Source organism: Tamandua tetradactyla, chromosome 3 (genome assembly GCF_023851605.1).
Source record: "Tamandua tetradactyla isolate mTamTet1 chromosome 3, mTamTet1.pri, whole genome shotgun sequence".
In the NCBI taxonomy this organism is placed as follows: domain Eukaryota; kingdom Metazoa; phylum Chordata; class Mammalia; order Pilosa; family Myrmecophagidae; genus Tamandua; species Tamandua tetradactyla.
Window position 1 is genome coordinate 76,337,309 of NC_135329.1, and position 72,089 is coordinate 76,409,397.

At 44.5% G+C, this 72,089-nt stretch overlaps 1 long non-coding RNA gene across 2 annotated transcripts; it reads right to left on the reverse strand.

Annotated features, from left to right (window-relative positions):
• Positions 1 to 19,636: 19,636 nt before the first annotated feature.
• Positions 19,637 to 37,424, reverse strand: LOC143676163 (uncharacterized). 2 transcript variants are annotated; one of them, XR_013171874.1, is made up of 5 exons: positions 37,370 to 37,424; positions 34,805 to 34,858; positions 29,274 to 29,453; positions 21,344 to 21,394; positions 19,637 to 19,940 (listed from the first exon to the last, which is right to left on the reverse strand). It is a non-coding gene; the product is annotated as an uncharacterized LOC143676163 (long non-coding RNA). The 2 variants fall into 2 exon arrangements; XR_013171873.1 differs by lacking the exons at positions 19,637 to 19,940; positions 21,344 to 21,394; positions 29,274 to 29,453 and adding an exon at positions 32,267 to 32,303.
• Between the last annotated feature and the right edge of the window lie 34,665 nt (positions 37,425 to 72,089).

Sequence of the window (72,089 nt, forward strand, 5' to 3'; positions counted from 1 at the left end):
CAGAGTGAAACGGGCAAAAGTGTGTGGAGCTCAGGGAGATGTCCAAAGTGACAATATAAATGAGTGCAATATCATCATGCTGGTATTAAAGACCACAAGATGGATGAAATCATGAAGGGAAGATATGTCAATGGAGAAGATGTCTAAGAAACAAGTCCTGGGTTCCTGTGTTTAGAGGTAAGAGAAGGAAGAAGGGGTGGAAGAGAATTAGTTGGAGATAAGAGAGATAAGGCTGGAAAACACAGCTAGATAGAGATGTGGAGATGGAGACAAAGGCAAAGAGACAGAGAGAAACACACACAGAGACTAAGGAGGAGCCAGTGAAATGAGATGGGGACAGCATCCCAGAGGCCAAGTGAAGACAAACTTTCAAGAAAGTAGGAACAGTGAACTGTGTCAAATTCTGCTGATTTTTTAAAGTAAAATGAAGTTTAGGAACTGATCATTTAGATAGAAACATTGGTATAAAACAGGTGACCTGGCCAAGAAGTGCTTCGTTGAAATTGTGACTTTATGGAGCAGGTTCCAGGAAAGAATTAGAGGTCAGTGAATGTTGACAACTCTTTTAAGAAGTTTGCTATGAAACAGAACATAGAAACTGAGCAAGACTGTAAGAGCATGTGAATTCAAGAGAGGTCAACATGCTATTTTTAAGTTGGTAGATATTATACTGATACACTGATGTAAAACATCTAAGATAAAGGGGAAATATTTGATACAGAAGAGACAGAGGAAAGAACTTGGAAAAGTTCTTGTGTTCGAAGAGGATTGGGAGCTAGGGCATAAGTGGGGGAGGCAGGTTTTTATAGGAACAAGGACAGGTCTCCTAAGCTGCAGGAGGCAATGTGACAGGTGCAGGAGGCAGGTAGCTACAATGGTGAGTGTGGAAGCTCTTTTCTCATCACTTCAATGAAACAGGAAGCAACTTCATCAGCTGACAGTGAGGATGGGGAGAACATGCCAGAGGTTTGAGGGGGAAACATGTGAAATAGTTACCTAGGACTATGACTGGGCTAGGAAAATATAACAGGATCACAAGGCAGCACCTGGTATCGGTTGTGATTAAGTGAAAGGGAGGCAAGTCGGTGTGATGTTGTGATGTTCTCCACCATAGTCAGCTGTTCTAGTAAAAGCTCAGAGAAGACAAAAAGAATGGGAATTAAACAACATGGTTGGCATTTTCCCAGGAGGAGCAAGGGGCCAAGGGTCTACGGGGTGTCACCATGGTGGATCACGGAACCTAAGCTGATGAGAAGGGTAGTGTAGGGTGTGGGGCTGTGAGACGTGTGCGAGCAGAATGGATGGTGGTGTGGAGTATTAGAGAGATGTGCTTGAACCATGGAGGTGGTGGTCAGACGATAGGATGTTTGAGGGTGAGACTATGGGTGTGCATCTGTTAGTATCAGTCAGGACATGGAGTCAAGAAATGGAGGCAGGGGTGACAAGGGACAGGCAACAGGTTCAATGGTGGGAAGCTAGGAAGGGAATATACTCAGGAGTGGGTCCCGTTTACTACAAAAGGAATGTTTAAAGAAAGCACTGCATGTATAGATCTGTATAATGAAGACTGTTGAGTTCATAGGCTACAGTGGCAGATTTTAGGACTCCAGAGGTATGGGAGATGAGTGGCAGATTTTAGGGCTCCAGAGAGATGGGAGATGGGGCCAGGTTGGAGGGTGTACAGAGCAGGATGGGGTGAGAGTCCAGGAGAGGAACAACCTGGGAGTCTTGGGCTTCTTGTGGTGAATCCACTAAACCAGGGCTTAGGGCAAGACAGGTCCATCCTAAAAGTATCCTAGGAGGGTTATAGGGATCACATGAGGTTGGGGGACAGCGGAATGTTGCTAGCAGATGATTCTTCCTTCCAGCTTCAGGAGGGAAGTTTCTAGCTTAAGTAACATTTTAACTCGTCTAAAGGTTCCATGCTGAGTGACTTCCAGGATTTGCTTGAGCATTCATCTTCTCAGGAAGCTTTCTGTGTCACCAAATGCCCTAGTCTATCATGGATCAACTCTAGTTGTTGGGCGTCTAATACTTATATTTACCTAACAAAGTATATTACATTCTTCCCCCCAAGCATGTTTACATCAAGATCATCAAAGCTTTCCTTCTGTGATGATCTGTCAAGCAGCTGAAGCTTGCTCTCAATGCTCCATCTCCTCCTTCTCTTGTCTATTAATCACTGTCATGGGCTAAAGAGTCTCTTCTCTCCTGACATTGCTCAGGAGATACACATGTTAATATATGTCCTTCTATGACACAGTTACCAGATATGGTATCTGTCTCCAGGTGTGATCTGACATGAACCAGAGCTGAAGTGGGACATTCGCCACCTTCATCTGAATACTCTACCCCTGTTAGCACCACTGATCCTGAAGCCAGCTTTGCATTGTTTGGTTTTGTTTTTTTTAATCATGTTGAGTTAAAAACATGTTGAGTTTGCTGTGATTTAAAATTCCCAAGATTTGGGCAGGCCATGGTACCTCAGCAGGCAAAGTTCTCACCTGCCATGCCAGAGACCCGGATTCAATTCCCGGTGGCTGCCCATGCAAAAAAAAATTCCCAAGAATTTATTACACACCTTTCATCAAGGTTTATAAAATCAGAACAACCCATATGTAGGGAGCCATGGAATTAAAATTTGCTCCCCCTAGAATGTGATCATTCTCCTTATATTCAGGACTTCATGTTCAATGTCCAGGGAACTGGGCTACCACCTTGTGCCAGTTCAAAACTATTATGTTCCCCAGAAAACCCATGTTCTCCAATCCTCAGTCAGTATTGCTGGGTGGGATTTTTTTGATTAAGTTGTTTCCATGGAGATGTAACCCACCCAATGGTGGATGGGACCTTTTGATTAGGTGGTTTCCATGGAGAGGTGTCTCTACCCATTCAAGGTGGGATCACTTATTGGAGTCCTCTAGGAGGGAAACTTTTTGGAAACAGCTTTAGAGCCCACCTAGCAAGAGACCTTTGGATATGCAGAAATGAGGAGAGAAAGCTAGCAGATGTAGCCTTGTGCCTTACCAGCTGACAGAGGTGTTCCAGATGCCATCAGCCTTTCAAAAGTGAAGGTAAGCTCTTGTTGGGGCCTTAATTTGGACATTTTCATGGATTTAAAACTGTGAACTTGCACCTTAAGAAATTCCCTTTTCAAAAGCTATTCCATTTCTGGTATATTGCATTCTGGAAGTTTTAACAAACTAAAACACACCTCTGCCCTTTATTTGTGTCATGAAAAGTGTATAGCTTCTCAAAACTCGAATTACAGATCCCATACATGCTGAATCCATCAGCATTGGGTAAAATTGCTATTGCAAAGAGTAAAACCGTATAGAATACACTTGAAAAGATCTGTGCTTGAGTTTTTGCTCTGATCTGCAGTTGTGACTTTGAACAACTCCCTAAACTTCTCTGAACATTCCGTTAGTCTGTAATTCCCTCAAGGATAGATTTTTCTTAATGAGAAAGAAATTTGGGGGTGATGTAACTTAAAATGGGCAGGCTATCATGGTCAAAATTCACTTTAGCAAACTCCAAGGATTAATCTTCCAGAAGGCTGAAACTAAGCTTTGGGTTTTCTCAAATGATCTGACTTCAATGCAAACTTTGTGGTTGACAGAAAATTTACTGTGGGAGGTCTGGAGGGACACGTCAAAGAAAACAGGCATTCATCCACCAGGAATGGAGGAAATCAACACCTACAAACCATGAGTGTCAAGACGAAGGACACCACCAGCACAAATTTCCCATTGAACTCCCAATCAAAAGTCTCAAAATAGGTTCAAATTTCATACATGATTCCTATGAAACTCAGGATCTCTGGTATCTTCCAGAGCTTTGCTGAGATATATTTATTCAACCAGTTGATGATTCTCCTAAGCAACCTCTTAGGCATACCATCTTAACTTTGTGTTATTGACATAATTGCATTTGCTTTGTTTTCACAAGCTGAAAGGTCATTGTGGAGATCAAATGAGACATCAAGTGTGGAAGCATTCTGTAGACAAACAGATACATGCTAGATAGATGAGAGACAGAAAGATGATAGATAGAGATGGATGGAAGTATAGATGGATGGGTGATGAATAGACAAACAGTCTAGAATGAATGTTGTGTGTTATTAGCAAATAAGGAAGGGGAAGAAAATCTAAAACTTCACAAGAAAATGTGTTCATGATATTACTTCTGTTCCCTTAAAGAAAGTGTCTGGAAGAAGTGGGGATACAAGTTGTTTTGAGAAGGAATAACTCTGAGGGCTCAAGAAGGGAAGTACCTGGAGCCTGGTGTGAATGTTTTCTGAGTTTCCATGAGTGTAATGACTGCTTGTGAATAGAGGCTGGTAGGGAATGGTGGTGGTGGTGGTGGTGGGGTTACATGGTAGAGGGTGGAGTCAAATATCTGGAATGCCCTTACATTGTTCAAAAGCTAAATCAGACAAAGAACCCCTTCGTGTCTTCAAAAGGAGAGTCAGAAGCAATTGAGCTATATGAAAACTACATCTGAAGAAGTTAATGTTCAACATACTTCTAATGATGTGCTCAAGCTTTTTCTTCTCTTTGCACTGTAAACTCTATCAGACCAGGGGCTGTTTATTTTCCATTTATCCTTGAATCCATTGCACCTGACACATTATGCAGAGTGGGCACTCAGTCCACAATGGTTGAAAGAATGCTCACTTCATCTTCTATCCTTGCTGCTGGCTTTAGACTCCAGGCTGACCCATGCTCCTTGCCTCTCAGGGGGGACATTTCTGCAAGTTTGTCCTGCAGAGTTCTTGTATCTTATCCATCTTCCCCACTAAAATTTCTTTCAAGGCCTTATCATCACTTAGGTGCCTTATCACTGCTTCTGGACCATTCTGAATGGAAGGATGCCCAGGAATCTTCCTAGACTGTCACCTCCTCCTCACCCTGCTCTGGAGAATACACCCTATGCTGCATCAAGGACAACTCCAGGGCTGTAAAAAGACTCTTTACCCCTCTGTGCACATGGATGTGAACTATTACTTGGTCCTTACACCTGGGGCTCATGACACAGATGATTGCATTTCTGAAGTGAAAAGCAGAGGTTATAATGAGCACTTGGGGAAAAAAGGAAATGTTAACCATGATTCATACTGCAAGTTGTAGGTAGGACAAGCAGTTCTTGAACATCCTGATTAGATTTTAATCTTGTTTTAGCAGCAGCAACTCAAGTTAATGTTTGTTTGGTGCAATAACGTCATGTGGATTGACGCATCGGTAATTATGCCATTTATCTTCTTACAAAACTCTCTCAACTGGGGACTTGTGATTATTCAGTGCTTGAGAAGACTGGGGACAAAAATTCTCACTGGTGACAGAGAAGAGCGAAGAGTCCTTGACCAGTAGAATTGATGTGAAGACTGCAAGACATTTCCTAGTGGGAACTGCTACTTGGAGTCCCTGGAATATTAAGCCTTTCCAACTCTCTATTCTTCAGACACTCTAGGTTACTGAATCTCTCCATTTCAGACTCATTTTCTCACTTACTACAAGATGTCTTGGTTGGCCTTTGGTCCCTTCTCCTCCACTCCAGCCTCCAAGTGGCCGAAATTGTCTGTCACTCTGCTTTTGTTCTCTTTTTCATTTCTCTCAATTATTTCCATTAACTTTTATCCCTCAAACTCTGTTTCTCTCATTTACCTATTAGTTCATTTATCTAACATCTAAGAATGGTTGCTTTTTTAAAACAGAGGAAATCACATAATTTATGTATTCAAGAAAGCTTTATGGCTTCTTATTACCTACAGAATTATAAACCTCATATTATCTCATTTCAGGATGCTTCATGATCAGCCTTCATTTACCTTTGAAATGCCCCTTGTTGCCTCATGTTGCAAGAGCTCTAAACTCAGTACCCCCTACCATTCACCACTCCTTGCATTTTTCTGTGGTCCTAAAAGATGGGAAACTTTTATCAAGAGCCACATCTTAGTGATGAGGTCAAAAGGAAGGCTGGGCAAGTTGACAGACGTGAACTTGTGCACCTAGATTTAAAGGTCTGCATTAAGGAGTTTTGCTGGAGAGAAGAGTTAGGTAGATGATACAGAACTAGAGATAAAGATAGAGATTGAGGTAGAGATAGAGATAGCAAAAGAGAAAAAGAGAAGGAGAGGAGAGAGAGAGAAAGATAATCCCCACAGGCCTCACTGCTCTTCTTCCCAATAAAACTCCATAAATAAATTCTCTGCATTACTATCGCTTATTCCCTGCCTTCTGACATGTCTCCAACTGATTCTGGAATTCACACCTCTCACTACTTGGAAAAAAATCAATCGTAACAACTATAATCAGTGATTCTTCCATTTGATCAAGCCAGGGCCAATTATCTATCTTTGCCTGACCCAACCTTTGAGCCTTCATCTCTCTATGAAAACCTCTGTTCTCTGGGATTGCTTGACACCAACCAGGATGAGTCCTGCCTTCTTCAATGAGTCTTACTCAGTCTTTAGTTAGGCTCTCCCTTCTCTAGGACCTGTAAAAGCTGTGATACTCTGGGGATCAGCCATTTGCCCAGGAGTGAATGCATGTGGAGAAGAGGTCTCATCCATGACACAGAATTTCTGGGCTAAAAGTTCTCAAATGTGCATCTTGAGCTGGATGCTGCACTCAGATACATATATCCAATTCCACTAAGGGGTCTCTGCTAAGATGGCTTAACACATCCTGAAGTTAACATTTCTGAAACAGAGCCATTAGTTCCCCCACTCAACCACTTCCCAATTTTGTCTACTGTCAAGACTTGTTTAGTTTAGTCAGTGTCTCTGTCCATCAGCCCCCAGTTCTAACAGGTCCAAAGCTCCCAGTCTCTCACCTAGACTTCTGCAATCCCTTTACACACCCCTTTGCCTGTTTGTTCTCCCAGCACTCGCTTTCACAGATCCATCAGAGACATTGCTGATAACCCTTCAGTGGATTTTTGTCACTCTTAGAACAAAACCCAAGCCTCCTGCCCAGTCCTTGCAGGCCCTAATAACCAGCTCCAGCCTCACTCTGATCTCAACTCTGTGGCTTTCCCCCTGAGAGCTACATTCAGAACCCCTCAAACATGATACGCTGGCTTCTAACACAGGACACGTGCATCTGCTGTGCCTTCACCTAGAATCCCCAGTTGTCTCCTCTGACCTCGGCCTCCTTCCAAATGTTCAAGTTTCAGCTCAAAAGTTACCTTCTCAGAGAGTTTTCTGAGACAAACACTCTGCACCGTATTTGTACTCCTTTCCACATATGTGTAAGTCATGTGTGCATTTGTGTTTCTGTATCTGTGTAAAAGCTATATGGCCTTCTATACCCACTAGAATAAAACTTTCTTAAAATCTGGAATAATTATGTTTTAGCTATTGAATCTGCTGCTTGTTCATTTTAATGGTGCCCCTTGGTAAGTAGGCCAACTTGACAATGAAATTAAAGTTAACAGAGCTACACACAGCCCTAGAATTTGACCTAGAAGGCCACTGAAAATCACCTTGCCCATGCATCCAGAAGCATCCATTGATCTGTAAACGTGCATCATTTGATGAAAAGATTTTCAGATGCCAAATGCTATAAAATAAAACAATGGAGGGAGAGCCTTCGCTGGCAACACTGCCTGCATAGAAAATATCACTTACTCTGCTTACTGGTACATGAAGTGAGCAGGGTTCTTTTCTTCTTTCTTTTTTGACATTTACTACCTCTGAATCTCAATTCATCCTCTTTTAAATGGGGATAGCAGACATATCTTTTATCGAGATTAACCATGATGATTGCATATGCTTGTGTGGTTTAGGGCACATCCGTGGCCCTGTCTTGCTTTGTTTGTCCTTTGAAAAAAAATATGGATTCTTCTCTTTGATCTTGAATTTGCAGAATCTGGGCCCTGGCCCAGCAACAAGTCCCATGTCTCTGCCACCACTTTTGTGTTTCTTTCCCCAGAAGACCATTCTAGGAGGGTGCCAGGCAGCAGGGCTCAGCTCAACGTGTTTCCAAAGGTGTTGAACCCTCGAATGCTACAATCTACTCATCACTATCACAAGCCACTACGAAAGGAAAGTCCATCATCTGGATTTAATGGGAGCATGAGGGAGTCTGGCCCAGTGAAGAGAAGGCCAAGGGGGGCCACCTGGGGTCTGAATGTTGGAAGGGCTGGAAGTCAGGGAGCTTCCATGTCAGGAATGCTGCCCAATCTGGAGGGTGCATTAAGAAACTGGCTCTGCCATGCGCTGGATAAACTGTACCTGGAGCCTTACAGGTGGCAGGGAAGAGGCAGGAGGTGCTGTCCTTTGAAAAAAGTCCATGCTGCCAGTGGGCCAGCACATGCGTGTGGCACAGACTATGTGGTCCAGCCCAAAGGGACCCTAGGCTGTGCCTGCTCTTCCTCTGGAGTACAAGGCCCTTTTCAGCGAGCCAGGATTGAGGTTCTTCAGAGCTTCACTCTGGTCTGCATGGGGAGATGGTATTCTCCAAACCAGTGCTAACTGAGCCACGGGGGGAAATAGAAAAGAGCATCTTTGCCTGGATGATTGCATTATGACTTATTTTAAAATGCACTGGCATCCCCTTAAGAAAATGCTCCATTTTCTGAAGGCAGAGCTGACAAGAGGATATGCTTGGCCTGAGGGTCACCCCTTTCCAGGCCAGGAAGCTCTGTCTTGAGAAGGTCATAGCATAGAGGTCTGCTCTGTAGGCAGACACCTGGGTTTGACTCGGCCCTTCCACTCCGCATTGGCTGATTCTCAACCAGTCATTTCACCTCTTCTTTGTTTGCATTTTCTACAAGCCTACCTCTCTGCCTTGCACACAATGTGGTTGAGAAATTAAGTGAAATAACATTTGCCAGAGACTTTACCAGAGTGTTGGGCATGTGCAGGGGATCAGTAGATGGTGGCTGATGGAAGGCCTCATAAAATATGGGGTCATTGGAGAGTATTGATTTGGGAGCAGACTGTTCGGAGTCTTGCCTTCAGAAGAAAGCAGCAGTGAAGGAAGGCCAAGATGAGAGGACGAGGCTCTGGTGCCTGTTCAGCCAGGAGATGACAGCTCCTCTGCCAGGGCAGAGCGCTGGAAGGGAAGGTGAAGAGGCTGGAGTGGGGGAGCATTCCACGTGTCTCCAGGAGGTATTTGCATGTGGAGACCTGCTGATTGGGATGGGGGGCTCAGCCCTTGGTGTGTAACTGAATGGAAATGGGGACTGTGGGTGCCCCAGGTGCAGCACCCACCTGAGTCTCCTGTGTCTCCTCTTTTGCTGCCCAGTATTTAGCAAAAGCTCCTGGAAGTGTTCTCTCGGCACAGCTGTTCCTGTCCATGAAGTAGACCCCTGAGTGTGCCCCTACCCCTCGGGTGGAGGCCATCAGTGCTGGGGCAGGGCAGGGACAGGAGAAGGAGGCCCTATAGGGGAGGGCAGAGCTCCAGGGTCCAGGGGAAGCCTCGCAGAGCCTGTCTGCTCAGACATGGGTGGAGTCAGTGCCTTTGTTTGCACAAAAAGGCCACTAACCCTGCAGACTGGAAGTGTACTGTTCTGCTGAGGCCCTAAGGAATAAGCCATCTTTCTGGAAATGAGAGAGGATATTAAAAAAAAATAGGTAGGCAGAGATTCCAAGAAGCTTGCAGGAGGTGTGCCCAGTGTGGGTGCCAGAGCCCCAGCAAGGTGAGAAGGGTCTCCTCCTGGAGGGGTGAGGCTGGAGCAAGAGGCCAGAGCCCAAGACCCGTAAGGACGATTTTTCCCTTAGGCAGGTGGGGAGTATCAGAGCTGGGGGTTGTGGGGGTCTGTGGGGGAGCTAGGGTGGGCTGAATGGGTGTTGGAGCTGAGAAGTGGAGCATGCAGGGGGATCAATCAAATGAGAAAATAGAGGAAGGATCACAGTGGAGAGGGGAGTCATGAATATGGGAGGAGAAAACTTGGATGAACCCCGAGTGTTGGACTGACATTGAAGTTGTTGATGTCCTTTTCAGCATGGAGAAAGATAAGGATAAATATGGACACAATGGTATCTGGGTGAATGAATAACATGCTTTCCTTCCTGTTAAAATGATGCTGCTTGACTCGCGCCTAGCCCACGGAGGAGTGCAGACATAAGGGTGCATCCTCATTTGTGCAACCTGAGTCAGCTCTGTGCACAGCCCCTTTCTGGAGGGAGCCCCAGGACGACCCTCGTGGGTGTGGCCCCCCACTGCCCCTCTTGTTCCTGCACACACACCATCCATCCCTCCCGTGCTGCACCCCCTTGCCAGCTTCCCTCTTCTTTTTATTTGTTGAATATTTTTATTGAGACATGTTCATGCACCATGCAGTCCATGCATGGTATACAATCAGTGGCTCACAATATCACCACATATTGTTGTTATATATTCATCACCATGATCATTTTTAGAACATCTGTATCACTCCAGAAAAAGAAATACAAAGAAAGAAGAAAAACTCATACATTCCATACCACTTACCCCTTCCTCTCATTGATCACCAGCATTTCCATCTACCCAATTGTTTTTATCCCTGATTTCTTCCTTATTATTTATTTATTTTTATCCATATGTTTTACTCAACTGTCCACATCCTGGATAAAAGTAGCATCAGACAGAAGGTTTTAACAATCACACAGTCACACTGTAAAAACTATATCTTCATGAAAGTGTCATCAAGCATCAAGGCTACTGGAACACAGCTCTACAGTTTCAGGTGCTTCCCTCTCACCACTCCAATAAACTAAAAAGGGATATCTACATAATGCATAAGAATAACCTCCAGGGTAAGCCCTTGACTGTTGGAAATCTCTCAGCCACTGACACTTTGTCTCACTTCTCTCTTCCCTCTTTTGGCCAAGAAGCTTTCTTTGTCCCATGATGCCAGGTCCCTTTTCTCTTTGCTGGGCTTCTGGCATCAGGGTCCCTCATTCTCCCCCAGGCTTTACTGCTGGATGGAGGGGGGCACTGGAGACCCCTTCTTCTTCCTCTCTGAGGAAGGGATGGCACAAGGGCGCGGCAGCCATGCTGGGTGTGACAAGGCTGAGCAGCCCCTGCAGAACAGGGCAGGAGTCGCTGGCAGGGGCATGGGGGTGGGTCTGCGTGAACCTCTGGGTGGAGGGTCCTGGGGCCTGGCCACGGGCAGGCAGTGAATGCCAGTTGTGCCATCTGGGGTGGCAGGGGACCCGCGGCACGGCTGGGGAGACACACTGGATGTGCCCTTGATGGCACTGCAGCCCCTAAGTCAGGCGTGGACACACGTGAAGGTGCCCAGCTCCCCATAAAGCCCTTCTGAGGGCCCTTTTCTTCCCCGGGGTGGGAGGAAGAACTGAGGCTGGACACCCCCACCAGGCAACGTCCCTCCCTTAGCCACAGTGAGTACATGAGAAGATCAATAAATTTCAGATACAGCAAGTATACTCAATAATTGCCAAGCTTTATGAGATTTCCTGTGCAGAGACCCTTAAAACTGGGTAGCAAACAGAGAAAGTCTCTTACAAAACATGCATTCAATCAAAGCCAAAGCTCTTCTTTTTTACTAGAAGGAAAGGACACTTTTCCCTAACTCTGCCAACTGAATGCAGGTTTTAAAAACAACCGAAGCTAGTCAGTAATGTCTGATGTGTCCCCAAGTCCTGCCCTGAACCCCCGTGGCCAGGCCAGGTGTGGGGCCCAGAAAGTTCAGAACTTCTGCCCCAGACACCCAGACCAGGAAAATTTTCCCACTTGCTTATTAAAGACACTTCTGCCCCCACGTTCCAGAGAATGTGGGATCTTGGCTCGGCCCCTGCACATGGCTGGCCCAGCATAGAGAATGGGAAGGGAGAGGATGGGGAAGCCAAAGGCAAGGCTGGAGCAGAAATGGAATGGAAAAGCCATCAGTCCAAAATGACAAAGAAGAATATAAAGATAGCTAGAAAAGATGGGATAGAGCAATAGCACAAAATAACTGGGTGGGTTAACACCCATGTGCGTCAATAATTATATTAAATATAAAAGATTAATGCTTCAGTTAAAAGACAAAAATTGATAGACTGGACTTGAATATTCTAGCTACATGTGGTTTGCAAGAGGCATTTAAGAAACATGAGGACACAAAAAGGCTAAGAGCAAAAGGATGGAATAAAGTCTAAGTTATAAAAGAAAAAATCCAAGGCTGTAACTATAGGCATGAAAAAGGAGAGAGACTGAAAAACCAGAGAAACAAGGAGAGGAGAAAAAAAGACAGCAGGATGGGAGAGGAGGGGATGTGGGAGGGCGGCCAAGAGGGGGGCCTGGGAGGGGGGGCTGGGGGAGGAGGGGGGCTGGGAGGGGGGATGAGGGGAGCTGGGAGAGGGGAGAAGGGGCCTGGGGAGGAGGGGTACTGGGAGGGGGGGTCGGGGAGAAGTGGGGGCTGGGGGAAGGAGGGGCCTGGGATGGGGGTCTGGGGGAGGAAGGGGGCTGAGAGGGGGGATGAGGGAAGTTGGGAGAGGGGAGAAGGGGCCTGGGGAGGAGGGGGGCTGGGAGGGGTCTGGGGGAGGAGCCCACTTGTCACAGATGTTTGGATGAGGGACATGAAGCTGGGAGTCAGAGAGGGGAGGACAGAGCAGAGGAGAGAGGGGAGAGGAGGGGCAAGGAGGGTGAGGTGAGGGAGGTGGGAGTGGGGGAGATGGTGATGGCGGGGAGGATGGGGGAGGAGAGAGGTGTGCATGGGCTGGGGCTGGACCCTGGAGCCCCGCATGTGGTGGGCTGGCCTGTGCACTGGCCAGGACAGGCTCCTTCAGACGCAGTGACTGGGGCCCCATGAAGACATTAGTCCGTGAGGGTCCTGTGCATGGGGACCTTGATCCAGGGTCCTGGGACCTCTTGAAGAGAAAGCAGTAGGGGGTGGAAGAGCAGGACGTCAGCAGGAGTCCGAAGAGAAAGGAGTGGATGTGGCCGCATGACAGGAAAGCCAAGGAACCCAGGTGGCCAGCCTGCCAGCACCATAGGGTGACACATTTGGGGCAGAAAGCCAGCCTGGCCAACATCTTGATTTTGGACTTCTTATAGCCTCAGAACTGTGAGCCAATGAATTTTAAGCTGACCCATTGTGCTTTATTTCTCACTGGAAATGACGAGAGAAAGAGAATGGGACAGTGCGAGAGGGAAGAGAGAAGAGGGAAAACACCAGGGGAGACCTGCGGGGAAGCAGCAGCGGGGAGGAAGGAGGAAGAAAAGGGCAGCAGGGGCTGCAGAAGGGGGAGGAAGTAAATACAGCTTTGGAGGATGCTCTGACCCTGTGGCTGCATCTGGTCATGAGCTTAGCTCTTTTGGGGCCCAAAGGGGCAGCCGTCCTCTCCCCCTGTGTCTCCAGGTTGCCTGATGAGCTGCCTCTTCTGGGTCAGGGTCTGGAGCAGGACTGAGAGTGGCATCTTGCAGAAAGGAAGCGCACAGTGCTTGCTGACTAAGTGGGGGAAATGGAGAGGAGTCCCAAACACAGCTCGGCCCCACTGCCGTGTCTGGACACTCAGGACAGCTGGGTAGAAGGAGACGCTGCTTCAGAGAGTCCGTACCGTATGTCAGGATTGGGCTGCGAACAAGCTGTGTTACTTGGGAAGGTAACTACCTACCTATCTATCTATGTTCCAGCCAATAAAAATGAGGTTAAAAATGTAAGAGTTACTTCAGGAGGACCTCTTTCGTTGTCTTTGTAAGCCCAAGTCTGCAAGTGAAATCATTGCCCTCCCCACTACGTGGGGCATGATGTCCAGGGGTGAAAGTCTCCCTGGCAATGTGGGAGAGGACTCCCAGGGATGAGCCTGACCTTGGCACTGTGGGATAAACAATGCCATCCTGACCAAAAGCGGAAAAGAAATATAATTAAGAAGGTATCAGTGGCAGAGAGAGCTCAAATAGAGATGAGCGGCTACTCTGGAGGTTGCTCTTATATCAGGTAGACCTTGTTACCTATCATAACCTGCCAACCCCCAACCAGGACCACTCCAGCCAACCCTCAAGAACACCTAGGGCAATATATAAGATTCCACAAGGGTTCCAGCCACTAGAGTAACTTTCCAGAAGCCTACAACCTCCAGATGGGTCCCTGGTTCAGATAAGTCCTGAAACCTACAGGGCCCAGCCTCTCCAGAACATCAGATAGTTTCATCCCCTTACCCCATATTAGTGACAGCTCCTTCCCACATGAAAAAGTTAGAATGGCATAGCCCAAGTACCCCTAAAGAGTGGGAGAAAGATCAAAGGGGATGGCGGAGTTATACAGAGAAGGGTGGGTTTAACAAACGAAAGTGACGGCTGAATCATTAAACTGATTCTCTTTTAGTCTCTAGTATCTTCGAGCAGCTAGAAAAACCTAAAATTGTGGAACTGTAACCCATACCAAGCTCTGACATCTGTTCTACAACTAATTGTTGTGATGTGCTTTGAAATTTATTGCTTTTTTGTGTATATGTTATTTGTCACATGCCAAAAATGTCAATTGTGATGATAAAAAGATACTTATTCCCTCTAGCCTCCAGTGTTCTGTAACAGCTAGAAGGAAAAATCTGAGAGGATCATCTGGTAGCTTATGACAGACTCTGGGATCTTTATTATACAATAAAAGAAAGTGAAAAGAAAAAAAAATGAGGCTAAACCCCCTTCATCCCAGGAAGGCTGAGCGAGGCAGGCGAGGCTCCCGGCACATGGGTCACTGCAGGTCCCAGACACAGCAGTTGATGCACTCTCTGTGGGAACATGCAGCCTCCTCTGCACCTCAGCCACACTGGGCAGAGCCCATTCTCTGGGTTCTCCTGGCTCCTGAGCATGGGCTCCTACATTCAGTTGGCCATGGTCTGCCCAGCGCTGGCACCATGTCTGTCACCATGTCTGTCCTTGGGTGAGCGTCTGTCTGGGCCTGACCCAGTCCCGGGCCTGCCTTAGCCTCGCATCTGCCTGCCATGCCCCCAGCTCTGACCACTGGGCAACAGGCCTGCTAGGAGTGGTGGCAGCTCAGTAGTTCTGGCCAAGTCCTCCTTCCTTCTGTGACTTCAGGTGGTCAGCCTGAGCCAGACACAGCTTCACCATGTCCACTGCCACAGGCTGATGGCTCATGGGCAGGAGCCCAGCGAACAATGGGGTGGCATCCACACTCGGGAACAAGTCTGGCTGCAGCTCTCAGAGGGGGTTGGTGACCCTTCCTTCACCCGCTCCCCCCTACCTTGGGTTGCAACCCAGCACCCCTCAGGAGGAAGATGTGGGAACAAGGAGGACATCGGCTTCAGTCTGTGCCTGGGGTTACTTAGCTTTGCACACAGTTTCAGATCTCAGGTATCTTAGGGACAGAGGCATCCTAACCCCACACTTCTTCCCTCCCTAAATGAGCCCCCCAGCTAGCCCCGTGGTTTCAAGTGAGTTTAATTACCCAGCATCACAGCCACACGCACACACTTACAAATAACACTGGCTTCACAGAATAACGTCGGCAGGGGAATTGGAGCAGATGTGCCCAACGTGTAAGAAAGGAAAGGCAGAGAAGCAGGATGCCTTGGGACAGCCTCCCCAGCCTCAGCACGGGCACTGCCCCAGCCCCACCCTTACCTAGTCCAACTGTCAACAAAGAGCGTCGTCCTCCCTTGGGAGTGTCTGAAGCATGTATGCCTGAATTGGGTCGAGAGGCCATTCTGGAGGCTATGTCTATGCAAGCTCCAGCCCCCAACTGAACCACTCCTGCCAACCCCAGCAAACACCCAGGGCTCCATCTGGGACTCTACAAAAGTCTCACACACTCAGTTTACTTTCCAGATACCTAAACCTCCAGACGGTTCCCAGGCCAGGTGGGTCCTGAAGCCCAGAGTGCCCAGCCTCTCCAGAACTTCAGCTAGTGCCATCCCCCTTCCCCATATTATAGACAGCCCTTTCCAACATGAAAAAGTCAGAATGGGCACAGCCCAAACACCCCTGAAGACTGGGAGAAGGATCAAAGGAGAAGGAGGAATCATAACAAGAGAAGACAGGATTTAACAAATGAGCATGACTCTGAATCATTGTATTGATATTTCTTTTAGTTTCCAGGGTCTTGGAGTAGCTAGAAGGAAAACATAAAAATTGTGGAACTGTAACCTACACCAAACTCCCAAATCTGTTCTGTAACTATTTGTTACCATGTACTTTGAGGTTTATTACTTTTTTGCACATATGTTCTACTTCACAATAAAAATGTTTAAAAATATCAAATTTAATGCAATAGCAAACGATTTAAAAATAAAAAAATTCAAGTTAAACCACATTAAGGGGTCCAGCTCTCATGGAGAGCTGCTGGGGAAAGACCACCTGTCCCCAGGCTGCAATGGACACTCAGCCCGGCCAGAGCCCCAGCGGCAGAGTGCAGGGAGTTGGGGACAGTGTCCACAAGCTGCAGCCGTGCAGGAATGATGGCCGGGAGGCTGGCCCATCCTCTGGGGCAGTTTCCTCATAGGGTAGGGACAAGGACTGTCCTAGGAAAGCTCCCAGGGATCCTGGGACAGCTGGGCTGGACATTGGGGGCCTCTCCTCTGTCTGCATCTGTGCCCCTGCCATGCCGGACACTGGACCAGCCCCTCCTCCTGGGGCAGCCTCCCAGGGTCCAGGAAGAGCAGCAGCTGTAGGCCGAGTCCCCTGGCCACAGCGACTGGCGAGTAGCCACCCCAGGTGGCTCAGCAGCATGTGGGAGCCCAAATCTCTGGCCACTGGTCCAAAGTCCTTGTCTCTTCCAAACGCTGTGGCATCCGCCAGTCTCTCAGAATGAAAAGGATGCAGCACCTCTTCTCTGCATGTCCTAAAACCCGCAGGTTGTTGGCATTGGGCTAAATTCTGGGTTCACCTGAGCACTGAGTCCCAGGCTGGGGTGAGGTGGATGCTCTCGGGAAGCTGGGCAACCCCAGATGACCCAGAGGCCATACAGGGTGTGGCTGGATAGAGCGTCCCGAAGGTGTCACACCCGAACTGCCCCCACCCGGCTTCCTGAGCCCCTCCCTCACCACGTCCCTGGGCACCTGATCGCATGGTCCCAGAGCACAACCTCAGAAATGCAGCATTAGGAACAAGTCCCCCACAAGCTGTGATCCCCAGGCATGCTGGGAACACACTGGGGAGCAGGATGAGCCCTGTGTCGGGACCAGCTTCTGCATCGGTGGCACAGGCTGACCCTACTTTTTGGCTCCTTCCCCATCTGTCAGAAGTAATGTCATCATCTGCATTAGGATGAGAGCAGGGGCTCTTTTCTTTAATCCTGGTGGCTGATAGCCAGATACTATAGCCAGATCTTTATTTTGACAAGTAAGGAAATAAAAAATGCACACAAACAAATGTCCCCTTTTCTTCCACACGTGCACACACACACAAACACACGCACACACACACACACACCAGGAAATATGCTGAGCCCTAAGTCCCAGGTAGACGCCAACCTTAGACTGAAGTGGGCTTGAGCTCCTGCACCTCTCTGGGCCTGAGTGGGAAGTGGGCTGCCTGCTGGCTCTGGTACACAGGGACCTTCCAGAAGCTCCCTGGTCCCTGTGGGTAATGTCTCCTAGCTGGGTTGCCATGCCGTCACACTGCAAAGCCCTGTGTCCCCCTCTGCGAGCCCAGAGCCTTTGCATGAAGCCTTTTGCCCAGCCCATCACGGGGAGTCTGGACCTGGGGCAGGGACCCCCAGCTGCATCCCAGCCACAGCACCAGGTGCACCCGTGGGCCAAACCTTCCACCCTCACCTCCCCTACCCTGGGGGCATCTGTTTATGCCTCTCAGCTTAGGTGTCTGCTGCTGGAAGGCCAGTTGCCCCCCTGTGCTGGCACTTCCCCCATGGGGCTGGAATGGGTGGCAGCAACATCTCGGGGTCTCTCTAAGGGGAGACCTACCCCTGTCATGCTGCCCAGGCCCTCGGCAGGGCTTGACTTCAGGGGAATGGGGGACAGTTTCACACACCAGCAGCCAAGGTGGGCATCGGGTGAGCTGCTAGGCTCAGCCCCTGGAGTCCTCCCTGCAGGGACCCAGGCTTGCTCTCGCCTCCTCAGCCCCTCACTGGCACCACCCTCCCACCTGGGTTTTTCACTTCCTACCCCAGGGCCAATGCACCCAACATGCAGATGCAGCCCCGAGGTGCTGGGGTGCTCCCTTCCACATACCAGAAATTCCAGGCGAACCCGGGAAAGAGGGATGGGTATTATGGACTCAAACCCAAAGAGTGTGGCCTGGAAGGGCACAGGGAGGGCAGTGGGGCTTCCCATCAGCGTGACCACCATGCCTGGGCCACCTGCCCCTCACCCACATAGCTGCCCTGGGCTCAGCTGGACGCACCCTCTCGGAGTCCCAGAGCACAGCTGGCCCCCCACCTGCAGCAGACCCCCTCAGTCAACTGGGGTTCAGGTGGGCACCTGGGGAGATCCTGAAAGCAGAGCCTGACCCCGGGGGTGCAGTGAATCTACTTGGGGGTCATCTTGGGGCAGTGTGAGTGCCCATTATTGGGTCAGTCCATTCATGGGCCACTGGGCCTCCCCAGGATGGTGAGGGACTGAGGGCTGCCTATCAGAGCTGCCTCTCCAGCACCAGGAGCCGAGGGGCCTTCTCAGTCCCATCTCCACTGCCTAAGTGGCTCCCGGTCAGGGACAGTAATGCCACACACTGCCTGCGACCCCAGGGTCATCACTGGTTGACTGAGCAAGGGCAGTGCGGCCAGGCCACCATCAGCAGCTTCACAACTGTACCCTCAGGCACCCTCGCTGGCCCCCAGATGGCTTCTTCCCTGGTTACAAATCACCCCAGGGCCAGCTCAGTTGGGCGTCCCTGTCAATGCAGCTACGGGCCCTGGGCTGGGTCTCCTGTGGAGAAAGTCACGCGCTGACCTGAGGCGTGGGCAGCCACATGGATGGCAGAGGGAAGAATGGATCGGCAACAGGACCCAAGGGCAGCAAACTCAGATTTATTGAAGCAGCTCTTCCTGCCACAAGTCACCCCCACACACACACCCAGTGCCGTCATCTGCAGACAGAACTTGGATGTCCGGATGGTCCAGCTGCAGCCAGGGGTCCGAGCAATGGCCACCATGTGGAGGACACTGACGGATGTTCACGCACATGTTACATGCCTGAGACTGACACGTGGTGGGGCACGTGAAGGGGTCCTCACCAGCCATGGCAGCCAGGTGACCAGGGGGGTGGCTTGTCCTCAACCAGCCAGGACCCTGGGAAGCTGACCCAAGTCCTCCACTCTAGCAGACATGGCCGTGGTCCAAGCACCGAGCCTGCACCCCTCCTGTGCACCTCCCACCAGAGGTGAGGCCGGTTTCCGTGTCCGTGGTTCTTCCTCTTCCACCTTCATTCCTCTCTCCAGGAAGTGGATTTAGGGAGCATTTCTCCTGGGGCACCTCTGGGCCTGACTGAGAAAATAAACTCACTGGCTCATGTTCTTAAAATCTCCCTTGAGGAAAGAGGTGACCATGGTGAGTCAGCTCGGGGTCTCCCAGCTCCAGGAGACCCTTAGGAGCACCAGCTCCACTTCCCACTGCGGCTGTCAGAAGAGCCTGACCCAATCCCCACCCATGAGGGACATCTTCCCAGCCCCAGAGGGAGGTTACACAAGCTTCTGAGTGTGAGACACACAACATGTCAGCTACAATAGCACCATCAGCAACAATTGGGCCGACCGGCAGCATCCATCATTTTTAATAATTCTGAGGTCTCCCAAAAAAGTAAAAGAAAAGCAGATGACAAAGAAAAGAAAAGGAAAAGTGCGTGTGTGAGCTGGCTGAGTTCAGGCCTCAGGAGTCCCCCACACTCTCCTGGCACTTTGGAAACTTCTAGGGGCCCTTCATGTTCCCAGGCTGGGCAGCCAGGCTGGCAAAGTAGGTGCACTGCAAGGGGTCACAGCAGCCAGGGGGTCTGGGGGGGCCTGGGGTGCCAGGGTGCTCCACCGGCCCCATCTCTCCTTGAGGACCAGGGCTCCCCGGAAGTCCATCTTTTGCATAGCTGGGTTCCCCGGGGTGACCTGCCCAAGCAACAAGAGAAACCGAGAGCTGTCAGGTTCCCTGGGGACAGCAGGCCCTCTCACAGCTTCCATCCCCTTGGCGTGGGGCTGAGCTTGGCTAGAGTGGCAGCTCGGCTCCCCTGAAGGCCAGGTGGCAGGATGAGTGGACTAAATTAGAGCAGTGCCCAGGCTGGGCCAGGAGTCAGTGAGGGAGAAATGTGGGCTCCACTCACAAGCGGGTGAGAAACCAGGCTTCTCTGTGCCCACCTGGCTTGAGGAGATGCCTGCACTTTGGGGAGGTGGTGGGGCATTAAGTCCTGCTCAGTGGCTGAAGCCCCAACTCATGGATTCTTGGAGACACTGGTGACAGTCCATTACCAAAAATCCAACTAGACACAAATCCTTATTTTCTGCACTTTATCTATGTATTAAATCTGGACCACATATTGGGCTACATTAGCATATTCTGTAAAACAATCAGCGAAGGAAACACCGAGGCTAAAAAATAACTGACCCTTATATATCCCAGAATTTGAAGCTGGAAAACATTACCTATAGACAAACTTCTATTGATTGAGTATCATGACATCATATATAAACACTTATTCCCTTTTTCGCTTTGGCACCTGGGGAGCTCAGTGCTAAATACAGTAGTTATAGCTCTAGCAGTGATACTTCCTCATAAGTCTCAATAAATATCTTGTCAGAAAATCTTAGTTCCCACCATAAAATACACAGAAATTAGGCATTTCCCTTTGGAAATATCTTTATATACTTGAGGAACTCTGTTGAGGCTCTGCTAATTGCAATTTAATATATAGTCTGCCTTAGACCAGTGTCAGAGGCCAGCAGAGTCTCTGGGAGCTCCTGGGGATGATCCCCATGTCATCTCGTGGTTTGTGGTACAGGTACTTCCCCCTTCTATGTGGTCTCTGCTCTGCCTTTTCATCTTTGTTTAATATCCTCTTATTTTAAAAGCATATTTACTATTACAAGCTAGTTGAAAGTAGGCATCTTCTCTGATCAGTATAACAGCACATGTCTGTGGTAGGAAATCTGGAAAATTATGAAGGTATAAACAATAAAACTAAAATTACCTATAGGTCCAGCATTCAGAAATGACCTCAGGTGAGCGTGAAGGTGAGAATGAAATAGAAGTAGGAGCCATGAGGGGATGGAGTTCAGTGCTCGGTCACCTCTCTCCCACCTCCTATGTTTACACCTGGTCATAGGAAGGGCTCAAGCTGCAACCTGGAGACCTTCACACGCAGCCAGAGCAGGGGACCCACTTGTCACAGCTGTGATGCTGGGAGCCCCTCACCTTGGGAGGGTAGGACAGACCTTGCCCCTTCTGGGCAGTGCCAAGTACAACGGGCATCCACAAGTGCATGGTCCTACCTGGGGTGCCGGGGGCCCCACCTCACCTCTCAGGCCAACTCCAGGTGCACCTGGGTCTCCTTTGGCTCCTTGCTCACCTGGGGAGGGAAACATGCACTGTGGGTGCAGGGACCTGAGATGACACCCTCTGGGGGCCACCTCCACCAGGGCCTGCTGCAGAGCCCCATGCTCACACATGCTCACTCCAACTCATGCTCTGTTCATGCACACACACTCACATGCAGCAATGCAAATGTGGATTCAGAGTGCATGGCACTCCCTCCTATGCATGTTCATATATGCATGTTTAGACACAGAAATCTGTCTACTCGGTTACATGCACACCTATGCACATTCGCATAGTTAGCACCTGTGTGCATAGTGCCTGTGTGTGTGCACACCTATGCACATTTGCACACTTAGAACCTGTGTGTGCATGCACACCTATGCACATTCGCACACTTAGTACTTGAGTGTGCATGCAATATAAACATGAACACTCACTCAAGCACAGGAAATATCCTCCTCTGGGAGGACATTTGAAATAATATTTGAAGTAGAATTGTACAGATTTGATTAAACTTATTCTCCTAAAATTTTTTAATCTTTACTTTTTTGTCAAGCTATTTCTAGCATATTTCCTATATGCCACATATTTTCTTTTGTAATTCAAATTTAAATTCTGCTAGTTCATGGGAATTTTAGACCATTCACATTTATTTTTATAATTATTTCACTTTATCAGAATTCTGGCATCCTCTTAGTTGCTTTCTATGCTTTATGCCTTGTAATTGGCATTTATTTCATATCTTTTGATTTGTGAACACGTTTGGGAGGACTTGGAACACAAAACTTAATGAAGGGCCTTTAAAGTTGGAAACACACTACAGGAAATGCCTGATGAATAATTAATTAATGAGGAGGGGAAGGTGCTGGAGAGGAAAATATCAGGGACCTTCACTTCTGGCCTCAGCGAGTGGGGGGCTGCAGCTGGGACTGCATTAAGGGCACCTTTTGCCACCCGGGCTCCTCCTCCCCACCAGGAAGTAGACAATTAGCAAGTTGGCCAGCCTTGGCTTCAGGCCCCTCTCTCCCTTCCAGTTGGGACTGCCTGTCATGAGAGGGCACCCTGCCCGCTTGCCGGCATGTGCTCAGTGAAGCGGGACAGTCCTCACCTTAAAAGAGAGACCTACTGTTAGAGCTGTCCACATTTAGAGCCACCTGAGTCCAGGTAATCCACCTGAATCCAGGTAAACCATGTGTATTCAGGTAACTCACCTGTGTCCAGGTAAGTCCCCTGTATCCAGATAAACCACGTGTGTCCAGATAAATCACCTGTGTCCAGGTAAGCCACCTGTGTCCAGATAAACCATGTGTGTCCAGGTAAGCCATCTGTGTCCAGATAAGCCATCTGTGTTCAGATAAATCACCTGTGTCCAGGTAAGCCACCTGTATCCAGGTAAGCCACCTGTATCCAGGTAAGCCATTCCAGCTGAGAGCTGGAGAGTTAGCTACCATTTCTGGCTGCAACTCTAAAGCCACTTCCTGCAGTCATAAAGCTCATATTTACTCTCCACTGGGCTGGTCCTTAAGTGCCTCAATTCTCAGTTAGTTCTGGATTCAGAGAGGAAGAAGAAGTTGTCTGCATCAACCCCTGAGAAACTTCAGCAGACATGGAGGGAGAAAAGAAAAGTAGGAGGGATCTAATTCAATTTTCCTAACAAAAGCATAATTTTGAAAAAATACCAAGTATGAAAACCACTTAGATGCATGAAAAATTACATGATGTCAAAATGCAGGGTGTTATCAGGCTGCAGGGAATGAAAATGGAGTGAAGCACGCCTGGACAGCCACAGCATGCACTGCACACCCCGCGCCCCTCTCTTCACACGTGTGGTCAGCCGCAGTGTGCACTGCACATGCCGTGTCCTGTTCCTCTGTGGCCTCTGCTCACCTTTGGGGGCCTATCAGTCCAGAAGGTCCTTCCAGGCCCTCTTGCCCAGGCTGACCAGGCTCCCCCATGGTCCCCACCCGGCCTGGAAGCTCATCTTTGCTGGGGGCTCCGGGGGGCCCAGGTCTGCCTGAAGGTGCCTTCACATGTACCGGGGGCATCTGGGCCAGCAGGTCAGCAAGTCTGTCTGCGGAGCAGGGGGGATGCATTTTGGGAAGGGGGCAAACCTTTAGGACCCGCAGGGTCTGAACTGAATTGGCCTGTGCTGCACTGCTGGGGGGTAACCAGAGGCTGCACTGCCCAGGGAGCTGACCAGAGGCCCTTCCGCCCAGTGGCCCTCACTGTCCCTGGAGCCTGACCCTGCTGTGGGCAGCCTCAGCTTCCTTGTGCACAGATGGGGCAATGCACTAGGGTGGCCCAGGGCGACATGCATGGAAAGCTGTGTGGGGTGCACACACGCTCAGCATCCACAGGCTACCACAGCCACAGCGGGAGAGGCTCCAGAGCAGCTTTCCTGCAGTGGATGGGTGGAGGTGGGTGCCTCCTGGAGCTGTGCTGTCAGAGCACCCAAGGATAGATGCGGGAACGGCTGCCTGCATGGCTGCCCTCATCCACAGGGCTACTTGCCCTCAAGCTGCTGGCTGAGCTCCTCCTGCACCAGGCGCTGCAGGGTGTCCAGGGATGGAGACTCCCCCTGGAAGGGACAGGGAGGGGCGTCAGGTCTCCCTGCACTTCGGGAAGCAGAAGGAGGAGACCAGACGCACCTCGGGAGTGTGTTCCCTGGCTGTCCTTCTTGTACTCTGCAGCCCTCCTGCTTCCTGCATCCCTGAAGTCTGGCTCCCATCCCTCCCTGCCTCCCTGCCTAGCTGCAGGATGCTGCTCACAGCGAGCCCCTTCCGAGCCCTGTGCCTCCCTGGCCCCTCTGCTTGGCTGCCCACCCAGCTCCCCGCTCTGTGGCAACACAGCTGAGCTCATTGACCAGAAGGCACAGCGGCCCCCCTGAGTCACTCGGTGATGGGGAGTCTCTCAAGAACTGGAGGGCAGCTCTCGGGCCGCCACACTGGATGCTTCCCCATGTCACCTGCCACCTTCTCCATGGCGTCCTGTCTCCCAGGCACAGCTCCACCGTCGCCTCCCTGCAGCCCCAGCACCTGGCCTGAGATGGATCCTTGGAAAAGGTCAAGTTCTTCCTTCTTTCCTTTCTTGGTCAAGTCTTTTATGGCAGTTCCAAAATTTCCATTGCCACCACAGCAGCATGATGGGGGATGCTGAACATGGCCCAGGGGCTTCAGAAGCCAGCGCATCCTGCAGCTATCCCTGGACTTGGCCGAGATCAGGACCTGGCAATACTGCCCCTTGGGGCACCTGAATCTCAGGCTGACCACGGAAGCCAGGTAAGCAATTGAACACTGAGCCCTAGAGTCAGATGGCCATGTGGTCCCCTAAGCCTATGCTCTTAGGGACATGGGGCCCCCAGGGGCCTATGAAGAAGCCATGGGGAGACCAGGTGACCAGGGGACAGTGGGTGGCCAGGGAACAGTGGGCTACCATGGGGACAGCGAATGGCCGGGGGTAGGGGGCAACCAGGGTGACAGCTGGTGGCCAAGGGACAGCAGGTGGCCAGGGGGACAGTTGGCAGCCAGGGGAAAGTGGACAGCCAGGGGAGAGTGGGTGGCCAGGGGACAGCGGGTGACCAGGTGACAACAGGTGGCCAGGGGATAGCATGAAACCACGGGAGCAGGTGGCCAGGGGACAGCAAGCAACTGGGAGACAGTTGGCAGCCAGGGGACAGTGGGTGGCCAGGGGACAGTGGGCAGCCAGGGGACAGTGGGTGGTCAGGGGACAACAAGCAGCTGGGGGACAGTGGGCAGCCAGGGGAGAGTGGTTGCCACAGCAGGAGGCCAGCTCCCGCCAGTGCTTACACAAGTGAAGCCTGTGTGCTGCTATTAAGAATTCACATGAGCGTTCTGCCACTAAAATAAAATATGCTTAAACATACATACACAAGCACATACTTATCAAGATTGACAAAAAGAAGAAGAGAGAGGATGCAAATAAATAAGATCAGAAATGGAAGAGGAGACATAACTACTGACCTCACAGAAATAAAGGCGGTAATAACAGGATACTATGAACAACTTTATGCTAATAAATACAACAATTTAGATGAAATGGACGGGTTCCTGGAAAGACATGAACAACCAACTTTGACTCAAGAAGACATAGATGACCTCAACAAACCAATCACAAGTAAAGAAATTGAATTAGTCATTCAAAAGCTTCCTAAAAAGAAAAGTCCAGGACCAGATGGCTTCACATGTGAATTCTACCAAACGTTCCAGAAAGAATTAGTACCAATTCTCCTCAAACTCTTCAAAAAAATCGAAGTGGAGGGAAAACTGCCTAATTCATTCTATGAAGCCAACATCACCCTGATACCAAAACCAGGCAAAGATATTACAAAAAAAGAAAACTACAGACCAATCTCTCTAATGAATATAGATGCAAAAATCCTCAATAAAATTCTAGCAAATCGTATCCAACAACACATTAAAAGAATTATACATCATGACCAAGTAGGATTCATCCCAGGTATGCAAGGATGGTTCAACATAAGAAAATCAATTAATGTAATACACCATATCAACAAATCAAAGCAGAAAAATCACATGATCATCTCAAGTGATGCAGAGATGGCATTTGACAAGATTCAACATCCTTTCCTGTTGAAAACACTTCAAAAGATAGGAATACAAGGGAACTTCCTTAAAATGATAGAGGGAATATATGAAAAACCCACAGTTAATATCATCCTCAATGGGGAAAAGTTGAAAACTTTCCCCCTAAGATCAGGAACAAGACAAGGATGCCCACTATCACCACTATTATTCAACATTGTGTTGGAGGTTCTAGCCAGAGCAATTAGACAAGAAAAAGAAATACAAGGCATCAAAATTGGAAAGGAAGAAGTAAAACTATCACTGTTTGCAGACGATATGATACTATACGTTGAAAACCCGGAAAAATCCACAACAAAACTACTAGAGCTAATAAATGAGTACAGCAAAGTAGCAGGTTACAAGATCAACATTCAAAAATCTGTAGCATTTCTATACACTAGTAATGAACAAGCTGAGGGGGAAATCAAGAAACGAATCCCATTTACAATTGCAACTAAAAGAATAAAATACCTAGGAATAAATTTAACTAAAGAGACAAAAAACCTATATAAAGAAAACTACAAAAAACTGCTAAAAGAAATCACAGAAGACCTAAATAGATGGAAGGGCATACCGTGCTCATGGATTGGAAGACTAAATATAGTTAAGATGTCAATCCTACCTAAATTGATTTACAGATTCAATGCAATACCAATCAAAATCCCAACAACTTATTTTTCAGAAATAGAAAAACCAATAAGCAAATTTATCTGGAAGGGCAGGGTGCCCCAAATTGCTAAAAACATCTTGAGGAAAAAAAACGAAGCTGGAGGTCTCGCGCTGCCTGACTTTAAGGCATATTATGAAGCCACAGTGGTCAAAACAGCATGGTATTGGAATAAAGATAGATATATCGACCAATGGAATCGAATAGAGTGCTCAGATATAGACCCTCTCATCTATGGACATTTGATCTTTGATAAGGCAGTCAAGCCAACTCACCTGGGACAGAGCAGTCTCTTCAATAAATGGTGCTAGAGAACTGGATATCCATATGCAAAAGAATGAAAGAAGACCCATCTCTCACACCCTATACAAAAGTTAACTCAAAATGGATCAAAGATCTAAACATTAGGTCTAAGACCATAAAACAGTTAGAGGAAAATGTTGGGAGATATCTTATGGATCTTACAACTGGAGGCGGTTTTATGGACCTTAAACCTAAAGCAAGAACACTGAAGAAGGAAATAAATAAATGGGAGCTCCTCAAAATTAAACACTTTTGTGCATCAAAGAACTTCATCAAGAAAGTAGAAAGACAGCCTACACAATGGGAATCAATATTTGGAAATGATATATCAGATAAAGGTCTAGTATCCAGAATTTATAAAGAGATTATTCATCTCAACAACAAAAAGACAGCCAACCCAATTACAAAATGTGAAAAAGACTTGAACAGACACCTATCAGAAGAGGAAATACAAATGGCCAAAAGGCACATGAAGAGATGCTCAATGTCCCTGGCCATTAGAGAAATGCAAATCAAAACCACAATGAGATATCATCTCACACCCACCAGAATGGCCATTATCAACAAAACAGAAAATGACAAGTGCTGGAGAGGATGTGGAGAAAGAGGCACACTTATCCACTGTTGGTGGGAATGTCAAAGGGTGCAACCACTGTGGAAGGCAGTTTGGCGGTTCCTCAAAAAGCTGAATATAGAATTGCCATATGACCCAGCAATACCATTGCTGGGAATATACTCAAAGGACTTAAGGGCAAAGACACAAACGGACATTTGCACACCAATGTTTATAGCAGCGTTATTTACAATTGCAAAGAGATGGAAACAACCGAAATCTCCATCAACAGAAGAGTGGCTAAACAAACTGTGGTATATACATACGATGGAATACTATGCAGCTTTAAGACAGGATAAACTTATGAAGCATGTAATAACATGGATGGACCTAGAGAACATTATGCTGAGTGAGTCTAGCCAAAAACTAAAGGACAAATACTGTATGGTCCCACTGATGTGAACAGACATTCGAGAATAAATTTGGAATATGTCCTTGATATCAGAGTCCAACAGGAGGTAGAAACAGGGTAAGATAATGGCCAATTGGAGTTGAAGGGATACAGACGGTGTAACAGGACTAGATACAAAAACTCAAAAATGGACAGCACAATAATACCTAATTGTAAAGTAATCAGGTTAAAACACTGAATGAAGCTGCATCTGAGCTATAGGTTTTTGTTTTGTTTTGTTTTGTTTTGTTTTGATTTTACTATTATTACTTTTATTTTTTTCTCTATATTAACATTCTATATCTTTTTCGGTTATGTTGCTAGTTCTTCTAAACCAATGCAAATGTACTAAGAAATGATGATCATGCATCTATGTGATGATGTTAAGAATTACTGATTGCATATGTAGAATGGTATGATCTCTAAATGTTGGGTTAATTTCTTTTTTTCCATTAATTAAAAAAAAAGAGAGAGAACGGGTAATTGGAGCTGAAGGGATACAGACTGTACAACGGGACTGGATATAAAAACTCAGAAATGGACAGCACAATACTACCCAATTGTAATGCAATTATGTTAAAACACTGAATGAAGCAGCATGTGAGGTATAGGTTTTTTGTTTTTTTTCTTTCTATTATTGTTTTAATTCTTATTCTGTTGTCTTTTTATTTCTTTTTCTAAATCGATGCAAATGTACTAAGAAATGATGAATATGCAACCATGTGATGTTATTAAGAATTACTGATTGTACATGTAGATTGGAATGATTTCTAATTGTTTTGTTAATTCTTTTTTTAATTAATAAAAAAATATAGAGAGAGAAAAAAAAAAGAATTCACATGAGCGTTCTGCCACTAAAATAAAATATGCTTACACGTACATACACAAGCACATACACACACGTGTGTCCACACACACACACTAAGCAAACCTTTGGAAGAATGCACCTCTGGCAGGCAGACAGAAGAGAGGCCAAGCCAGGCAGGGACTGGATGGCCAAGCATCCAGGAGCTCAAATTCCCGAGCTTGGAGCCAGAGGAATCATTAAGTCTGCGGATTCATCACTGAGGCAGGGGCAGAACCAAAGAAGAACCTGCTTTTATTTTTCTTTGGAGCCCCTCTATGTTACCCACAATTTCACTTAATCATCATGAAAAACCTGTCAGAAGAGGATATTCTCATCCCTTTTCCAATCAAGAAAAGACCAGCTCAGAGAGGTTAAATAATGTGCCCCAGGCCACACAGCCACCGACAAGCCAGGACCTGTAAGTCAGATCCCAGTGCCCACACTTCCCTGGCTCCCTTCAGGTCCAGAGGGGCCAGTGCCCTTACCCTGAGTCCTGGGAATCCCGGCGGGCCCGGAGTTCCCAGGGGTCCGGTCTGGCCACTCTCCCCAGGCAATCCCTGGGGGCCTGTCAGGCCTGTGTGGCCTTTGTGACCTGGGATTCCAGGGTCCCCAGGCTGGCCTTTCCCACGGGGAGGACCTCTGTCTCCTTTGATGTCAGGATCTCCCTAGAGGAAGAAAGAGATGTTTTAGCAGATGCATCACTGCAGGTGTGCTGCCCAGGTGGGGCTGGAGTGCTGCAGGAGGGGCTGTGCCCCAGCCCCCAGAGCCCTGGAAGATGCACAACTTGGGCAGAAGGGATGGCAAGGTTCAGCCTGCAACCTTTAGTCCCCAGTGCCCAGTGCCCAGGCTCAGTCCACCCACCCCGAGTCCCCAGTGCCCAGGTGGGTGCCCAGACTCAGTCCACCAGCTCCAAAGTGTCAGCAGGAAGGTCAGGGTGCCCAGCTGAGAGAGGCCCCAGGCTCTCAGGGGGCCCTGAACCCCCTCCAGCCTCAGAGATTATCCAGCAGCTTAGGGAAAACCCTGCCTGGGACCCTTCTCTCCTCATTGCCAGCCCAGGCTTCGGGTGCCAGATCCATGCATTTGAGAACCACAGTGACTCTCAAGGCCAGACCCAGCCTCTGATGTCTGTGTCACAGGGCAGCTGCCAGCCCTGCGAGGCCCTGGGCCAAGGCCATGATGTTGCAGTCGCTTGGACAGCCTTAGTGGTGACCGGCCCTTTCCAGCTGCGGCCGAGAGGGGCAGGGGCAGGGGTTGAGCTCACTGACACCCAGGAGCCACGGGACAGGAGGCAGGTGCTGTCATGCCATTGTGCCCGGCAGACAAGTCCGTGCAAATGCGGAACAGGTGCTGCCCAGAGCACAGCACACCCTGGGGCTTAGTGAGAGCTGGGTGCTGCTTGGCACGTGCCTGCCTGGCTGTGTGCACAGAGGATCTCTCCGCAGGGACAAAAGGCCCGGTGCCCTGTAATGGGTGGGGGCTGAAGCTGACAGGTACTGAGGCACATTTTTCACTGCATTCACTTTCATACAATTCACATTGTTTAAAAACGTGTCTATATTGTTTTTATAATGCCAATAAAAAACTGCAGAATTAGAAAAATGAGTTTAGCCAAATTCAGGTGGCTACACCCATTTTTCAGGTGTGAAGCCCTTTAGGGTATATGGTGGTCTTACGCTCAGGGCTCTGAATATGCACGTTCTTAGAGCGCCTCAGTGCTGAGGCCTGTCTGTGGTGGGGGCTGGTTGCACTTCGGACCCCCAGGAGCATGAAGGGAGGCTGTGTAACCTCCAGCTGTGACCCTAAACCGCTCAGCAGGAAGAAGGTGCACTCTGCTTTAGTGGTCAAGGTGTTAGAGAAGAGACCCTGAGCTCCGGTTCCTAGATAGAACTCGAGCCCATGCTCCCCAGTAATGGCTTGGAGGACTCTGGGAGACATGCCCCTGGGGGGGCCTCAAATCCTGCTTGACCACTCCCTGGCCCTGGTGCCCAGGACTTGAGAGGACCCAGGAATGCAAGGCAGGATGCCCACTCCACCTCCACTTTCCCGGGCTGCAGGAGGGATGCCACAGCCATCAGCTTGCAAAGAAAATTGAAAAATGAGATGAAGTCTCTGCAGGCCCGGGGGGAACAAGCGGGCAGGGGCAGCAGAGGCAGCAGAGGCAGCAGAGGCAGCTGAGTGGCTGGGCAAGGAGGCACCGAGGTCAAGCAACCCCCAAGGGCTGCAGCTGGAGCCCCCTCCCCACCGGTGTGAAACTTAAGGAAAGCCTTTCTGAGTGCAGCACCAAGATGTGTCACTCTGGGGAAGTCTTCACCCTCCCCACCGCCACATTGGGTGACAAGCCTGGAGCCAGGCAACTGCAGCCACAGGTGGCTGGCACACAAGCAGAGGGACACCTGTCAGTGTGTCTCCATGCCCGCCTTTGATTTTGCAATTGTGAGGATGTTACTCCTTAAAATAAAAGCCAAACACAAGGAGAAGAAAAGGAAAGAGGCCACAACACGAGTCCAGCAGCATTGGGGGCTGAGCCTCTGTTCCGGGACCTGGTGAGTTCCTCTGAGAGCTGCAGAAACTGCTGGGCTGGCCCCCTTGGCAGACCCCATCCACCCCAGCCCCTGGTTGTTCCCCACACTTACCCTCTCTCCTTGGGACCCTGGTTCTACGGGGGCACCCTGCAATGGAACCCACAGGGCAGCCGTTGACCTTCGGCCTGGCCCCTCGGCCCCTCCTGGTGCCCCACAGCGCCGTGCACAGGGGCCATCCATGCCTCCCCTTCCTGCAGCTGCTCACTGGTGGCACCAGCCCCCTCCTGCTCTCCAGCCCACAGACTTCCCCTTCCATTCTTCCCACCACGATAATGGGCCCTTGCCCTGCCCAGGGGACCCCACGTGAATGGGGCTGCCCAAGAGGAAATGAGGGGGAGTGGGGGCAGGCTTTCTGAAAAATGTGTGGGTGGTCCTCAGGAAAGCTGCTTGCACATTTTAGGAACAAAAAGGCTGAGAGGGTCAACAGGGCCAAGCGGCCGGATGGTGCCCTGCACACTGCATGCTGTATGCAATCCTCTGCCAGGTCTGAGTCTCTAACTCAAAAGGGCCACAGCTTCTGCCCTGGTCTGCACAGGTCACCCTGCTGCGGTATGGCAAGGGACTGCCCTTGAGGAGCCACCAAGATGTCCCAGAGAGAGGTGGTGGTGAAAGAGCCAAGTGGGGTCCTGGTGGCAGATGGGGGGAGTGGGCCTGGACCTTGCGGAACCTGGGGTCCAAGCTAGCAGGCCATGCCACCGGCTGACCTGCAGAGCTGTGTCAAGATGCCTCCCTTGGGACTGGGAAATGATTCGTAGGCCTGGAGCAAAATCACAGCGTGGTCCCCTTGCTCAGACTGTGGCATGGATGTCAAGGTGGCCCCTGGGCAGGGCTGGGACCATCAGCCCCACATGCCCACGGGGAGGGCCCTGGGGGAAGAGAAGCCTGGGGTGCACTTGCCTTCGTCCCTGCAGCTCCTTTCTCTCCTGATTCTCCCTGCGAAAAGAGCAAAACGTCAGCTGGGCTGCAGCACTAGTGTGTGCCATGCACACACCCACCTCCAAACAGGAATGATAACCCATCCTGTTTCAGCAAGGATAGTGGGGGATGGTCCTGGTGACCAAGGACACCCCAAGCAGGGGTCTTAGGTCAGCCTATGCAGGGAAAAGAAACACCGTTGCTGGGTATGGAGGGCCCGGGCCTGGGCTCCTGGTCAGTGGGTGAGTGGTGACTCCAGCGAAAGGATCCTGGGACCGCTACAAATGGTCTCAGGGAGGGGCCTCCTGGGGAAGGGGCCCTAAGTCCTCGGTCTTAGCCATGACTTCTCCGCCTGCGGCTCTGTGGCTTGGATGACCTGCTCACACCCTCCCCAAGCTCCCCGTGCCTTGGTTTCCTCATCTGTGTGTGTCGGCACCCTGCCTGCGTTGCAGGCCTGCCTGAGAATGCAGCGTGCCAGGACAGGGCAGGTGCGGTGTTGAAGGCTGGGCTGGCTGTTCAGTGGGAGCTGACACTTATTAATAAGGGGGCAGACAGGAAGCTTCAGCCTTCAGGGGCAACTGAGCCAACAGCCTCAAGGAAAATACGTGGCCAGAGTCAGGCTCAGGGTCGAGCTGTTGGCAAGGTGGATGGGTTCACCACCTGGAGGGGACCAGGTTGCACTGCAGGGGCCACTGGACAGGACAGAGTTAAAAGGAAGGAGGGGGGACAGGAAGGAAGATGGTCTCTACTCCTGAGAGCTCATTCAACCCCGTCCATCGGCCAGCAGTCCTGGGTGGGCTGTTGTAGACAGAACAGGACAGCAAGCTGCAGTCAGAATGTTTGAGTCCCTGAGCCACTCAGAGGAGCCCTGCTGCGCTGGGGAGCTGCAGCGAGAAATCCCATAAGGATCACCCATGGGCTTCATCTGCCTTCGTTGTTGAGTCTGGAGACCTAGACCCCAGCACCAGCTGGAAAGCAAACTTCTGTGTGAGGACCTGCAGTCCCAAGCCCACTCATCCCTCCCAGTTCCATCAGCACAGCTAACCCACCACAACCACAGGTGCAGTATTTGTAACTGTGGGGTACATGGGATGGAGGCACCGTTGCCGACCTCTGTACATGGGTCATTCTGTTTAATCTTGCGAGGTAGGTGGTGTGATTACAGTACTGAGGGATCAGCCCCAAGGCCCAGCGAGACCATGAGCCATTCCTCAGATCTCCTCGCTCCTCAGGTCTCACTGTTAGGGAGCCAGGGCTGAGAATCCCACCGGCTGTGACCATGCTTGCATTTCACCCATGCACTCCGCCATCTCCCGTTATCATGCCCCTCTGACTGGAGCAGACGGACACGAGGACACAGAGGGGAAGGACAGGTGCAGAAGCTGACATTTACACCTGCAACACAGCACCTCAGCCACGCTGTGGTCACTGCTTACTGGAGGCCCACGGGGACCCTGGAAGCTGGGAAGTCCTGGGCTGCCACCTTCTCCCTTGTTCCCTTTCTGGCCCTGCAGAGAGAAAGCAAGACCTTCATTCTCCCAGGGGTCAGGTGCAAACTCAGGCAGGGTCAGGAACTTGTGACCCTTCTGCATTCAGAGGTCATCAGCAGAGGAGAAGGAATGACCCCCTTCCCACAGTGGCTGGAAAGAGGCTGAGAAAGGCACAGCAGGTCCCTGAGCTGTGGCCAGGGAGTGGGACAGCATGGTGAGTGGGGTTCCTACAGCAGTCAGCAATGGCCAGTGGTCCCTGGTCCAACAGGAAGTGAGGTCCACCAGGGTGACCCACTGCCTTCATTTCTTTGGGACAGATGGGCGTCCTGGGCTGCAGGACTTTCAGAGCTACAACCAGGAAAGACAGACTGGTCTGTCCCACTGCCCTGTGCAATTGTCTTCACACCTGGGTGGCCTTCTGAGCAGGCTGCCAGGGTTGGGGTGAGTGGAGACTAGGGCAAATTCTGATGTATACAAACCCTAGAGCCCACTGAATAACTGAATAGCTGTCTCCTCCACCCAAATTCTCTATCCAGAGACCAGGGCTCAGGGCTGTTCCCTCCTTCTACTGCCTCCCCACTTCCCCTCCTTGCACTCCCCACCCACCTCTTCACCAGCAGGAGAGATGGGTCTCCAGTTCTGCCAGCTGCACACTCCCTGTCCTCTGAGAAGGGGAGGCTGGTCAGCCCAACCCTGTCCTTTCATCCTCTGAACATGAAACTACCATTTACACTTATCTCACGTTTTTAGTAGCTTCATCCCTTTGGGCATCTAGAGCTGTAAACACAGGGAGCCACAAGCATTGAATATGTATTTTACTCTTTGAAATCCATCCTGGGTCCTCTTGCCTTGGCCAATTCTTTCCACTCAAACCCCACATCCTCCATCGATTCCTATATCTTACACTCAAACCCCACATCCATCCATCCTAGTGCTTCCAGGGGTCGAAACCAGACAAGCCGTGATATGAGCCACGTATCCCTTCAAAGCCTGCCCCGATCCCCTCACTTCACACCTCTAGATACTCACAGGGCTTCCTGGGGCACCGGGGTTTCCTGGGGGTCCAGGGCATCCATTCTTACCCTGGAGGAAGGAGCAGAGGGAACAATTTGGCCGGGGCTCACAGGGCAGGGCAACGGCACAGAGAGATTCCAATCAGGAAGGACCTGCTTTCACTGCTAGACTGTCCTCAGGCCACTGAGTGAGTCAGCACAGAGCCTCTCACCCGATGCTTTCCTGCCTGCAGAGAGGGTTTGTGCGTTCAGCTCACGGACTCCCATGGGGGGCCCTGTCTTGCAAGGTCTCCTCCCTGCCTCAGGACCCCAAAGGCACTGCCTGTGCTTCTTGCATCTCCACCCAGAACGAGGCAGGCACCCCGCCAACCAGAGATGAGGCACATAACAGAACCTCCCACCCACCCCATCCCAAGTCCTTCATCCAAAGCATTCATGCCTGTAACTCTCCAGTGAGGTGCAAACTCGCCAGCACGTCCGCCCTGTGGGGGCACTTTATGGTAAGAGGCACTAACAGGCTGTGCACTTCCAACACTCTGGCCATTTTCTAAGGGCTTTGCAGGAATCACGTCGCTGAGATCACCACCACTCCACAAAGGGGAAACCGAGGCACAGAGAGGCCTGAGAAGGATGTGGAGGAGCTGAGGCATGAACCCAGTGGCACTGACACGGGTGCTCCTGCACCCGCCGCTCCTTGGGGGCACGGCCAGGCCGTGGAACACGCAGCTCCTGCCGCACCTTCACTGGGCACTGACCTTGGGCCTACCAGTCCGGCCATGAAGGTGTCACAGGTGAGGAAAGCACGGCAGCTGAGTGGGACCCCAAGCCGTAAGTGCTGGGACCTGCACGCGGCCCTGGACCCCAAGGCTGCCCTCACCAAGGGTGCCTGCCCTTCATCCCTCTGAGTGAAAGCCCAAGGCTGGCTCCCCCCTGTGCCTCCCAACCACCCTGTGTCTCTCTAAATGTGTGGGCACCATGGGGCTGCTGGGAACCCTGTCTGCACTCAGGAAAGCATAAAAAGTCCAGCTGAGGGAAAGCCAATTTGCCAGAGAAATAACCTGGAACTCTGATCTTGTGTGTTTAAAAAAAGAAAAGCATTTGGCAAACTTTCATTTTTTGTTGGGAACAAATTCCATGTGATATGCCTCAGGATTGATTGGAAAAACACAGAAAATCACAAAATGCTTTTGGGACCTCTGGCTTTACTGGATGCCCTCCACCTTCCTGACCTCTGACATCTGTACTTGAGCACACAACCCCAAAATGTCACTTCCCTTTCCTTCGTAGCACTGGCCCGGGGTTGGCGAAGTGGCCGAGCGCCCTGAGCGAGAGCAGGGATGCAGTGTCGGGGCTATGCGGGGCCTACGCTGGCCTGTCCTCCTTCTAGAAGGAGGAGATGGGGTGGACTCAAGATGGCGGGCAGCTGGACAGTGGGCCACCTGGCCCCAGGAAGGGGATGGACGAGTCGCATGACTGCCCTGCCTCCAGCTCACGGGTGGCCTGGGGGTGCTGCAGCAGAAGCCAGGACCCCTGGCTCATGCCTTGAGGCATGGAGCTGCCCACTCCTGCGCAGGCCCGTGTCCCTGACCCGATTCCCTCATCACCAGCACCCAGCAGTAGCACCCTGCACCGACTGCTCGCTCAGGTCGGTGCCTGGTATGAGCTGCAGAGGCCCCCAAGGCATGGTGGCAGGAATGAAGTCCACCCAGTGAGTCCTCAGGACATGGAACACTCTAACACACTGGCCACACCCCCTCAACAAGACCCCCAGTGCAGCAAACGCCAGCGGGCCGTGGCAGGGTGGAGAATGCCGGGTTTGGAGTCCGAAAGTTCTGGTTTCAATCCCACCAATCCCTCCTACCAGCTGTGGCAGGCGGAGCTGCGAAAGCAGCGCGTGGGGCTCACAGGTCGAACCCCTCAGCCGTTCATTTCACTTTTCACTCAAAACGTGCACATGCAAGCACACAAAATAAGCGAGTTATAAAAAAAAATCTGTGCATGTCTTTTGTGTGTACTGGAAATATTTTAAAACATAGACGAACTGCTGTTATCGGCGAATCCGCTGGGGTAAGGGATGGGCGGGAGTGTGGGGAAGGGAAGTGTCCTTCGCAGCGTCAGATCCTCTCGGGTCTTTCCCCTCTGCTCCATGTCCCATTCTCAGCATGTGAGCAGCACGACGCCGCAGGCAGCCACAAGGTGGGATCTGGGTCACGGGGGCAAACGTAAGTCTTCCTCTTTGCACAGCACCAGGCACATAAATACTTTATCACCTTCTTCCCCCACATTCCCCCAGGCAGCCCTCAGATAAGGGAAGGGTTTTCCCAGGTGCAGGAAGGCTGGGGCAGCCGCAACCCACCGGAGCTGCTGAGCAGGGCCCCAGAGCACCAGGAAATTGCTCTCTAGGAAGGGGTGGGCTCCAGAGAAGAGTCTGGGGGTGTGTAAAGGGGCACAACGGGGCTCAGGGCATTGGCCACTGACCAGCTGCGAAGGCACAGAGCCGTTCTTAAAGCACACGGGGCTGAGCCTGCTGAACAGCCGTGGTGGGGAAACAAGGAGCCAATCATGCTAAAGCAAAACTCACCGGAAAGCCCCTCAGCCCCTGAGGGCCCTGCGGCCCTGTGGGTCCAGCGTCGCCCTGGAACAGACAGAGGGTCACGTGATTACAGAATAATGCCGAACACACGGTTCCAACGAGGGGACTCAACGCTGCCAATTCGCAGCCGAGAGAACCAATGAGATTTCACCATTGGTGGGCAGTGTTTGCAAACAGAGATCAATTCATTCCACGTTCAAGAGGAAACATGCGCATTCGTTCCTTCATTTGTGCTTTTGCTTCTTTCCTTGCTTAGGAGCAGGCCTGAGGAGGCCCCAGCCTGGAAAAGAGAAACGCTCCAGAACCCTTCCCCGCTTTGCCGAGCAGGACCCAGGAAGAACCCTCTCCTGAGTGTGCACAGTGGGGACGCCCTGCACACGGTGCCCTCCTGCCCGCAGGTGGTGGCTCCAGGCTCATCCTTGGAGCTGCCAAGAGCCTCCTGACATGGCCACAGTTCAGCCCATTTATGGCTGAAAACCTGGGCGCCTGCATGCACCTGTGCACAGCAATGCTGCAGTCAGAGAGGGCCCATCTCAGGGGGGGCCGGGCATGGCCTGGCGCCCTCGGCCCATCACACAGGGGCACTCGGTCTCCTTCCCTGATCCCCTGAGGGGCATGCTGCCCGGCACCGCCCTCCCCACCATCCACACTGCCCTGGGCTCCAGCGCCTAGGGTCCCGCCTGCCCCACCCTTCCCCTGACCCCACACTTACATCTTTCCCTGAAGGCCCTTCACAACTAGGGGGGCCCACGGCGCCAGGCCCACCCTAAAGGAAAGGCAGTGGTGAGTGCTTGGTGGGCTCAGGCTTGCCCAGGGAGGGGTCAGCGGCCAGACGGCCAGGGCGAGGGTCGGGAGTGGCTGCGTCCGCCAGCAGAGGCCAGGGCGACGCCGAGGTGCCTCCATCCTGAGTCGCTGCCTCCCATCGCCCAGGCCGGGCCATGGCTCCTCAGCATCCTGAGCCCCCTCCCCTGGCACAGAAATGGGGCCGAGGAGCCCAGGTGGGTCTGCCCCCTGGGTGGAAGCCACTGGTCCTCTGCATGGAGTCCGGGCTTGGTGACAACCCCTCCCAGCCTCTGCCCCATGGGGGAGGCACCCTGAGCCCACAGGCCAGGTCAGACCCATGTCACGCGCAGAGCAGCACCTGACTGCAGGCAACCTGGCCAAACTGGTCTCAGCATGCCCGAGCCTCAGGGCAATCTAGAAGAGCTAGACCAAGAGGGGGGGCTGACCATCGTCCCCAGTGCTGGGCCCCCCTGCTGGTCTCGGGGACAGCATCACCACTGACCACAGAGCCCAGGACCCTGGTCTAGAGTCCCCTGCTCAGTCTCCCTGGGTGACCTCCAGGCCCTGCTCAGCCTCACCTGTGTGACCCCCAAAGTGGGACATTCACTTACCCAGGGCCCAGGTGCACCAGCATCGCTGGGTGTCCCTTGAAGCTCTAGAGGAAAGAAGATGAAGTTGTTCTGCCAAAGAGCAGTGAACAGTATAGGGAAGGGCAGTGGCCTGGATGGGTTCAGCTGACCCCTCCCTGTCTCCTGACAGGGGCCCAGGGGCAGCATGGGGGCAGTCTTCTACTAAAGACACCATCATCCCATCTTAGTTCCTCCCTCAAAGAGGGAAGGAGAGAAGGAAAGAGGGATGGAGGGAAAGAAGGAGGGAGGGAAAGAGGGGAGGGAAGGAAGGTGGGAGGGAGGGAGGGAATAGGGAAAGGGGGGAGGGGGAAGGGAAGTAGGAAGCAGGGAGGGAGCTATTACTGTGCCCACTTCAGAGGAAGAAGCAGAGTTTCAGCAGGTGCCCAAACGAATGACCAAATGAAAGCTGGACCAGATGTGCCTCTCTTTAACCCGCACCCTTCTTCTCAGCTGGGTGACCCATCTGCTGGTCTCCACCTGGCCCTACACTGGAGCAGGACCCTCCCAGCTCCCAGCTGAAAGATGAGCTGGGGCCCAAGGTGGTCCCAGCAGACGTCTGCTCAGAGGACAGGAGGTCCTCCCGGTCTACAGGCCTGGAGCCGCCTCAGAAGCACCACCACTAATCCTGGTTGAGTGTCCCTCCAGGGGCGGGTTCCCATTTTCAGGTCTCCCAGTGCAATTAGGTGAAAGCAAGGAATTTTAGGAAAAAAAGGAAAGTTAATTTTTGCATTTTATTTCCTCCTTATTGAACATAATTTGTTGATTTTTAAGAAAAACAACATTAAGGAAATAGAACTCTCATTTGACCTGCTACTTCTTGTCAGATAACTGGATCTGGGGATAGTCATTATATTTCTTTCCAGAAACCTATTGAAAGAATTGTGCCAACACCCTCAAAGTTATTAATGAGTACAACACTTAGCTAGAAAACTCAACAACCCTAAAATATATTGAGTTTATTTTTATAAGAAAAGTCATCTGTGTCTAGTTACATGTATAATGGCTAGAGAGCTAGATATACATTTAGATATAAACATGTGGGAATTTATAAAGATATATTTTTCATAGATAGAAAGACAGACTAGAAAAATAGACAAGAATGTTGACAGAGCTTTGCCTGTTATAGAATCACGTGCAAGGCTACTTTCTTCTCTCCACTGCCAGCCTTTTTCATCACCGTCATCATGACTTTGCACTGACATGGATTATGTGTATAATTGGGGAAAATCCTTTAGTTATGGAAAATGTTCACAGCTGAAAGTACAGGCAGTGCAACAGAGGCTCAGGGGCAAGAATTCTTGCCTGCTGAGCTGAAGACCCAGGTCAGTTCCTGGAGCCTGCCCATGCCAAAACAAAAACAACTAAAAGTAAGACTCATTTTTAGGTTCCACTGTCCAGAGAAAGATAATTAAAATTATAATAAAAGGGATGGAAAAACTAGCTCCATGCTGTGGCCCCACACACTCTCAGGACATCACCAGCCTGTCCGGGTGGGGCATTCAGGGAGGCTGCCGAGCCCTACACTGAGGGTCCTGCACACACGCTCTGCACTTACAGGTGGGTCCTGCACACTCCACACTCACAGGTGGGTCCTGCACATACTCCGTACTTACAGGTGGGCCCTGCACACTTTCTGCACTCACAGATGGGCCCTGCACACTCTGCACTTACAGGTGGGCCCTGCACACTCTCTGCACTCACAGGTGGGCACTGCATACACTCTGCACTCACAGGTGGGCCCTGCACACACTCTGCACTCCCAGTGGGCCCCACACAATCTCCACATTCACAGGTGGGCACTGCACTCACTCTGCACTCACAGGTGGGCCCTGCACACACTCTGCATTCATGGGTGGGCCCTGAACGCTCTCTGCACTCACAGGTGGGCCCTTCAAGCACTCCACACTTACAGGTGGGCCCCACACACTCTGCACTCACAGGTGGGCCCTGCACATGCTCTGCACTTACAGTTGGGCCCTGCACACACTCCACACTCACAGATGGGCCCCACACACTCTCTGCACTCACAGGTGGGCCCTGCACACTCTCTGCACTCACAAATCAAGAACTGGACAGAGGCTAGCATTCTTCCTGAGCTGACTGTACAGCAACACTTCCCAAGGGGCCTGACAGAGTCTCCCTACTTGGGGCAAAGTCATGAAAAATGAGACACAAGACTGACAAAATTAATTAAAAAGTTATCATAAAAATTCATTTAAAACATTATATTAAAAAACATCCAGAGTGCAGAACAAACAGGAGTTAATCAGAGTGCAGGATTAAAATATAAAATGTGTTTATATATTCTGCATACTAGATACTTGTCAGATACATGATTTGCAAATATTTTCTCTTATTAGGGTTTATTGGAATATACAGGAGAACATATAATATTTTGGAGCCTGTAAGGGATTGGAAACAAAGTGAGACCCTGAGTTTTGAGAGAAAGGTGAAGCTTTCAGTTTCTTTTTTTACTGAAATACAATTCACATAACATAAAATTCACCATTTTAACTGTACCCCTGGGTGGTTTTTAGCATATCCACTGCTATGTGAAACCATCATCACTGCTAACTCCATATCATTCCCACTACCCCAAACAGAAATCCATGCCTGCTAGAAGTCAGACCATCCTCTGATAACCACCAACTACTTTTGTTCCCGAAACAGCTGCTTACTGGGAGCACTTCACCTCACCAAGATCACACCATCTGCAGCCACTGGCTTTTCACTGAGCACCATGTTTTAAGGCTCATCCATGTTGTAGTGTGAATTGCTGCATAATTCCTTTTCAGGGCACCATAGTACTTCATCGTATGGACATATCACTTGTTTGTCCATTTCTCAGCTAGTGGAACAGTCATTTACAAGTTCTGTGTGTGTGTGTGTGTGTACACATACTTTTTCGATTCTCTGGGGTATATACCCCAGCCTGGAATTACTGAGCCATATGTCAATCATATGGTGAAATGTTTGTGAACTGCTCAACAAATTTCCAAACGTGAAGTGGCTGAACCATTTTATGCTTCCATCAAGAATATTTGAGCTCTGATTTTTATATAGCCTCACCAACATTTTCTTTTATCCATTTCTTAAAAATTATAGCCATCTAGTTTGTGTGAAGAGGTAGCTCATTGCCATTCTGAATTGCATTTCCCTAATGACTGGTGATATTGAACACCTTCCCATGTGCTCATTCAGCATTTGTATGCCTTCTTCAGAGAAATGTCTATTCAAATCCTTTGCCCACTTTTTTTAAAAAACTGGGCTATTTGTCTTTTTATTGTTAAAATGTAAAATGTGTTTACATATTCCGGATACTAGACCCTTGTCAGATACATGATTTGCAAATATTTTCTCTTATTTTGTAAGCTGTCTTTTCACTTTCTTGATAGTTTCCTTTGACGGGCAAACATTTTTAATTTTGATGAGGTGAAACATTTTTTTGTTTTGCTCATGCCTTTTTTGTCACATGTAAGAAACTGTTGCTTAATTTGAATTCACATAGATTCCCATTACATTTCCTTCAGAATTTTATATTTTGGCTCTTATATTTAGGTCTTTGATTCATTTCATATTCATTTTTTGCATGTCCTGAAGAATGTGTCCAAATTCATTATTATGTATGCAGATAAACATTTGACCTAGCACCAATTGTTGAAAATACCATGATTTCCCCATTGAATTATTTTGACAAACTAATCAAAATTCAATTATCAATAAACATACTGGTTTATTTCTGGATCCTAAATTATATTGCATTGAGCCATCCTTATGTCAGTATAGCATTGTTTGATTACTGTACTTTTGGAGTGAGTTGTGACATTGGGAGGCATAAGTGTTCCAGCTTTGTTCTTCCTTATCAACAGCTTTTACTAGTGCATGTTCCTTGAAATTCCATATGAATATCCTTTTTAAAATATTTTTGTTGACAAATCTTCACACACATACAGTCCACACACGGTGTACAATCAGCGGTTCACGAAATCATCCCATAGTTGCATATTCATTATCATGATCATCTTTAGAACATTTGCATCACTCCAGAAAAAAGAAATTAAAAGAAAAAACTCTTACATCCCATATCCCTTACCTCTCCTTCTCATTGACCACTAGTATTTCCATCTACACAATTTATTTTACCCTTTATCCCCTCTATTGTTTATTTATTTTTATCCATATTTTTTCACTCATCTGTCCATACCCTGGATAAAAGGGGCATCAGACACATTCACACAGTTACATTGTAAAAGTTGTATCATTACACAATTGTCTTCAAGAATTAAGGTTATTGGAATACAGTTCAACAGTTCCAGCTATTCCCTTCAGCTAATCCAATACATCACAAATCAAAAATGGCATATGAATTTTCAAGGATCAAACTGTCCATCTCAGAAAAGAAAAATGTAAGTTGGAATTTTTATAGGGATTGTCTGGTAGTTAGATTCAGTTGTCAACTTGGCCACATGAAGGCACCTAGTTCTGTTGCTGTGGACATGAGCCAAATGGCATGTGAAGCTCATCTGTTGCTGATTACATTTGCAGTTGGCTAGGAGGCATGCCTGCTGCAATGAATGATGTTTGACTTTATTGGCTGGTGCTTAAATGAGAGAGCTCAATGTAGCACAGCTCAAGCAGCTCAGCATACCTCATCTTAGCACTCACAGCTCAGCCCAGGCCTTTGGAGATACAGAAAGGAATCACCCCGGGGAAAGTTGTTGGAATGCAGAGGCCTGGAGAGAAGGCCAGCAGAGATCACCCTGTGCCTTCCCACATAAGAAAGAACCTCAGATGAAAGTTAGCTGCCTTTCCTCTGAAGAACTAACAAAATAAATCCCCTCTTATTAAAAGCCAATCCATCTCTGGTGTGTTGCATTCTGGCAGCTAGCAAACTAGAGCAGATTGCAATTAATCTGTAGATCAATTTGGAGAATATTGCATCTTACCAGTAGTAAGTCCCCAGCTCATGAACATGTGATGCAGTTTCATCGTGTAGATCTTATTGAATTTATTTCAGCAGGTTTTGTAGTTCTCAATGAACTACTTTTGTACTTCTCTGGGGGATGGGACTGGTACTGCCAAGCTCACCATTCCAAATTTCACCACTGTAAAACAGGTATCAGCTCTTTTTCTTGAATAAGTATTCCTCCGGTTGCCACAAGTCCTCAGTTCATTTCCAGAGTTCTGAAAAAGTTGATTCTGACAGACTTTGCCTATTAAAAAAAAATCCCTTTTATGGAGGGGCAGAATCTGGAGTTCTTTTCTCCATCATTTTTACTGATGTCCAGTCTTTACTTTTTTGTCAAGGAAAATAGCCATCACTAGAAGTGGGGAAAATCAGAGCAATACTGGAAAGTGGAGTCACAAGCATCTCCTCCCTGTTTCTCCCTGGTAGCAGAAACTGAGCCTGCGGCCACCACCAAGGGGTCTCTGCAAGTAACTCGGTGGTTTCAGAAGTTTTTGTTCTTGTTTTAATTGATGAATTTTATTAAATGCTCTTAGAGGACTTGCATGTTTTCTCCCTATAAAAATAATACAAGCTCGCTGTAGAAAAATTGCAATTAGGAAGAAAATAAAAACACTTACCCTGAATAATTAAGTATTGCATACTTCTGTTTAACAATCATGACATTCTATGGATACAAATTTGCTTACTGCTTATTTTTACTTAAAATATTGATGAGAACATTATTCTATGCTAAGAAACTTGTTTAAATTCCAGGTTGCAACCATATATGATGTCATAGTACGTAGCCACTCAAGTGCAGTCAACATGCTTTGGATGGGTTGTATGTTGTGTGAATATGTCTCAATAGAATGGCATTTTAAAAACCTACAAATGTTCATTTAAATTTAAAAGTATTGATAAATTTTTATTAGCATTGATATTCACATGCACATGTGTTCTAAATTTCAGAGTAAATTAGATTTCTTTGAATAAAACATGCACCCTTTGTGCATGTGATTATTTGCACTTTATTTTTATTGAGATGAATTCACACAACTTAAAATTAGCCACTTTAAAGTGTGTGACCAGTGGCATTTGGTATGCTCATGGTGCAGTGCAACAGCTTTATCTAATGTCAGATCAGTCACCACCCTAAAGGAAGCCCAGCCATGCCCCACACTGCACCCCACACTGCACCCCACACCGCCCCTACCAAGCCCGTCAACCTGCCACCTCCTCCCAGTCTCTATTGGTCTGCCTGGTCCACCTGGTCTAGATGTTGCATGTAAAGGGAACAATTTTAAAAACTCACACTTCATGGCTGCATCATATTTAATCTTGTGGATTTAATGTAATCATTTAACTATTTCCCTTACATTACATCTTCAGAATGTTTCTATTGTTTCCTTTATTAAAGGCAGCTTTGTAAGGAGCATTATTGCACATTTTCATAATGAGTGGCCCCCTCATGATGTACAGTGATGACATCATTTAAAACAAAGTGCAGTCTCTCAAAAGGCTATGAAGAGCAATTACTAGTAAATATGGATTTTCATTCTATATAGTTTGTAAAATATCCTGCTCACTGTCAATAACTACAGCTATTGGGGTTCCTGAAACTTCACCAATAAAGAAGAGCACATAATGTCTGTGAAAATTATCCATAATACTGAGCATTTCCACTAACTCTGCTGATTCTCCTTTAAGTGCCACTGGACAGTCTTCACCTCCGAGGATACGAGGGTGCTCTCACAACAGGAATCGTGCAGGACAAAAGAGAGGCCACCCTTCTGGGAAGACATTCCACCCATTATTAAAGGCAGCTTTGTAAGGAGCACTGTCAGCTGAGGCACCCCAGCTGCCCTCTGCACCATCCCAACAACCTTGGGGCCCATCTTGCAGCTGTGGGACAGGAAGGAAAAGCAGCTTCGACTGTGGGGAAATGGGAAACAGAAAGGAGGTTCACAGACCCTCACTGTTGTAAGTGTCACTCCCCAGCCCTGAGGGCCCCTCATGGAGCTGCTCCAGCTCTCCTCTCCTCCAGACTCACACACTGCATGTGGCCAAGTCCCCACAGCCAGTGGCCCTAGTGATAGCCCCAGTGGAGCCCCTGCTGCGTGGGCAGGACCGGCCGCCTGCAGTGCAGCCTCCATCCACCTGTGTCCCAGCCTGGCCCCCCTGCGTGCCTGGGGCTGAGTCCCACTCTCTCCTCTGCTGGGGCAGCCTCCAGACAAAGCCACCCTGGCCTACTGAACACAGTCTCGTGCTATTTTCCCTTTGACATCTCTAAACAACACAACCTCCCCCCCAAAATAATAAAGCCAATAAAAATAAAAATAAACTGCTATAATATAAAGGAAAAAAGGTCTTTTCTTCTATTTTTTTTTACAGCATCTTAACAAATTGTTCAGGAGCACTTGTAGTGAAACGTGCTAAGATGCTAGACCCAAGAGTAGATGACAGCTGAGTTACAGAGGAACCAAATTAAAGGAGCTGTTTGGGTCATCAATTATCTGGTGTAGGGTGGGGTGAGCAAGGAGAAGAAATAAGGCCACTGGTAGAGAAACCTCTGTGTTAGCTGACACCCATGTCTGTAAGTTCACTGCAGGTATGTTTCAGTGTGAAGAACCCCCAGATATTTCTCCTCTTGCTTGCCACAACTCCTGAGTTTCTTTCAGTAGACACACAACTGACAGACACTCTACAAGGAGGATGCATTTCTGATATTCCATCCCCACAATTTCTCTGCAAGCCTGTATAAAAACAACTGAGCCAGCATTCCCTTAAGTCTATTCAACTTCAAAATTGGGCTTCTTTCCAAAATTCTTGGCTGCCTCTTGATGGAAGTAAGAAGATGAAGATGAGCAAAAAATACTCATTATGACATTATTTACAGTAGCAAAATGATAAGAAAAGATAAAAAATCTACCAAATAAGTGATAAAATATCATTCCTTTAGATGACATGAGAGATGCATCAAGTTGTGTTTATATGGAGTCAGTCATATGCATTGATGTATTTTAAATTAAGCAAGTTGCAAATGCAAGAGCAACATTATTGAACCTGTAGGAAAAAAAATGCATACTATAGCCATGTATCTCAAATTTTATTGCACCTAATAATTTCCTGGACAATAGAGATTCTGATTCAGTAGTTCTGAGTGAAGCCTGAAAATTTGCATTTCTAAGAATTTCCCAGGTGATGCTAATAATTCTGATGTCTAGATAATGGAGGGGCATTTTTATATATGAAAACTATATGTGTGTATGTAGATGATATATAATTAAACACATAAAAGTTTGAATTTTCATAACAATTTGTAAGGATATGCCTATGAAATTCAAAATGGCATTTAGTACTAAAGAATATAAATGAGGTTTTGTAGGAACAGGAAAATTTATTTTATATCAAACTATATCATTTTTATCCCTAATTATTTATTGTTTATAATTCAAAGCAACCTATTTACAAATCCTTTATTATTTTAAATACTAGGAGTATATTTTATTTGACTCCAGCCCACCATGAGAGCTGGGAGTCTCTCTCCTCTGGAAAGCATATTTCCTCTCTTGTGCCAGCCTGTTGACCTCAATAGCTCAAAAGTATTTTATTAATAATATTTATACAATATATAAAACAAAAGTTTTACAAAATCATTCAGTGTAACAATATTTCAGAGCAAGTGTTTCCTATTTTTGCACACAGAAAACCCTTACATGTTTGTCTGCATCCTTCTGAGAAAATGTGCTATAGAAGTTGTTTGCTTACTCTTCTCTTTAGCAGGTATTTGCATGTATAAATAGCTAATAACCAGTATGTGTCAACAAAATGATGGCTGGTTGAATGTATGAGTGGTCTCTTTCTGTTTAAAAGCTGATAAGAGCTCCAATTTACTCACAATGAATGGAAGTGGTACATAAGCAACATTTTTTAAAATTTCTAGGTACTAAGGTCTCTACTTTATTCAGATTCCCTTAGTTTTTAGCTCAAGTCCTTTAAGTGTTTAATAATCCCATCTGGGGTATCACATTGTATGAAGCATCAATGTTGCTGGGGGCTCCTCACTTTGTGACACTTCCCTTGTTTTTGATGACTTTGACAGTTTTGAGAAGTTCTGATTAGGTATTTTCTAGAATGCCCTACAATTGGGGTGTGTCTGATAGTTTTCCCATAATTAGCTAGACTTAGAGGTTTTGGGGAGGAAGACACAATGTTAAAGTGTCATCTCATCACATTTTCCCACAGATGTATGCTAGTGATAGGACCTCTTATACTTAACATTGACCTGGGTTACATGGCTGAGGTCGTATTTGCAAGGTTGTCTAACTTTATTCTGAAGTTTTCCACTTTCCATATGATATTATTTCGAAAGACATTGCTCAGTAGCCCATATGAGAGGGGGGGTTTTGTTCCTCTTTCTTGATGGTAGAACATTTGCCTAAATTATTTGGAATTATTCTGAACAAGAGATTTGGCTTTTCACTCCCATTTAGTTGTCTATTTAATTATTTATTACTATTAGTATGGACTCATGGATATTTAATTTATACTTTGGATTAAAATCAAATACTACTTTATTTTCTTACTCAAACTGTCCAAGTTTTAACCATTTAAAGCTCTTTAATTTACACCTCTGTCCCTTCCTCCATCAATGTGTGTGTGTGTGTGTGTGTGTGTGTTCTGAGACTTCCTTAATTTTTCATATTACATGGATGCTCCAGAGTCATTATATATATATATTCCCTGGCCTAGTTCTAAAATCAGCCATTTCTCAAAACCATCCCTGGCTCATTTTGATGGAAAATACTAGGAGAAACCAAGATCTGGGTACTAGTGAGGTATTGCTGCTTCTAAGCTGATAGGTCAATGAAATATGTATGTGCACAGTGTAGGTAGACATATCTCTACAAATGTTTATCTGTCTGTATCTGTATTATCTCTACCTGTATCTATATTAAGTTGAATGTGAGTTCCTACTGATGTTTACAGCTCTAATCCAGTACTCTATGGCCACTCCAGACTTCTCCCCTTGCTTGTCAGTGACCTTCCATTCCAGCAGTGAAACTGGCTCCTATCACTTGTCACTCACTAACTTAATAGTTCAATTCCAGGACACATGTATATTTCTATTCCTTACTTCCATGGAGACAATTTTATTAACTAGAGTACAGTCCTTGTGTATGTTGTTCCTTTCCCTTTTCTTATGCACTCCATTCTTTTTCAAATTTAGGTCAGCACTTTCCAATCACTTCCCACTTCAGGGGGACGACATCACACATTGCTAATGGACATAAATGTAGACTTGAAATGCCCAGGAAAGGAATCATTGTGCTTGCAACAGGCCAATACAAATCTCACAACAGAAAAGCCAGGGGGAAAAAAGAACAGAATAGCCAATAATTATTAGGCTTTATCCAAACATGCCACATATGGGTGATTGTAATACCAGAAGGAGAAAGAGAATACAAATGAGAGGAAATATTTGAAGTAATCATGTCTGAAATCTTTCAACATTAATGAGCCCCTTGGAAACATTATTCATTGCTGTCACTGTGTTTCTGATTTGTAGCATTTTCTTTTGTTTCTACTCAGAGTTGCTATTTTCTCTGAAAACATCATCCATCTGTTCTTCCACATAGTCTAGACCTCTGATTAATGTCCTTAATATATTAATCATAGTTATTTTAAACCCAAGCCTGGTAATTCCATTATCTGCATCATATCTGGGTCTTTTCTGATGATGCCTTCACTCTTCAGAGTGTAGTTTTTCTCACATTCCTGTATGCCTGGCAATAATTTTTTGCTGTTGTTGAAAGCCAGGCATGGTTCATCATGTAAATGTAACTATCTTAGTTTTGCAGGGCAGCTTTGACAAATACCTAAAATTGGTTGGCTTAAACACTAGGAGTTATCATCTCTCAGTTTGAGAGGCTTGAAGTGCAAAATCAAGGTAACTGTAGGCCATGCTTTCTCCTAGAGTTTGTAGTGTTCTGAAATCTGTCTTCCTGGGCTTCCACTTCTGGCTTCTTCTGACTAATGTCCTTAATTTCCTCTGCTCATAAGGATTTCAGTACATTGGATGGAGGTCCTTCCTGAGTGGTTTGACTTTATCTTAACAAAAACATCTTCAGAATTCTAATTGACAAGTGGGTTCATATCCAGAGGACCTGGAGTTATGACTTGAATGTATCCTTGTGGGAGAAATGATTCAACCTATCATTGGAGCTGAGATAAATAGTCCTTTAGCATGAGAATTTATGCTAATCTGGTGAGGAGTTTTCAATGTTTGCTGTTGCTGTAGGTGACAAAGGCTTCAAATTCCTCCACTGCACTTGTTTTTTTTCTTCATTTTGGGCTTTGGGCTTCCTTAGTACTACTCCTTAGGGAGAGACACCTTGTATTTCAGTTCGTTCAGCTGTAATGTGCTGTTGTTAAGCTGGAACCCAGTTGATTGATGATAAAGTATGTGGAGAGGGAGTGTTCTACAATTTCCTCTTTAAATGCTAGTCTTTTGCCAATCTTGTATCTCAGGGCTGTGTCCTTCACAAGTGTGTCTCCAGTGGTTGAGTTCATTTTCCCTCTGCCTTCTTGTCCCTTCCTGGGTGTAGAGTTCCAGTCCATTCCTTTGATGTCCTGATTTCTCTGGATCATGCATTTCCTGTCTTAAATGGAAAAGAAAGACAGGAAGGGATGAGCAGAGTGGAATTATGTTCCCCTAGTTCAGATGAGGCTCCAGTATGCTCTTTTCTTTTAAGAGAATAGGTCTTTGTTATGGAGAAGGCTCAAGGTATTTTCACAATGGTTCCTCTTTCCCTCTCCCACAGATCCACAAAGAATCTTTGTGGGATCTCTTCCATTATAAACTGGTGGTTCCTGGGGGGAAAGCCCACAAAAGTTTGGAGGGCCCCCTAAGACTATGTCAAACCAGGAGCTTCTCACTCTTATGCCTGTGCACATGCCACTTCCAACAGTTGGTCAAATGGCCAGTTGAGTGTTGCCATCAGTTTATGGGTCCAGTATCTTCTCCAGGTAGGCAAATGTTGATTGTGTCTCTGAATTCACCTGATCCTACAAACTTGGGGGTAGTGGTTTGCCCTATGGTGTTAATTATTGGTTGGGTTGAAAACTTGTTCTCAGATTTTTCCAGCTTTTTTCCTTTTTGCAAAAGTGTGAGAAATGACTTCCATACTATCTACATGTCAGCGATGAGTCCTACCCATCACATGTTGTATTAGTTAGAGTTCTTTAGAGAAATGAAATCAACAGGAAACACCCACAAATATAAAATTTATGAGTGTCTCATGTAACTGTTGGAAGACAGAGTCCAAAGTTGGCAGGGCAGGCTGTGAAGCTAATGATTCTGATGGAGGGTCTGGATGAACACCACAGGAGAGGCTCACCAGCCGAAGCAGGAAGTGAGTCTGTCTCTTCTGAATCCTCCTTAAAAGGCTTCCAGTGATTAGATTAAGCATTGTGGCATAATTTTATTCTTGGCCTGATAGCTTAGTCTTTTCCTTTCCCTCCCTCGCCATTTTGGCACGTCCGGTTCTTCTAGACCTCTGAATTACAAGCCTCACCCGGCGACTAGTGACGCAGCCTTGTCTCTCTACCCCTGTTGGCCTCCTCCTTATCCCTCCACCCGCCCAACATCCGCTGCTACAAGCACACTCAAAAACAACATCTCCCTGGTGCCTACAGACGTCACAGTCACCCATCTGTCCTCCCTGTGTGATTGGCTACCCTCCCCTGGAGTCCACGCCCTAACTCCACCTCTCCTCAAACTGTATATATTCCGGGGCTCACCGAGCCTCGAGGTTCTTAGCTTCTGGCGGCCATGGCATAAGCTTCTATCAATAAAGCTACCCTACTTCATGCCCTAATTGACTCGGCCTCCAGTCCTTTAAACCCGCAGCGAGGTTTCCTGCGCGCGCCCCTTGGACCCAGACCTTCGAGCTTGAACCCCTTTCTGCGTGTGGCAGTGTCGTCTAGCGAGCAGTGAGAAGCTGAGGAGCAGAGGTACCCCGCTAGCTTAGCGGACAGGACAACTGCAATATTATACATGCCAATCTAAGTAAATAGAAATACCTTTGCCACCATAATCTATATGAGGACATTTCCTTTTCTTCTGCAAAGAATTCAGACACCTCCCCCATGCCCCCCACTTGTTGACATTCAGTGGAAGCCCATTACAATATTACTGTTGATTATAGACCCTAGCTTGTATTGATTGTACCTGTATACCATGCATTTTCAACACCTTGCAATATTGACATTCATTTGTTCTTATGTTAAAATATTTTTATATTTGCTCATTTAATCACCATCATTGTCCACTCTAGGCACTCTAAAGTTATACTGTCTCAGTCTTTATCTTCTATCTTTACTTCTGGTTTCATACATGCCCCCAACTCTTCTCCTTCAGCCATACTCTGCCTTATCAAAGATCAATTGTCCGTATGAGAGGGTCTATTTTTTGAGCACTCAATTCAGTTCCATTGCTCAGTATATATATCTTTACACCAATACCATGCTGTTTTGACCATTGTAGCTTTGTAGTATGCTTTAAAGTCATGTAGTGTGAGACTTCCCACTTCATTTTTCTTTCTCAAGACATTTTTGTCTATTTGGGTCACCTTTCCCTTCCAAATAAATTTGGTTATTGTTTTTTATATTTTTGCTAAGTAAGTTGTTGGGATTTTAATTTGTGTTGCATTCAATCTATAAATCAACTTGAGTAGAAATGACATTTTAACTATACTTACTCTTCCAATCCATGAACACAGTATACCCTTTCATTTATTTAGGTCTTTTGTGGTCTCTTTTAGGAGTTTTTTTGTAGTTTTTTTGTGTATAGATGTTTTGTATTTATTGCTAAATATTTTATTCTTTTGGTTGCAATTGTAAATGGAATTTTTTTCTTGATTTCCTCCTCAGATGGCTCTTAATTAGTGAACAGAAACACTACTGATTATGGGGTGTTGTTCTTTTACTCTGCCACTTTGCTATACTCATTTATTAGCTCTAGTAGTTTTGTTGTGGATTTTTCAGGATTTTTGACATATAATATCATGTCATCTGCAAATAGTAAGACTTTTACTTCTTCCTTTCCAATTTGGATGCTTTTTAGTCTTTTTCTTGTCAAATTGCTCTGGCTAAAACTTCCAGCACAATGTTGAATAACAATGGTTACAGTGAGCAAACTTGTCTTATTCCCAATCTTAGAGGGAAAGCTTTCAATCTTTCCCCATTGATGATGATGTTAGCTGTGGGTTTTTCATATATTCCCTTTATCATGTTGAGGAAATTCCCTTCTATTCTTGTGCTTTAAAATATTTTAATCAAGACAGGGTGTTGAATTTTGCCAAATGTCTTTTCTGCACCAATCAAGATGTTCATGTGGTTTTTCTGCTTTGACTTATTGATATTGTATATTACATTAATTGATTTTCTTTGTGTTGAACCATCCTTGCATACCTGGAATAAATCCCACTTGGCCATGGTGTATAATTCTTTTAATGTGGCTGGATTCAATTTGTGAGTATTTTGTTAAGAATTTTGGCATCTATATTCATTAAAGAGAATGGTCTCTAATTTTCCTTTCTTGTAGTATCTTTCTCTGGATTTGGTATTAGGATAATGCTGGTTTCATAGAATGAGTTATGTAGTTTTATCCCTCTTCAATTTTTTTGAAGAGTTGAAGCAGGGGCGCAGATCAGTTTGGTCAATCATTGGATTAGCTTTGTTTGTTGGCTGCAGCTCTTTGTTGGAGTAGCCAAAGTGCACATTGGTGGAAGAATTTGTCTCAGACCTTGGCTTTGGGTAGAGGAAAATGGCCTTATCCAAGCAGACTGTTCATAAATCCACTGGAGAAAGTTCCCCTCAAAAAGTTGGCCACCAAGGCTGCCAAGAGAAGTGCCCCCTCTACCAGAGTATTAAAAAACCATCATTACAGGCCTGGAAGTGTTGTGCTTTGACAGATTCATTTTTACCAGAAGTTGACTGAGCTTCTGATCTACAAGCTGCCTTTCCAGGGTTTGGTAAGGGAGATTGCCCATGATTTCAAAACTGTCTTGAGGTTTCAGAGCATGGCCATTGGCACACTTCAGGAGGCTGCTAGGTTTATTTGGAGATACCAATCTGTGTGTCATCCACACCAAGAGAGTCTCCATCATGCCCAAAGACATCCAGTTGGCTCACCCAATATGGGGAGAGAGAGAGCTTAAGGGAAAGCAGTTTATATAGGGTTTGGTTGTAAATTCAGTAAAGTACTTTGGTTTAATTTGTGACTTTTTTGTAAGAAATTATTTATAATATGTTGCATTTGTACTTAAGTCATTCCATCTTTCACTCAAGATGAATGCACAGTGACTGTCCATAGACCTCAGTGATGTGAGAGCTGTTGCTCAGGAGTGACAAGTTGCTAATATACAGAAGGGGTGTGTGATGTTTCTTGTTTCTCATGATTCATGACTTGTTGGGTAGCTATTAAGGTATGAAATGTGTACAGGGTCCTTTTGCAATAAAACTGGTTATGAATGGATCCAAGTGTTTAACAGTTGGGGCTCTTAGGTCTGACCATACATTACTGTGATAGAATGTGGGCTTTTTCAAGGGTGAAGATATGAGTCTTAACCACAGTGTAACTTATAGTTTTCTTTAAAAAAAGAGTAAATCTGGCAGCTGTAGAATACACTATGTGCATTTACAATAACTGTTTTCTACATTGTAGTGTCAGCATTTTAAAATTAAATTTTTTACATCCACAAGTGTTGAGGAGTCCTGTTATTAAGATGCATATAATTTTAGGGTCCAGTTGGTTTTCTCCTAACTAGACTGCACTTGATTTCATAGTAGAAAATGCTATGCCACATTATACCTTGCAAAATTCTTCATTCTACCACATTAAAGAACCCTCTTGCTGATAATGCAGACACTAATGGGGGATGTATTTATAAGGACTTTAGAATATACAAGTTTTTCACACCAGCATCATCTGTTATTAAAAATCTGAACTAGTTAGCTTTTCAATGAAAAAAAGCTTTTCATTGTGTCATGGTTGGTCTCATAACTAGGTTGAGTTTCTTACCTCTACCAAAAGGAAACAATACCAAAGTTCTTTTCCTTGTGTTGTTTGTATTATAGTAGCCCTTAGAATAAACTTGCTGTGGAGAAGGACAAACAGCTACACTTATTGAACTTTAGCAAATGAAGTTGTCAGGTTAGGTTACATCTAGTATACCATCCTGGGAAAATTACTTTTGTAGAAATGGCCTTCAAAGTGGTTTTAAAATTTATCTTATTGTATTGAAGTTTATGGGTCAATTATGTGTGTTGACTAAATTTACAAATAAACTTGTTTATTAAACCTAAGTGCCACAACGAAATTGAATGTGCAAAGCTTTAATAAATCCATAACTTAGGTTCTTTGTAAAAAAAAAAAAGAGTTTAAGCATGATTGGTACTAATTCTTTCTTGAATGCTTGGTAGAATTTTACATGTGAAGCCATTTGGTCCTAGATGTTTCTTTGCTGGAAGCTTCTTTATGACTAATTCAATCTCTTAATTGTGATTGGTTTGTTGAGGTCAACTATTTCTTCTCAAGTCAATGTTTGTTGTTCATGCCTTTCTAGGAAGTTGTCTATTTCATCTACATTGTCTAGTTTATTAACATATAGTTGCTTTATAGTATCCTCTCATTACTTCCTCTCCTTTTATTTCATTTTTTATTGTCAGCCTAGCTAAGGGTCCATTGATTTTATGGATTTTCTCAAAGGACCAATTTCTGGTTTTATTGATTTTCTTGATCATTTTCATATTCTAAATTTCATTTATTTCTACTCTCCACTTTTTCTTTCCTTTTGTCTGCTTTAGGGTTATTTTGCTGTTCTATCTCTAGTTCTTCCAAGTGAACATTTAATCTCTCCATTTTTGCTCTTTCTTCTTTTTTAATATAGGCATTTAAGACAACAAATTTCCTTCTCAGCACTACTTTTGCTGCATCCCATAAATTTTGATATGTTGTGTTTTTCATTTTCATTTGCCTCGAGATATTTATTGATTTTTCTTGTAATTTCTTCTTTGACCCACTGGTTGTTTAAGAGTGTATTGTTTAGCCTCCATATATTTGTGGATTTTCCATTCCTCTGCCTGTTACTGATTTCCAACTTCATTCAAGAAAGTATTTTGTATAATTTCAATCCTTTTAAATTTATTGAGACTTATTTTGTGACCCAGCATATGGTCTATCTTTGAAAAATCTATGAACACTTGAGAAAAATGTGTATCCTGCTGTTATGAGGTGTAGTGTTCTATAAATGTCTGTTAAGTCTAGGTTATCATACTATTCAAGATTTCTGTTTCCTTATTGAACCTCTGTCTAGATGTTGAACTCTCCAAGTATTATGGTACAGATGTCCACTTCTCCCTTCAGTGTTGTCAGTGTTTGCATCATGTGTTTTGAAGCACTCTGGCATGGTGCATAAATATTTATGATTGTTGTCATCTTAATGACTTGTTCATTTTATTAATACATAGTGTCCTTCTTTGTCTCTTTTAATTGTTTTACATTTGAAATCTAATTTATTGGGTATTAGTATAGCTACTCCTGCTCTTTTTTTTGTTATTGTTTGTGTGAAATATCTTTTTGCAATCTTGTTTTCACTTTCAGCCTATTTTTCTCCTTAGGTCTAAATTGAGTCTCCTGTAAGCAGCACATAGATGGATCCTGTTTTTTAATCCATTCTGCCCATCTATGACTTTTGATTGGGGAGTTTAATCCATTAATATTTAATATTTTTTTATTAATTAAAAAAATTAACTAACACAACATTTAGAAATCATTCCATTCTACATATGCAATCAGTAATTCTTAATATCATCACAGAGATGTATGATCATCATTTCTTAGTACATATGCATCGATTTAGAAAGAGAAATAGCAAGACAACAGAAAAAGAAATAAAATGATAATATAGAGAAAAAATAAAAATAAAAATACATAAAAAAATAATAAATAAATAAAAATAAAATAAAAAAATATTTAATATTATTACTGTAAAGTCATTACTTCTGACATTTTGTCTTCTGGATTTTATATGTCATATCTAATTGTTTTGCTCTTTCTGCCTTTACTGATAGTCTTCATTTCTACACCCTTCCACAGACCCCTCTCTTCTGCCTTTTCCATTCTGTCTGTGGTGCTCCCTTTAGTATATCTTGTAGAGCTCATCTCTTATTCTCAAATTCTCTCAGTGATTGCTTGTCTGAAGATATTTTAATCTCCCCCTCATTTCTGAAGGACAGTTTTTCTGGATATAAAATTCATGGTTGGCAGTTTTTCTCTTTCAGGATCTTAAATATATCATACCACTGTCTTCTTGCCTCCATGGTATCTGCTGAGAAATTCACACATATTCTTACCGTGTTTCCCTTGTATTGATGGATTTCTTTTCTCTTGCTGCTTTCAAAATTCTTTTTGTCTTTGACATTTGACACTCTGACTAGTAAGTGTCTTGCTGTATGTCTGTTTGGATGTATTCTGTTTGGGGTATGCTGCACTTCCTGGATGAGTAACTTTATGTCTTTCATAAGAGATGGGAAATTTTCAGTGATTATTTCCTCCATTAGTCTTTCTTCTCCTTTTCCCTTCTCCTTCTGGAATACCCACAATACATATATTCATGTGCTTCATGTTGTCATTCAGTACCCCGAGACCCTGTTCATATTTTTCCATTCTTTTGAAAACATTTTTTCTTTCATATGTTGGATTTCAGATGTTCAGCCCTCTAGCTCACTATTCCTTTTTTGTGCCTCTTCAAATCTATTGTTGTAGGTTTCCATTGATTTTTCATTTCTTCTGTTGTGCCTTTCATTCCCATAAGTTCTGAATTTTTTTTTAAACTTTCAGGTTCTTCTTTATGTTTGCCCAATGGCTTTTTTATATCCTCAAATAACTCATTGATTTGGTTTTTTTCTATATCTTGCATGTCTGTTCGGATATCTTGAATTAGTTGTTTCAACTCCTGTATCTCATTTGAAGTGTTAGTTTGTTCCTTTGACTGGGCCATATCTTCTATTTTCCTAGTATGACATTATTTTAGGCTAGTGTGGTAGTTAGATTCAGGTGTCAACTTGGCTAGGTGAAGGTGCCTAGTTCTATTGCTGTGGACATGAGCCAATGGCATGTGAACCTCATCTGTTGCTGATTACATCTGCAGTTGGTTAGGAGGTGTGCCTGCTGCAATGAATGATGTTTGATTTAATTGGCTGGTGTTTAGATGAGAGACTCAAAGTAGGATAGCCCAAGCAGCTCAGCATACCTCATCTCAGCACTCACAGCTTATCCCAGGCCTTTGGAGATGCAGAAAGAAATCACCCAGGGAAAGTTGTTGGAACCCAGAGGCCTGGAGAGAAGGCCAGCAGAGGTCACCCTGTGCCTTCCCATGTAAGAAAGAACCTCAGTTGAAAGTTAGCTGCCTTTCCTCTGAAGAACTAATGAAATAAATCCACTTTTATTAAAAGCAAATCTGTCTCTGGTGTGTTGCATTCTGGCAGCTAGAAAACTAGAACAGCTGGCATTTAGGCATTTTATTTCCTTAATTAGTTTATTCTGGATGATGTTTTCAGTCTTTTTCCAAGAGTTTTCTTGCTGGATGACTTTCTTCTCTATCTATTCTTTGTCATTCAGTTCAATTTATTCTAGGCCTCTAGCATGGTTTCTGTTTAACTGATCAGAATTTTTCAGTTCTTGTTTTTCTGTTTCTTGCACTGCTTATATGGAACCTTTTTTTGAGGTGAGTCTGGGTATTATAAACCCCAGTCAGATTTTCCCAGTCAGACCCATGACCCAGAAGGAAAGAGTATTCAGCATCAGCATTCCCTGAAGGTGAGACCCAGCAGGTTATCAACTTTCCTATGGTACCTCTAGACTCTGCATTTCCTAATCTGCTTGGCACATGGCACATGTCTGTCTGTAGCTTCCCACCAGCTTAAAGTGATGCAATGCTTTAATTTCAGCAGAGTCTCCCTACCAGTAGTGTGGTTGAGACAGAGGTGAGGTAGTAGGTGGACTTTGATTGCTTCTGTTTTCTAGATCTTGGGGCTTGAATTCCTTCAAGGAGGGATTTCACTTGAGTTGGGCCCTGCCCACTTGTCTTGGGGAAATTATGCCCTTTAGGGAATTATTCCCTTTCACCTGACTAGTTATTTTGTCCCTCAGACATCCTTAGTTCTATCCTTGCCTGGGACAGTGCTGGAACCTGGGAATGCTTGCAGTTCTATCTAAGGAGCTGTGTAGAAGTAAAAGAAAAAAAATGCTTTTCACAGCCAGACCCCAAGTAGGGTATGTATCTCCAGGATCTATGGGCCCAATTTTCTTGGGATCCAGTCCTTTTCCAGTATTTTGTGTTGTCCAACTCAGAAAACCTCTTTATTTACCATCAGCCTATCCCCTGTCTGCTGGGGCAAAATCCCCTTGTTCCTTTAGTGCTTAATCCAGATTTATCTGTGTTGGGGTGTGTTTTCAGCAGTCATAATTTGTTAATTAAGTCCACAATTGGAGTTTGAGTGAACTAAGCCCTTGACACTAGTAAAGTTTCCTTTCCCCTTTGGGACTCAGCCTGCTGTACTGAGGAGTGCTTGCCTTTGAGGCTTGTGGGACTTATAGTTCTGTGTGGGTTCTCAGCCATTTCACCCATTCCAAACTTGTGTATGCTGTGTGTTCAGTCACTGATTTTTCCCCAGCAATTGTTCTGTTCTAGTCATGGCTATTTGCTACCTATCCTGGAGGATGAATTAAATTCCATACCTCACTATACTGTCATCTTAGTAGTTTTAATTCATGGCTATTTACTACCTATTCTGGAGGATTAATTAAATTCCATACCTCACTATACTGTCATCTTAGTAGCTTTGATTCCCAAAAGCAATTATGTAATTGTATCAGTTATACAATGTGACTGTGTGATTGTGAAAACCTTTTGTCTGATGCTCCTTTTATCCAGGGTATGGACAGATAAGTAAAAAAAATAAGGATAATAAATAAATAAATAAATAATGGGGATGGGGAATAAGGGGTAAAAAATTGGGAAAAATACTGGTGGCCAAGAAAAGGGAGGGGTATGGGGTATAGGATTTGTGAGTTGTATCTTTTTCCCTCATTTCTTTTCCTGGGGTGATGCAAATGTTCTAAAAATGATCATGGTAATGAATATACAGCTACATGATGATAATATGAGCCACTGATTGTGTACCATGTAAGGAATGTATGTGTGAATATTTCTCAATAAATGATGTAGTGTCTGATGGATGTCTATGTTTATAAATTAGAAAACATTAGCTTTTGCTTAAATACTGTTCCAAGAATTTTACATGGATTAATTTATTTTAATTAATGAATTTAATTAATTGTATATGTTATCTTTCACAAAAAAGTTTTTTTAACTTTTTTATTAATTAAAAAAATTAACAAACAAAACATTTAGATATCATTCCATTCTACATATACAATCAGTAATTCTTAATATCATCACATAGTTGCATATTCATCATTTCTTAGTACATTTGCATTGAAACAGAAAAAGAAATAAAAAGACAACAGAAAAAGAAATAAAATAATAATAGAGAAAAAAAGGCTATACATACCATACCCCTTACCCCTCGCTTTCATTTACCACTATTTCAAACTGAATTTATTTTAACATTTGTTCCCCCTATTATTTATTTTTATTCCATATGTTCTACTCTTCTGTTGATATAGTAGTTAAAGGGAGCATCAGACAGACATAAGGTTTTCACATTCACAGAGTCTCATTGGAAAGCTATATCATTTTTCAATCATCATCAAGAAACATGGCTACTGGAACACAGCACTACATTTTCAGGCAATTCCCTCCAGCCTCTCCACTACATCTTGAACAACAAGGTGATATCTACTTAATGCATAAGAATAACCTCCAGGATAACCTCTCAACTCTGTTTGGAATCTCTCAGCCATTGACACTTTGTCTCATTTTACTCTTCCCCTTTTTGGTCTAGAAGGTTCTCTCAATCCCTTGATGTTAATTCTCAGCTCATTCTAGGGTTTTTCTCAGTCCCTTGATGCTGAGTTTCAGCTCATTCCAGGATCTCTGTCCCACATTGCCAGGAAGGTCCACATCCCTGGGAGTCATGTCCCACACAGAGAGGGGAAGGGTGGTGAGACTGCTCATTGTGTTGGCTTGAGAGAGGGGCCATATCTGAGCAACAAAAGAGGCTCTCTTGGGGGTGACTCTTAGGCCTAAATTTTAAGTAGACTTGACCTATCCTTTGTGGGGTTAAGTTTCATGTGAACAAGCCCCAAGACTGTGTGCACAGCCTATAGATTTGGTTGTCCACACTGCTTATGAGAATATCAAGAATTCAACTTGGGGAAGTTGAATTTCTCCCCACTCTCACCATTCCCCAAAGGGGACTTGCAAATACTTTTCCAGTCACTGATCAAATCATTCTGGGATTCATTGGGGGATCACTCTGGACAAACCAACAAAATCTCATGTGCTATCTGAGATTCCAAGTACTTATGACATTCAATCAAACTATCTACATGAGTTATATTAGGAAATGCTCTAGTCAAAATCTAAATTTTGTAACAAATAAACATTTTTTGCTTTAATCTCACACATAAGGTGATATTTTAAATTATTAATTATCATCTATTTTCAGCACCCTGCAATAATGACATTCCTTTGTTCTTCCTCATGCCAAAACATTTTAAAAATTTGTACATTGTACATTTCACTATTATTATACACTCTAGGCATTCCTAGATTATACCATCTCAATCTTTAACATCTATCTTTCTTTCTGGTTTCATTTATGTCCCCAACCCTCCCCCCTCTATCATTCTCACATGCAGCTTCATTCAGTGTTTTAACATAATTACGTTACAGTTAGGTAGTATTGTGCAGTCCATTTCTGAGTTTTTGTATCCAGTCCTGTTGCACAGTCTGTATCCCTTCAGACTTTAATTAATTTAATTTAATTTAAAATTTTAATTAAAATTTAATTTTATTAAAAATTAATTTAATTTAATTAATTGTATATGTTATCTTTCACAAAAAAGTTTTAAAAAAACAATAATGTGTATGTTAAAAGATATATAGAATTAAAATAATAATCAAGTACCAGGAGCCCACAGAAGAAGATAGTAAATGGAGTTCAAGTGTTCTAAGAAGGTCTTTACCACTGCCACACCTAGAGTAGGCAGAACCTCAGGTAACTATGTTTGCAGGACACCTGTCTATATAAACAATGTTACTTACCCAAAATTAGCCTGTCAGCCCCATCCTGGCAACCCAATCTTTCAGTGCATCCTGGGAAAATATATAGTATCAGCCAGCAAGAGCAATCTGCCTACTTGATTGCCCTCCTGCAACTATGGCTCAGCCATGGACCCCAAGTTGACCTTATAGGAATTAGTCTCATAATTCTTTGTGACATCTGGTTGAGACCACATATGAAATTGATGGTAGGAGAGTGACCCTCCACTTTGGGCCATTCTTCTATCATCTACACCACATGTGGGCTCAACTAGATGTCTGTTCTTGGGCTGCCCTACCTGGAGAGTACTATCAGCACACATGGTCCCTGGTACCAGAGAAGGACTTTAAAAACACTACATATGGCAGGGTGTTTTGAGACATGGGGACTCCTGGGTTGCAGGACCCAGAACAGGAACCCTGATTTCCAAAGTCTGAGGGTGATACTGATTCTCTTTCTCTAAAAAAAGGCATAAAAGAGAAAAAAGGAAATAGAGAATAGGCAGGACATATAGAAAGCAAATAATAGGTTAGTCAACTTAAATCCAGAAATATTAGTAATTCCATTATATTTAAATGGATTAAATGCCTTAATTAAAAAGCAGAGATTGGCTTATTAGAAAAATAAAATCCAACTATAGGCTTTTCAGAAGAGATACATCTAAAATATAAAGAGTTGGAAAGTAATAGGAAGGAAAAAAATGTATTTGCCAATACTCATCAAAACAAGGTTAAGATAACTGTATCAATATCGGGCAAAATAGACATGAATTATTTTTTAATTACCATCATGTAAAAACTATTCTTTAAGATAAGGAGGAACCTTCATAATGATCAAACTTTCCTTAACATAATTACCAGGAAAACTAGATAAATGTATAACCAGGCTGGGAGACTTTTCATGATCATGTAGTATCTGATGATAAAAGCTAAGAACATAATTGGTAAAAATAGATTTAAACGATAATATAAGTTAAACTAATTATACCCAGGCCCTGCAGAGTACATAATCTTTTCAAGCCCACATGGATCTTTTGCAAGATTGACCATCTGTTGGGCTTTTAAAGCAAATTTCAACAAAATTCAAAGGATTGAAAAATAGAATATAGTCTGACCTCATGTATTTTAGCTAAAAAAATGTTTTAATGATAAGTAGAAAATCTCTACATGCTTTAAATTTAAGAATTAAATATCTAAATAATGGGTCAAAGAAGAAATCTCAGTAGAAATCATAAAATATTGTAAATTGAATAATAATGAAAATATTACACATCAAAACCTGTGTGTGACTGAAAACCACATTATTAGGAAAATACATAGCTTTGAAAATATCTGTTAGAAAAGAAAGTAGTTTGAAAATCAAAAGATTAGTAGTCAGGACAAGAAAAAGCAAACACACATTGATGATTATCATATGGAAAAATTGGTTCTTGGATAATGCTAATAAAATTATGCAATTCTAGCAAGACTTATTTAAAAAGAAAGAAAAATGATCTTTCAAACAACTATTATCAAGATCAGAAAAGGGAACATTACTTTAGTCCCTTCAAAAGTAGAAAAGTAATAAATTATGAACAACTTAATGCCAATAAATTTGAATGAAATGGATATATTTCTCAAAGAGATGCAAAATTGCCTAAGGAAGAAAAAGAAAATGAATAATTATGTATCTGCTAAAATGAATCCCTACTTTGTTATATAATGTAGATTCATCCCTACATTAATTCCCTGCATCTCAATAAAAGTACTTTGTGGGTGTTGCATATAATTGATAACAATTATCTTTTCATTAGCTACTACATAACTAAGACTCCACTAGACACTGAAAGTTGGGGAAAGAATTTTAAAGCCATGATAGTTTCTGATCTTCCAGACCTTATAATATAGTCATTGAAACACATCTGATAGGATGTGGAAGAGTTTTGGCTTAGATAATGACATGTAGGAGGAGAAAAAGAAAGTCTTTACATAAATACATAATCCTTTATCATGTACTGTGTCCTAGAACTGTTCACATCTGTCACATTCTCTAGAGTAATTATACTTTCTTTCAGATTATTTTTGTATATATTCAGTAGAATGGCTTATTTTCATAGAGGGATGTTTAGGATTTATTATGCTGTATAAAATGTGTGCTCTGGTTAACCTGTGACCAAAGGAACTGACACTCCCCAAACCTCCCCAGATGATTTATATTTGGCCAGTGATGCTACTGGCTGCATGTATGGGAATTTATTAGTTGATATACTTATCTCAATGTATTGCCTCATTAAGTTTGCAGATGTTCTGTCAGTGGATAACCTTCCTTTAAATTTTACTGTTTTTATTAGAATTTTCCAGTGCACAATCCAGCATAAGAGAGTTAACACATTTCAGCACAGAATAAAAAAGATGTATCAAGTTACATGGAAGGGAAAGCTTTTAAGTTCTACTAAGGCAGTTATAATTAAATACAAATTTTAGGGGGAAAATTGTGTGGTTATGTAAATTGTAACCTAGAATTCACCATGTTTCCAGTTGGTTCCCGTGTGATTTGGTGTGCATCAGCTAATCATGCTGAACTAAATGCACACATATTCTGAGGTAGCTGCCCTTTTGGAAAAGAATCCACAGTCTTCTAATATTACTGCAATTTTTTTAAGAAAAAGACTTGATTTGGGTAGTGATTTTCCATCAAGTAAAGTATGCTCAAAAAACATGTTTCAAGGGAAAGATAAAACAAGTCCAGATACCATCTGAGTATAACAAATTACGTTTCTAGTGTTCTAGTGGTTTCAGAATATTTGTCCTTTTAGTAGACAATGTATCTTGTTCAGATAAACTTGTGAATAAAGGCATTAGAGATACATTTTTAAATCATAAGGGAAGATAAAGTATTAATGCTTTTTGCCACTTAAAAGGACAGAACTAAAAAATATTGAAGGCAGAAGAGGGTTCACTTTTTATGTGTATAATGTTGAACTTATATTTCTATGTATGTAAACAATGCCTTTAATAGTCTACATTTGAATTCACACTACCAGCTTTCACTTGGTTTAGGAAGTCTTAGAAGCCATTCCATAAAAACAGGTTATACTGTACTAAAAAATGATTTCAAAATGTTTTGAGGGTCAATGGTTAAAGTATAAGAACAAAAAGTTTTCTCAAAGTAATTTTCTTGGATAAGTTTTCTCACAATAGCAAATACTGTTGTATATCTTGAGGATAAACAGGTTTTAAATCCTTCTAAATTATGTTCCATATTTTATTGTAACATCTAGTTTTGTTAATGAGATTATTGGTAATGTGCTTGTAGGAGAAAGGATTTCATTAAAATTGTTGCTGTGAATACCACAGCTTCTAGCTTTTTTTTTTTTTTTTTTAAACATTTTCTTATTTTATTATATTTTGTTTGTTTATTTGTTTTTTACATGGGCTGGGGCCGGGAATCGAACCGGGGTCCTCCGGCATAGCAGGCAAGCACTCTTGCCCGCTGAGCCACCGCGGCCCACCCAGCTTCTAGCTTTAAGATTAATGAAACAAGGATAAATTCAACCAAAATCTCCTTAACTTTTTTATTATGAAAATTTGAACTAAATCCCCTGGAGTTTTGTTTAGGTATGTAAATAAAGCCATCTTACTGAGCCACTAAGGATCATAGTTGCCTTGTGGAATTATATATGCATTTAGGAAGGTCAGTGGAAACCAAGGTCCCTATGTAAGTTATTAACTTTAATTTTAAAATAAAACTTTTGATAATTAATGAAAATAAACTCTCACATAATTGCTAAATATTAAATACTAAATCTTTTGGCATTTTATGTATCATAAATGGAAAGGTCACCAAAAGAATCACAGAGGATTCATAAAGAGATTTATTTATAAATGAAATCTGAAAATACCAAAGTATATTTTCAAAAACAGCCAGCTAAAAGATGCTCAAACATTGTTATATTAAGGCAATAATATTCAAAAAAACTGGTGGGCATATCAATGCCTAAGTCTTCTATATTAGAGTGATAGGGTATATTTCTTGGTCATCAATACTCATATTTCTGAACATTAGAGTGCTAAGTAAAATTGTAAGAAATTTTTCCAATATACAGCATGTCATTTTTCATTGATATCCACTCCAATGGCATGCTTCCCTGTTCAAAGCTTAGTTTCCAGTTATAGAAAAAATATGGGGAAAAAGACTTAGCAGGGAACTCCTTACACCACTTCTTTCCTCAGTAAAATGAGCTTAGTAAGTCTTGCTACTCAAAAATACAATCCAAGCAGAAAATAGATTGGAGGTTATCAGGCACTGGGGAAGGGGAAATGGGGAGTTATTGCTTAATGGGTCTAGAATTTCTGTTTGGGAAGATTAAAAAGGTTTGCTGATGGATGGTGGTGATGGTAACACAACACTAATTAATGCCACTGAATTGTACATTTAAAAATGATTAAAATGGCAAATTTTATGGTATACCTATACCTAAATAGAGATTAATTTTTTAAAAAGTGCTGTATAGGAACCAGCAGCATCAGCACTACTTGGAGTCTGGTAAGAATTGCAGATTCTTGGGCCCTACCCCAGACATAGTCAGTCAGAATTAGCATTTTTAGAAGACCCCCCAAGGGCTTGCCTAGATCCCCAAGTGCTTGAAGTGGTTCCTCTGAGATTGTTCTATGCCTAAGAACACAGAAGACCCTGCCAGGCTCTGTAGGGTCTATTGCATTCCAAGGTTGAATCACACAGATCCCCAAAGCACCTACAGCCTTGCCCTGAATGAACTCACATCTTGATTCATGCTCAAGAGGTCTATCTTTAAGAAGATTAAACCCTCAACCTTTAGCTTACATCTTTCAACAGGCTTAACTTCAAGATAGTTTGTTAATAAATTTTGATTTTGAAGTATGTTTTGCTACATTCCTCACAGTCGATAACTATGTCCTTTAATTATAAGGTAAAATGTTCATTTTTAAAGTAAAACTCAAGAATGTGACAATATTCTGTATTATCTATATATTTACCATAAGAACCTAACTTCTAAGAAAGTGGTGGAAATTAAAAAATATATAACTTTTCAAAAGACCTTCATATCTTTTGATGACCTCTCCATACCATATACTGTGCTTTTCCTATTTATTTCTAATTATGCTTTCTTTCTGCCCTTAAGATATTTTCATGTTAATAAAGAGAGTAAACCAGTTGGCACCGGAGATTGTACAGAATTTATTAAGAAAATCAATATACAATGAATCTGTTGAGGCAAACACAATCAGGTTCTTGGGATGAAACTCAAATTGCCTTAAATATAAGCTGTCATTTTTATAAAATGTGCAAGGAAATCAGTTCTTGAATAATATGGTCATGCCATTTAAAACTTTATTTTTTCTGTTTTTGTTTTTGAAAATGAAAAAAAATTACTCATATTCCCACCACCAACTTGATAACTTGATCCAAATATATTCATTGTTTATATTTGCCTTACAGTGAACATACCATTTTAAATTCAGCCTGTTTTAATTAATGTTATATATAAATATTTCTCCATGATTCTGCACTGCCTTCATGATGATCATTTTTATTGACTTTATAAAAGTCTGTCATAATGAGATATACTGTTTACCTCTATTTTGTTGTTAGATCCTTAGGTTGCTTCAGACATCTTACCTCAAACATCTCACTGTGAATGCCTTTGAGCATAAGGCTTTTTTTTCCTGTAATTATTTACTTTCTAAGTATATGTTCTCAGACTGCTAACAGCTGATAATTTTAATAAATGTATTTGATACTTTATATTTTGAAACTCTACTTTACTCTAGCCCCTTGGAAACTTCCAGGCCAAATTTCCTAGTTTTAAACAAATGTATGGGAACCCTGAATTTAGTTGTTTTCTCATAAAAGCTGATGGATTGGAAAATCGTGGGTGTTTAAACACAGAATCACAGTCAATTTTGGGACAATGAACTGCAAATATTGAATATTCTTCTATCTGGATATAAGTATGTAAAATACAGGAAAATTGGCAAACAATCTACCTATGACTTGACAAAATAATTCAAATAGCTAAAGTCTTCTGCAGAAATGTGTCAGTAAATTTAATAAAAATATACCAAAATAAATGCACAAGTGACCAGTCATCAAATATACACATGGTATTTTCTATGCACCCCAGTGATTAAACAAAATAGCCTATAATTTAATCTGTATTGTATACTATTATGTCTGCCCCCCAAAAACTTCTAATTTAGTAAATGCTAAAAGTAAGTAGCTTAAGTGAAAATATCAACACATACAGATCCCCAATTTAACAGATGTCAAACAAATGAAAGTTTCCTCATTTACATGTATTAGTTAGTAGTTAAATTATCAAAATGGCCAGCTTGTCAGGAAGAGAAGAATGGGGACACTTCACTTTCAGATTTCATGGAATCCCCCCAGAAGTTCCATTTTTATTGGTCTCTTTATTTACTCCAACGGTGTTGGAAAAGCTCCTTCCTGGCCTGCAGAGATGAATCATCAATTTCTTTGACAGTTTTGAAAGTTTAATTCAAGTTACTGTTTCACCATCCCAGTCTCCATGGAAGATTCAAATATGCTAACATAATCTCAAACTCACTATTCTCAAGTGTGCTGGCATCTGAGCTATTCTCTCCAAAGAAGTCTCCTTGAGTGGCCAGAACTATTTAAGAAATTTTAAAAGTGACAACTTTATATTCATATATCTATATCTATATCTACATCTATATTTCTCTCTCTCTCTCTCTCTATATATATATATATATATATAGAGAGAGAGAGAGAGGGAGTATATATATATATATATATATATAATAGTATATATATACATATACTATTAATTCAAAGCATCCTTGGCAGCTACTCAATTTTTAAAAGGTTTCTAAAATTCCATATGACATGATGGAGTATAATAATAATGTCAACTATTTATAGTGTACCTACTCTGTGTTAGATACTGTTCTAAGTACATAATATTTATTAACTTATTTAATCCTCACAAGAATCCTAAAAGCAAGGAATTATATTATTTCTTCCACTTAACTGACACAGAAATTGAGATACAGAGAGGTTGAGCAATCTGTTCTAAGTAGGAATAGGTAGAGAAAATTATTAAATGGTAAAGTCAAGATCCAAATCCAGGCATCTGATTCCAGAGTCTATCCACTTAACCATTACAGATACTTACTTTATCCCTTTATTATTTGAGCATCTCATTTGAGTGGTAGGTTTTCTTCCACTTTTTCAGTTTCCTCTTGAGAAAAGCAAGATATAGTGGAAATGTAACACTACAGACTTCAAGCAACTGATGATGTTTTAGTGTTCTGTCTCTAAATGAGTAGGTCCTAAGGGGACACTCTCATAATCTGCCAATCAAATGGAACTGTTTTTGCAAATGAGTAGAATGATATTTGGTATTTCTTAGACATAAATCTGAAATGTTACTCATGAAAATGAGGAAAATATATGTACATCTAGAATCATATATAATTTGACTTTGAATTTCCTGGCTAAAGTAATGGTAGGTATTCATTTTTTTTTTTACACTGGAAAATTAAAATTGAAAATTAAAACCACTTTTCCAAAAGTTATCCAATTAAAAGTTGAATATACTAACAGTCAAAACCAACAGCAGTTATAGACAGTATTCTTACAGGACCACTCAATAACGTCTGGAACAAGACAGACAAGGCCATTCTAAACATCTTCCTGACAAAGATGAGAGATTGCTACTTCTTTAGCAGTGACTCTAGACACATCTTATCCCCCTGCCTCCTGGATAAAAATCAAGACCAGTCATTTACTTGCCCCAATTTCTTAATAGCAACCAATCCAGAACTGCCCCCCCATTTAATTCCACCCTATGATTATCCAATACAAGTTCAAATCCTATAGGAAGCTTCTGCAACAATCTATGGTTCTTATGGAGTGCATTCTCCTCCCTTCCTGCATAAGCTAACAAATCTAACTTGGATTGCAGGGCTGTTCCTGGTGGTCTTTGGTCAACAAGCTCTAACAGTTTCTAGATTGGTTGACTAGATGGGAGGTGGTGCCATGGTACACAAAGGGCAATATTTGGGAGGAAAAATGCAAATTTCATTTGGATATGTTGAGTTTAGAGGCATTCAAGTGACATAAAAGGGGCACTGATCATAAGGCTCTGTGGCACAAAGGAGAGGTCTAGCTTGGAGATACAAATTTAAAAGGTATCAACACTCAGGTGGGAATTGAATCCCTCAGAGGGACAAGCATGGGGAGAGAAGAATGGAGGAACTAGGACTGACTTTCAATCACATCAATATGCAGGGTGGGTGGAGGATGAACAACAGAGACTGAGAAAGAACTTCCAGAGATAAAGCATCAGGACCAAAAGGATATCCACCTGAACCAAGGAAGGAAATGTTTCAATACTTTTAGAGTAACCAATGACCAAATGCCTTTGAGAGATCACATAAGAAGAAAATTGAAAATGTTCCTTTGGAGTTAATCATTGATATAGTTTGTGAGAGATTTTTCAGAGTAGTGTTGGAAGTAAAAGCTAAATCAAGCAGATGAGGACTAAGTATTAGGTAAACTAAGTGTGGTAGTTAGATTCAGTTGTCAACTTGGCCAGGTGAGTGTACCTAGTTTTGTTGCTGTGGACATGAACCAATGGTACGTGAACCTCATCTGTTGCTGATTTACATCTGCAGTCAGTTAGGAGGCATGCCTGCTGCAATGAAAGACATTTGACTTAATTGGCTGGTGCTTAAATGAGAGACCACAATGTAGCATAGCCTAAGCAGTTTGGCATTCCTCATCTCAGCACTCACAGCTCAGCCCAGGCCTTTGGAGGTGCAGAAAGAAGTCACCCTGAGGAAAGTTGTTGGAACCCAGGGGCCTGGAAAGAAGGCCAGCAGAGACCATCCTGTGCCTTCCCATGTAAGAAAGAACCTCAGTGGAAAGTTAGCTGCCTTTCCTCTGAAGAACTAACAAAATAAATCCCCTTTTATTAAAAGCCAATCTGTTTCTGGTGAGTTGCATTCTGGCAGCTAGCAAACTAGAACACTAAGTGAAGAAAGAAGGGCCTTCCAGAAGAAGAGAGAGTGGCTAAGAGTATGGACTGTGAAGGTACTTGATAAAAAGCAAATCCCACTTTTTTCCCTTACTAGCTGTGCAACCTTCATCATTTTATTTAATCTATTTATACTTCAGTTTCCCTATCTTTCAACCATGGGTCAAACAGTAACTGATCATATAGGGTTATAAGAAGGAATATATTAATTACTATAGACCCTTGAATATAGTAATCTCTCAAGAACGATTAGCAGCAACTATTACTTACAAAAGCATGACACTAATATGGGCCTGAAAGGAGATCAATGTAGTTATTTGGGGATAAAACCAGAGAGGCTGATAGAGTCCTTGAATGCCATGGATTAGAATAGAGGACTTTGGATGCCATGCTAGAGTTGCATATTGTCTTAGAAATTAGGATCCTTTGAGAGGGTTTAAGAGAGGGGATGATGTGATAATATTTCTATTTTAGAAAAAAATATGATATCAGGGTACAGGATGGATTGGAGTAAAACCAAGCTGGAGACTGGAACAGTAGTTAGGAGCCTTTTTCAGTACTCTAAATGAGAAGTGATAATGTCAGAAATGAGGTGGAGAATATAGAAATTAAGAAGAAAAAATAATGAATGTAGTCAAAGAGGTAAAATTATTATGATTTGGTTACCAGTTGGATGTTGTAGGTGAGGGAGAGAGTGAAGTCTATGATAGCCCACTCAAGTTTACAGATTAGATGATGAGCTGTGCAGTGCTGCCATTTACTGAAGCAGAAAATCCAAAAGGAACAAAGGGCCATGGGCTTGCTTGGGGGGTATATGCATGTTATTTAAGTCAAGACTTATCCATATAACAATGATGACAAGACAGAGATATGGCAATTAAAAGTTTCTGGTGGTCCAAATAGAGGTCCTGAAAGACCTCTGACAGCTGCTTTTTATCTCTGTGATAGAGGACACTATAATCACCTAGCCAAGATAATAGATGTTGCATGGTTAGACCAAGTCACTCTTTT